The following is a 72,089-nucleotide window of genomic DNA, read 5'->3' on the forward strand; positions in this document are numbered from 1 at the left end:
CCCCCCTTGAGCGCGCCACTATGCGCTATTTAAAGCACAACCAGGAAGTGCCTCGGTTTGGCCCCGAACCCAAGAACGGCGCGGAGGCTGCTGCAGGTAAGAAAGCGGCGTCAGCGTCGAGTGTGCACCTCGAACGCACTAGCCGGGAAACTGTTCAGATGTTGGGGGAAAAACAGGACCGCGAGACACACGAGCGGTCCTGCATAAACCAGTCTATAGGAGCTTGGCTCCGCAAGACGGGGAGGGAAGGAAGCGTTGTGCCCGCTCTTTGGCCAGATGCAGACGCGCCAGTCGGGAGATGACGGGGCAACACAGGCGCTCCGTCACAGCGTTGAAGTCCCCCAGGAGACTCTGCACTGCTGTTCGGCCCGTAGGCCGACACCACAGTGAGAGACCTGTCCCCGACCCGAAGGCGCAGGGATGCAACCCTCTCGTTCACCGGGGTGAACTCCAACACATGGCGGCTGAGCTGTGGGGCAATGAGCCCACACCAGCCCGCCGCCGCTCCCCGCGGCCAACGCCAGAGAAATGGAGAGTCCAGCCCCTCTCAAGGAGTTGGGTTCCAGAGCCCAAACTGTGCGTGGAGGTGAGGCCGACTATATCTAGTCGGTAACGCTCAACTTCCCGCACAAGCTCAGGCTCCTTCCCCCCCAGCGAGGTGACATTCCATGTCCCCAGAGCTAGTCTCCATGTCCGGAGATCCGGTCGCCGAGGCCCCCGCTGTCGACTGCTGCCCAGATCTCTCTGCACCGGCCCCATATGGATCCTCCTGCGGGTGGTGGGCCCACGTGAGGACGGCCCCACGTCGCTCCTTCGGGCTGAGCCCGGCCGAGCCCCGTGGAGGAAGGCCCGGCCACCAGGCGCTCGCTGGCGAGCACCCACCCCAGGCCTGGCTCCAGAGTGAGGACCCGGTGACACCAATCCGGGCGACGTCGCTGCCCTCTGAGTGGACATCATCATATAGGGCTTGTGTATATTTATTTACATATATTTTTATTTCACCTATCAATAGTGATACAGGTGCACTCTTTACACAACATTAAGTGCCTGGAGGCTTCAGTTCTTATTTAATTTTAATGAATTTATCTGAAAAATATCATTAAAGAAGACAGACACATACAATATATTCTTTATTATAATCATTTGACTCTTGAACAAGAATTATAAAGTATGCTCAAACTCTTAAAAACAACAATATAATAAAGCTATTAAAAATGCAGTTAAGATATCTTCTAACAATGACAAAGATGTGTGAACTGGATTAAGTGTCTTGCCCAAGGACACAATGATAGTATGCACCTGAGGGAGTTTGGATTGAACTCTCAACGTGTGGATCGTTTACTGATAATGTGTGAAAAATCCCTCAGTCGTTCAGGTAGAATCACTGACAAAAGGAGAAATTCGATTTGTCAACTGTGCAAAAGTTTATTTGGTCGAACACGTTTTCACAGCTTTTCAGACGACATCAGATCCCTGAGTCTGTTTCAAACCTACAAACACAGTTCTACCCCCACTAGTGTTCAGAAACTCACTTTACAGACACTGAACAGTTTCTCCAGTAAAAACCCAGGAAGCTTCTCGGTGTTTTGGGCATTTACTATAGAGTTGATTGTAAAAGTGTAACATACAGAAAATAAATATTACAAATATATATATATATATATTATATATAATATATATATATATATATATATATATATATATATATATATATATATATATATATAATATAAAATAATCGACAAACAACAAACTTGGCAATTATGTATTTAAATTCAATGATTTTGCCGCACCTCAATTATTGCATTACTAGTTGGACTTTGATAAACAAAAGTAATCTTAAATGAGCTGAAACTGTCTATAAAAAAACACACTTAAACACAGTTAAACACAAATTAACACTATTGCAGAAAACTTGACAAACACAAATTTCTAAACTGGGACAACACAATCAAATATGCAGATTTCATTTTGGTTTTACAAAGTTTTTAATAATCTTGCTCCACCTCCTTTAAAGGAGTTTGTGAAAATTCAAATCTCACAACAACAGCAGCTCTAGAGGTGAGTGGTTTGTGCCGTTTAAGAAAAGTGCTTTTCTCTTTTACTTATAGAGCAGATCAAACATGAAACCGGCCGTCTGCTCATTTATGAGAACTTTAAACACTGCAGCATTTTCTAAAGATTTGTTTGTTTGTTTAATGGCCAAATATGTTGCAATATTTAACCAAATAACACTTTCTTTATATTGAGGAGTTGTTGGTTTAACTCTTGGTTTAATTTTAAAATTCTTGACTTTGAACTTCAAATGAACTGTTTGAAATTAATTTGTTTGTACAGTGAGTTTGCTGGTTTTATGTACTTTTGTGTGATTGTTATTGTACTTTTCTTTGTCCTGTAGATGATTTCACATCAACCTGCAGACGGACTGAAGTTGAAAATGAGCCACGTTTACATTTTAATGTTCACTAATATGTACTGTCCCTTTACAAATAAAAAAAAGTATTTATTTATTTATTTACTTATTTATTTATTTATTTGAGACAGGGACAGCACACAATTTTTACATTAACCTTAACAGGACAGATGTTTTGTACCAGGTTGTAGCCCCAGTGCTCATTTCCACCTGTCGTCCCTGGGCAGGTTCATTGATCGATTGTACTTAACTGACTTTGTGTTTAACTGTTCTTCCTGGAGACCTGTGTAGCATGTTTTGGGTTGAAGGGGGAAACCTCAGCGCCCGGAGGAAACCCATCCAGACACGGGGAGAAACATGCAGAAAGGCCCAGGCGGACCCGGGGCTCAAACCCGTGCCGTGAAATAAGAAATTTCTGCTGTAAAATCTGATGTGAATGAGAGAATTCAGAGGCGGCTGCTGCTTCTTTAACGTTACTGCAAGAGCTTATGAATGTACAGTCTCATGAACAAAGTTAGAATGACTTTAAAGACAGAATATGTTTGTGATGTTAGTGTTCGTTCCAAAGTCAGTCCAGTGCAGCACACAGAGACACCGAGGAGCCATAAAAACAGAGCCTAAACCCCGGGAGCAGAGGCTGGGTGAACGTGGTGTTGAAGGTGTGGAGGTGGGTCAGCTGGTCAGAGGAGACGGCGTAGAAGGACAGAGAACCAGCAGGACAGTCCACAAACACTGCTACTCTCCCACAAGAGGAGGACCTGGGCTGGGAGAGGGGAGTTAATTTGTCGTTATGCCAAACAGAGAAACCGTCCTTGGAGCAGACCAGACTCCAGGACTCGTCGTTGCATCCGAATCCACTTTCACTGATCCCTTTCCTCCTGATCTCTTTGTAAGACACTGAAATATAAACCCGTCCGCTCCACTCCACCTCCCAGTAACAGCGACCTGGACAGACAGGTGGAGCACAGAATCTGAGCACAGTCCTCAAATCTGTCCTGATGATCTGGATACGGCTGCTCCTCTTTCACGAACGTCACCGTCTTGTTGTTGTTGTCGGACAGTTTGAGTTTTCTGTGAGCTGAGTTTGGATCCAGAGTGAGATCGCAGAAATCTGACGAAGCAGAAACAAAACAAAAGCAGTTAAACATCTGTGCACCAAGAATGTGTTCGTTTTAATATTGTACATTTCATGGATTTCGTTTAAACATGTGATTAGAACAACACTTACACTTCCTGAGTTCTGATCGGAGGGACAAGGCTCCAGCATCGTCCAATCTGAAAGACACACATTGTCTAATGTCCAGTGTCGGGGAGTAACAGATTACATGTACCAGAGTTATGTAATCAGAGTACAAATTATGAGTAACTGTACTCAGTTACAGTTACTGTTTCAGTGAGTGGTAATGGATTACAGTTACTTTGTTGAAATAAATGGATTACACAGCGGGATTTTCCTGTTTTCACATTTGGGGCTATATCCGTTTTTTGTTTTGTTTTGTTTTCTCGGTAATTCCACTCATTGCAAGACACTAAAACCAGGTCTAAACCAGGAACTAAACCAGGGACTAAACCAGGACTAAACCAGGAACTAAACGAGGAACTAAATGAGGAACTGAACCAGGTCTAAACCAGGACTAAACCAGGTCTAAACCAGGAACTAAACCAGGTCTAAACCAGGTCTAAACCAAGACTAAACCAGGACTAAACCAGGAACTAAACCAGGGACTAAACCAGGACTAAACCAGGAACTAAACGAGGAACTAAATGAGGAACTGAACCAGGTCTAAACCAGGAACTAAACCAGGTCTAAACCAGGTCTAAACCAAGACTAAACCAGGTCTAAACCAGGACTAAACCAGGTCTAAACCAGGAACTAAACCAGGTCTAAAAGCAGGTCTAAACCAGGTCTAAACCAGGACTAAACCAGGTCTAAACCAGGAACTAAACCAGGTCTAAAAGCAGGTCTAAACCAGGTCTAAACCAGGTCTAAACCAGGTCTAAAACCAGGTCTAAACCAGGACTAAACCAGGAACAAAACCAGGACTAAACCAGGTCTAAACCAGGACTGAACCAGGACTAAACCAGGAACTAAACCAGGTCTAAACCAGGACTAAACCAGGAACAAAACCAGGACTAAACCAGGTCTAAACCAGGTCTAAACCAGGTCTAAAACCAGGTCTAAACCAAGACTAAACCAGGACTAAACCAGGAACTAAACCAGGTCTAAAACAAGTCTAAACCAGGACTAAACCAGGTCTAAACCAGGACTAAACCAGGAACAAAACCAGGACTAAACCAGGTCTAAACCAGGATTTAACAGGACTAAATCCTGCTGTGTGGACGTGTCTCTTCTATCAATAATATTTTTAATTTGTTTAAGTAAAGTCTGGGCTTTTCATTTTCTTTTTATCAGACAAAATATTTTACGTGAAGATTTCCTCGTCTTTGCTTCTCTACAGCAAATCAAGTAATCCAAAGTATTCAGATTACATTACTCACTTTAAGTAATTTAATGGATTATGTTACAAACTACATTTTGAGGTATGTAATCTGTAATCTGTAGAGGATTACATTTTAAAAGTAAACTTCCCAACACTGACTGTGAGTGAGTAAAATATATCGACCGCCAGTTTTAAGGTTTAATCTCACGTTTCAGGAGTAAAGTTTGCTGATTCTCCCATTGAAAAGTGAGTCTTCGTGGACAGACGGGAGACTTCTGCTTCACACTCAGGAGAAGTACTGGAAGGAAGAGAAGTACAGTACTCGTCATTTTATTGTTTTTTCATTTTGAAGGCTGTATCAAGTGGTGGTTTGAATATTGTTTAATGAAGTTACACATTGAGTTGAACATTGTTTAAAGGTTGTATGGAGGATTTTTTTTTTTGTTTTTTTTGTTTCAAGTTGTCAATGATAGATTATAGATGCAGTAGCCTTGTAATTATGATGACCAAAAAAAAGAGAATAAAAATTCATCAACTCTGGACGTGGTGGGGCTAAACATTTGCCAAAAGATAACGACACTGCCTCGTTATCTGTGAGCTGACAGGCTGTCAATCAAACTCCCTACGTTTCTAGTGTAACTGACTTGCCTGCGCCGCCGGTACGTGGTTTACGTACGACTGTCACACAGTCCACAGACGCAAGACGCACAGACGCTGTTTACTCCACCAACGCAACAGTTCTTAGCGGCTTTTTTTGACCTATATCTTCCTCGCAGTTCGCACAAAGTTTGTTGCGATGGCGACAAGAATCCAGGAGCAGTTCGCCGCAAAAGAAAGTCCGTTTTTGAGGTGAAAGAAGAAGACAAGGGGAAAAGTAGTGAAGGCAAACTAAGGTGATTCTTGAAGATTCATTCCAGCGATGGCGCGACTGAAGCAGACGCAGGGTCTAAAGACTGACACACTGGTCCACAAATTACTCCTGGACAGGTCACTTCTGCTTATTATGAAAACATACTTTATTTCCAAGAGCTACAAAAACGTTTTTCAGGACAAGAATGTGATATCCTATGTCTGAAAACGTAATTTTCAAGGCAAAGAAAGAGTTCGCTTGCTGCTGCGTGTTGTAGTTAGTTCATTCGCACTGAATCTCCGCGCAACCTTCTCTGCACCCCTTTCCTGCTCCTGTCCCCGCTGCCCGTTCCGCTCTTCCCCCTGCTCCTCACTTCTCCGGGCACCGCTCCCCTCTCCTCTCTCCTCTCTCCCTGCTCCGCTCTTCTCGTCCGCGAACGAAATGTCCGCACACCCGCTCCCCCCGCTCCTCACTTCTCCGTCTTGCCTAACCAACACTGTAGTTAGTTGTTTACAAGTCATGTGCAGCACCGGCTGTAAACAAACCTGTTTCTGGTGTAAAGAGGAGGAGGGAGGAGGCGTTTCTACGTAGGAGCTGTGGGGGAGGGGGGGTGGTTTCACACATGCGCAACATTTGAAAAAGGACAAACAGTCGCTGGATTTCTCGTTCCTTGGAAAATCCTCTATACAACCTTTAATGTTTAAAGGTAATACTCTGTGTGTCCTAAATAATGGGAACCAGCTGTATGCTTTTAGGGACATTCCTTTACAGATAAGGCTTTGGAGATGACCCAGGCTGGAGTTATCTAAGAAGACTTGGTGGTGATTTCCAATGGTCTGGTGGGGGTTGTCACCTCCTCCAAAGAAGAAAGAAAGGAAGACGCTTCAAGGACGATTCAACCTTCTCAACATATCATTTGCATATTCATACTGTTGTTATATATATTTCTGGGTTGAGGGACAGGCAGGCGTTCAGACCGTCCGACATAGGTCCTGTGTAGCTGTGGGCCACCAGGGACAGCGATTTGACCCAGAGCTCTGTCTTAGAATTGTATTGTCAGGGGAATAATTTTTTGTGATTTAAATTGATTCAGTCTAATCGTTTTAGGTAGCACATGCCTAACAATTTACTTCATTATTTGGATACACGGTGGGCTGGTGCTATTCAAGACATAATTCAATACATGCAAATTAAAGTAACATACTAAGCTACTATTGAGTTTGACCTACTAAGGCAATTTCTGTGTTTCAAATTAGTCCGGGTCTGTTTAGGACTTGGACGGGTGACCGCTGGGAATATTTCATTTCATTTATTTATTTGTTTGAGCCAGATACAACAAAAAATTCAAAAACAATAACCAAAACAGGGATATGTACAGAAACATATTTGGGACCTGGTGCTCAAAAGGAGTAGGATGAATTTTTAAAAACTTATAGAGTCCCACCCCAATTGTTTTACACAATTACGTGGTTCACACTTTTTTTTTTTTTTTTTTTTTTTTTTTAAACACCTTTGGAGTGTTATATATACATGCATAAATATCAGATGCCACAGGGGGGCAGCAGTGGCAAAAACTGCCCTGTCCTTAGGCAAGACACTTCACCCACAATGTCAAATATGAAAGTGATGTGTGCACGAGTGTCGGTTGGAGGGGGCGATGGCGCAGATGGGCAGGCTCACCTCTGTCAGTCTGCCCCAGGACAGCTGTGGTTACAATAGCGTCTTAACACCACCACATGTGGAAGGAATGAATAATGTTCTGTAAAGTGTCCAGTGTAGTGTTGTTATGATTATTATGATTATGATTGTGATTATTATTATTACATTTTTCTTAAAGCAGTGCAATCCTATGAGTGTGTAATGGTGCATTTGAGTGTAAGCTGCAAAACCATGAAACCATGAAAAACATGATTTTAACACATAACACTCATACAAAACTGTGACCAACACAATTTTAATGTGCGTGCGGATTAAGAAGATAAATTGTGCTTGTATCTGTTATAAAGTTGTAATCTATGAGAAAGAGAAACAAGCCTGCTGACTTGTGGGTTGGTGGGAGCTGATGCCACTGCAAACATCACCACAACAAAAATGATGCAAATTACACCGCACTTTTTTTCATATGTGCCAAAATGTCTATGCTACTCAACCGAGTCCTACCAGCATCATCGGTTAAGTCAGTGGGAGTGTACTGGTGGTGGATCAGAGCAATAAAATTTACCCAAACCATCTGAAGTGAATCACTCTAAATACAACTTCAGGGGATATATGAAAAGGGAAACAACTAAAATAGGGTCAAAGAAATCTGAAAAATCTATTTTACAGAATATGTCTCCATTAAGATAATTCAATGAATAATGATGATTAATGATACAAAACCAGCAAAGGCATTTCACAAACTCTTCAGTTCTGCTTTGTTGTATTATACATTTTGTTATAGTGTTTGTAGATGTTTTTTACCCACAAGACAAAGTTGTTTTTAATTTTATTTCATTGCATTTTTATGTATTTTTTCACACTCTCCACAGTCAGGAATAAAACCAACACCTCACACTGTAACACAACGGACTCCAGGCACAAGGAAAAATATAGTTAAAAGGCCTTTATTTAAATGGTCAAAGCCGACATGTTTCGACCAACCTGGTCTTCATCGGGGCTGAGTTACCTCACACTGTAAAATGTAAAATTACATTTGCACATGTAGCTTTTGTTTTGACAATCTCCCTGTTAATTTCATTATGGTTCAGACAATAAACTAGAGCAGGTTATAATGACTTTTAAATACCTGTTACTGCATAGCTGAATAAAAATGCAGCTTTTATATCAAAATATAAACAATAAAGATGCATAATAGAAACAATAAAGTCATACCTTGGTTTAAAAAGTTGAATGAGCGCAGATCAGATGTGTCATTAACGAGAGTAAACTTGATCTTTTTAAATGCACTTCCTCGTGTCTGAGCTGTTGAACAGAGGCCAGATGGGTGTTTCAGAGACAACAGTTAGAATCCAGACTGGCGGGTTTTGTGAGTTTGTGCCATGGCGCTGGTACAGGTGCTAGAACAGTCAGTTGTTTTATAAAGTTGGCAGTTTTCAGCTCAGGCAGTGAGGTTCGTGTCTCTTACCTGCGCTTTACTGACGCTGTGCATCTGGGAGCAAATGAATCTGCAAAATGAGGCATTTGGCCAAAATGAAGGAGGAGAAAATGCAGATGAAGTTTAGCAGGTGCTGCTTAATTTAAATCAAGATGACCAGAGCAAAAATGTTATGTTATGGCATTTATTAGTGTGCAATGTCAAGCATCAAAATGATACATGTACAATGGTAATAGATGAGCTACTTGGAAGGAGGTAGAGATCTACTGGAAGCTCCCGAGCTACAGACATCTACCTACAATGTAAAGCTGATGATTAAAAACTGTAAATTGCAGCTAGTTTCAATTGTATTTGGTGATTGAATAAAAAGCGATGGACATATATGCAGATCAGTGCGCATACGTGAAAAGTAAAGGAACGGAGAAGTTGGAAACATAAGTAAAAGTAATTTAATGTTTTATCATTATTCGTTTCACGTTGTAGTTCTTCTTCTTCACTTGCCGCTTGATCGGTCTGTGGGAAAATTGAGTCCCGCGGTCACTTCGGTTGTGGCTTTTTGATGTGTTGTGGCTTTTTAATGTGATGTGGCATTTGCGTTTGTGTTGTGGCATTTGTATTTGTTGCAGTGTTTGCGTTTGTTGTGACCCCTGTCGGCTTCTGTAGTGTGGCACTGTGTGTGTGAAAATGACTATATTGTCTTTAAAACTATGACAAAGATGCGTGACTGTACAAGAGCTTTACTCAGAGCATACAGATAACCATGAATGAACACATTTAACAAAGATTTAACAGAATATTCCATGCAGAACAACATTTAACCAAGTGATGGTTGGATGCCTCACTTCTCTCAGCTGTGGCAACAATAGGATTTTATGATGATTATTTATGTTTTTCTTTGTTTGGATTGTAATTTTAATGTCTTACTCAAATGCTCTACAAATAAACTTGCCTCGCCACAAAGACGATGGTAAATGGTCAAAAATGGTAAATGGTCATAGGGTCATTCCACGCCATTTCATCAAATTTTCCAGAAAATCTCACGCTCTCTCGATCATTACTTTTCAAGTTACAGCTCATTTTATGAGTGGAGTATGTGTCAATTTACGGGCCCAAAATCACGTCACTTTTTCTCAGCCGTTTTCACAGGTCGATAATAATTGACATGATAGTAAGGGACTATTTGGGATTTTTTTCAAAAATTTTTTAGATCGAAGTGCGTGGGCCATTTGGTGAAATGGCGTGGAATGACCCCATATTCTTATAAAGAGCTTTTATACCTTCAGGTCACTCAGACTTTACACCAGTGATTTACCAACTGAGCAACTGTTGCAAGGATCCCTCAAACGGGAACCCGTTTAGCAAATTCTGGTTTACAGTTGACGTTCACCTTCATTTAAAAGCCAGAACCACTCATTTGCAACATGCAGATTTTAAGCAGGGAGAAGGTTTGGTTTCAAAGGGTTGAAAGCAGTATTTTTGTTATAAACTAGTCATGGGCGAATGGAGCCTCGTGAAACATTGACACCTCAGTCTCAATATTGTCTCAAATGGTTCGACGTGTCTGAGGTCTTGGAGAAACACTGACCTCTAGTGGACAAATTTAACCATTGGCACACAGATGTCGCGACACTGATGAAGTATTGTTAGTGTAAGACAATACTTGTGAGCAGAGCATACACCGTAAATATATGTAAAGAGCAACAAAAATAACATGCTCTAAATAAGAAAATAGGTGACCTTATTAGGAGGAATTAGATCAAAGTGATCCCAAACCATGGATCGCTTTTTTCCACTTGGAGATGCCATCGAAAAATGAAACAAATGCCAAAAGTCGCCAAAATCACCACTAATGTCACACAATACTCCTCACTACCCAACATTTTTAAGAAATATTGGCGCATCTTTTATACTGTAGCAGTTTAGCATTTGTCAAACCACGGAAGTGCGCTGAACACTCTGAACACTCTGGACCAATCGCAGAGCGGAACATTCGCCGAGCCAATGAAACGCTTCGATACACTGAAGCAATCGACACACAGAGTGAAGCTGTCGGGGGAGGGACCGACACTTCCACACTTTGGTCACGTGAGCGGCTGCTGCGAGACGAGCTCCGAGGCAGCGCTTCGAAGCGATTTGTTTCAGAAAGAACGAGTCGAGCTCCGTCTCATTTGCCCAGCACTATTAAAAACCGAATCCCCTGTTAATGGTGGATTAGGGTATAATCTGCCTTCTGTTCACCACGCTTTACTCAAACTTTGACAGAGATAAGGAAACCGGATTCAACAAAGAACAAATGGAACATTGTAATTACGTATAATCCATGAACAGTGTTACATTAAAAGGTGAATCTTCAATGTGTGGTACCGCTGCTCCTTATAGTCAGTCCTTACACAATCCAATCCACAATACAAGTGACTGAGGTGCATTCATTTGTAAAAGTTGTATTCTTTTACGTACATATTTTCTATTTTACTATGCCCCTCTTGTCCCTGTGCTTGAGCTCCTTTGTTCCAGTTCAGTAGAAGAAAGTCCAAAATCAACTAACAGCAACAGTAAAATGACAAGATGACCCTTTCAAAAGAAGGTGAGTTTTCTCTTCACTAGAGTCAGTCCAGTGGAGCACACAGAGACACTGAGGAGCCTTCAGAACAGAGATTGAATCCAGGGAGCAGAGGCTGAGTGAATGTGGTGCTGAAGGTGTGGAGGAGGGTCAGTTGGTCAGAGGAGACTGTGTAGAAGGACAGAGAGCCAGCAGGGCAGTCCACAAACACTGCTACTCTACCAGAAGAAGAGGACCAGGGATGAGGCAGGGGGGTTAGTTTGTTATGATCCCAAACAGAAAAACCGTCTTTAGAGCAGACCAGACTCCAGGACTGATCATTCCATCCAAACAGACTTCTCCTTTCAGTGTCTCCTTTCCTCTTGATTCCTTTGTAAGACACTGATATATAAACCCTTCCGCTCCACTCCACCTCCCAGTAACAGAGACCAGTCAGACCAGTGGAACACAAAATCTGAGTCCAGGTCTCAAATCTGTCCTGATGATCTGGATACGGCTGCTCCTTTGCCACAAGTGTCACCTTCTTGTTGTTGTCGGACAGTTTGAGGAGTTTGTGAGTTGTGTTTGGATCCAGGAAGAGTTCAAAGAAATCTGATAAACAATACAAAAGCAGTCAAACAACTGTCCCCCATGTCCAAATATAATTTACATTTGCGAATACTTATATGGAATATTGTTTAAAAATATTTCTCCAACTTTGTTTTTGGTTTAGTTTTCAATATTATGCTAGAAAAACACTTACACCTCCTAGGTCCTGGACTGAGGCACCAGGCTCCAGCAGGCTCCAATCTAAGGGAAAGACAGGCAAATATCTAATGTAATGTAATATTAAATCAAGTCACGTCAAGTCAAGTCAAGTTATCCTTAAACCTGGTGTCAAACAAAGATTTCAGTAAACTTTTGTTTTAGTTATTGCAAATCAATGAATACATTTTTCCCCTCATAGGTCAGATTGTAAAAGCAGCACATGGTGAAAAATCTGACCACTGTGTTCACTTGTGTCTACTTACGATGTATTCTGTCTATTTATCATGATGAAAGGGCATACGTGAGATGTGTTGGTGGCCCATCAACTACTGACATAAAGGTGTTCATACACTTGAATATTTATGCATGGGCATAGAAGCGGTGTGTCAAAGGATTAGTGGGAGATATGAACAATCTTTTATTTGTTTTGTTTTGGTTTTTTTTTTAGTTTTTTTTTTTTATGAAGAATGAGAAATCATCTATGACAGTTTCAATAGCTGGCTGGAGATCCAGCTGAATGTGTAACTGTTGTTCATACCTGAGAGTGTCCAATGAGCAGTGAGGGTCCTCCTGTAGAGCAGACAGGAGCTTTACTCCTGTGTCTCCTGGATAATTGTTGCTGAGGTCCAGTTCTTTCAAATGGGAGGGGTTGGACCTTAAAGCTGAGGCCAGAGAAGCACAGCCTTCCTCTGAGATCAAACAACCTGACAGTCTGATGAGAAAGAATTGAAAAGAATCCATCAAATCAATCTAAAAATATATAGGGTGTAGAGTATGGTTAAAACATTATTGAAGACAATATTTCCCTAACCCGAGCTGTTCCAGTTTACAGTGAGGACTGTTCAGTCCAACAGACAACATCTTCAGCCCTGAGTCCTTCAAGTCGTTATGACTGAGGTCCAGGACTCTCAGATTCGAGGACTGGGAGCTGAGGACTGAGGACAGAGCTTCACAGCTTCTCTCTGACAGGTTACAGCTGCTCAGTCTGGAGAGAGAAAACATTGTTCATGTAAAACCTGAATCAGACCATTCTCTGTTAAACAAAGGTTACTCACAGAGCTTTGTTGGAGGCCTTGACCACTGGCAGCAGCCTCAGGAGAGCCTCCTCTGAAGCACAGTATTTCTTTAGCTCAAACTGGTCCAAATCTTCTTCTGATGACAGTAAGATGAAGGCCAGAGCTGACCACTGAGCAGGAGACAGTCCACCTTCAGACAGACGTCCTGATCTCAGGTACTGTTGGATCTGCTCCACCAGAGAACGATCATTCAGTTCATTCAGACAGTGGAGCAGGTTGATGCTCCTCTCTGCAGACACATCCTCACTCAGCTTCATCTTGATGTACTCAGCTGTTTTCTGATTGACCTGAGCGCTACTTCCTTTCTTAGTCAGCAGACCTTTTAGAAGGCTCTGATTGGTTGACAATGAAAGACCCAGAAGAAAGCGAAGCAGCAGGTCCAGGTGTCCATTTGGACTCTGTAAGGCCTGGTCCACAGCTGTTTGGTGAAGATAATTTAGTTTTCTTTTCACAAAAAACTTTGTAGGCTTCTGTGTTTTCTCTGACAGCAGGTTGATCCCAGTGTTGATGAAGGTCTGATGGACGTGAAGAGCAGCCAGAAACTCCTGCACACTCAGATGGATGAAGCAGTAGACCTTGTCCTGGTACAGTCCTGGCTCCTCTCTAAAGATCTGTGTGAACACTCCAGAGTACACTGAGGCCGCTGCAGCGTCCAGCCCACACTCACTCAGGTCACTCTCGTAGAAGATCAGGTTTCCTTTCTGCAGCTGCTCAAAGGCCAGTTTTCCCAGAGACTCCACCATCTTCCTGGTCTCTTTACTCCAGTGTGGGTCTGTCTCAGATCCTTCTTCATACTTGATGTTCTTGACTTTGGCCTGAACCACCAGGAAGTGGATGTACATCTGAGTCAGGGTCTTCGGCAGTTCTCCTCTGCTTTTCAACAGATGCTCCAGGACTGTGGCAGAGATCCAGCAGAAGATCGGCATGTAGCACATGATGTGGAGGCTTCTGGACGTCTTGATGTGGGAGATGATTGTGTCGGCCTCGTTTCTGAATCTCTTCCTGAAGTACTGCTCCTTCTGTGGGTCTGTGAACCCTCTGACCTCTGTCACCATGGAGATGCACTCAGCAGGGATCTGATTGGCCGCCGCGGGTCGTGTGGTTATCCAGAGGTGAGCGGAGGGAAGCAGGCTCCCCCTGATGAGGTTCACCAGCAGCACGTGCACTGAGGCGGACTCTGTGGGGTCGGTCAGGGCCTTGGTTTCGGTGAAGTCCAGAGGAAGTCTGCACTCGTCCAGACCGTCAAAGATGAAGAGCACCTGGAGGTCTTCATAGCTGCAGAGTTTCTGCTTGTGTTTGACTAAAGAAGTGACCAACAAGTGTCACCAAGCTGAAGCTTCTCTCCTTCAGCACATTGAGTGCTCTGAAAGTGAACGGGAACAGCAGGTCAATGTCCTGGTTGGCTTCACCTTTAGCCCAGTCCAGACTGAACTTCTGAGTGAGCACTGTTTTCCCGATGCCAGCCACTCCCTTTGTCAGCACTGTTCTGATTGGTTCATGTCTGTGAGCTGGACCTTTAAACATGTCTTCACATGTGATGGTTTTCTCTGCTGGGCCTGGTGTTCTGGAGGCTGTTTCCATGTGTCTGACCTCATGTTCCTGGTTGACCTCTGAAGGTTCTCCCTCTGTGATGTAGAGCTCTGTGTAGATCTCATTCAGAAGTGTGGGGTTTCCTGCTTTAGTGATGCCCTCAAACACACACTCAAACTTCTGCTGCAGGTCAGACTTCAGTTTATTCTGACAAACTCCAGAATAACTCCCTGAATGAAGCAAACAGACACAGGCCTGAGTCTCAGAGAAGATAAAATAACTGTGAGCACCTTGTTAAATGGTCCTACTGCTCCACAGATGCTCAGCCAGCTCCTTCTGCTTCATCCTCCCCAGGAAGTTCAGTGTGATCTTCAGAAAAGCCTCACTGCAGCTCCTCTGCTCTTCATCCTCATCCTCCACAGGATCTAAGCATTCTGGGTAATCTGTACTCAGAACCTTGTGGAGCTTCTTCAGCTCCTTCTGGACAAAAGTGACGATGTCCTCCTCCAGACACTGAACAGACACATTATAATCAACACAAATGCAGTCAGTGTCAGATTTGTGTGAAACAATTTCTTATTCATTTGAACAAACTTTTGAAACACACCTTAAATATGGAGTCCAGCTGTGTATCGTGTTGACCGCTGGAGATTTCTGGACCTGGATGCTCCTCTCTGTGAAACAGACAAAGGAGACAATTATGTTTGTTTTCAATCCAAACATTTTCCTCAATACCAATAAAAACTCACGTATCAATCTTAAAATTCATTGGTTCTTTCTTTGAGCGGTCACTCTTGAGGGACTCACAGGTGGGACCAGGTTTAGACGGAGGATGTTTGTGTTGGATCCTGAGACACAAAGAAAACACACTTGGACTGGACTGTTATGACTCAGGTCGGATACTCCAGGAGGTTCAACAAAATCATGAAGCCTTCATCACAGCCTTGATCTTTCAGTATTTATGTAACAGGCAAAGTTGATCATCCAAAGCTGAATGTCCACCGTAATTTAACAATTATTCATAATTATTGACCCCAAGACCAAACAGTGAAATCTAAAATGTTCTTTCATTACTGTAACGTCACAGAAATGAAAGAACATTTTGGGTTTTAATCTATAGTCTGGTTTATGAAATCAAACTTTATTATGATCTATTTTTCTTTTTATTGTTGTTGTTTGGGAGTGTTTGTTCTAAACTGAAAATGTCAATAAATAAAGTTATTAAAAAAAACAAAAAAAAACTTTCTTAAGGATAAAGTAAATTTGAGGTGACAACAGATACAAAAAAAAAAAAAAAAAAAAAAACTTTATATGAATTGTACTTAATGACTTAATTTTAAAAGAAGAATTGCCTTTTTTTTTTTTTTTTTTTTTTTTTTTTTTTTAACTCTAACTATTGTACAAATCCCTTAAAAATGTGTAAACAAAAACATTCTAGATTCAGGAATGGAGGCAACTGGAGGCAAAAATGAAGTGGAACATAATTTGATTTCAATAGGAAAATTTTGATTAATTTCAGATCACACATCAAAACATCAATATAAATTTCCGCAAATGAAAACCACTCAGACGCATGTGAGTGACGTCAGAGCCCAGTTCAAAACATTCACAGTTGTGTTTTATATTATTTGTTAATTTAAGAACAGATTTTACTTAACACACACTAACTGTCATATTGAATTATTGTCTTAGACTTACCGTGGCTCATGCTTCTTTTTAAAATCAAACAGTCGTCCAAAAGAGCGTTCACTTCCCAACGCCGCCCTGCTGGTGGTGGGAGGAGCTGCGTCCGCTCTGTGCTCCCTCTGATCCATGCTCAGTCCAGAGTCCTACACAATGATGTCACAGTGTTTAGCCCCGCCCACAGCTCACATGGTTTATTATTTGTTTATTTGGATCCCTGTCAATACACGCATCAAGAATCTCAGACTTCTGGTCATTGCGCAATTCATACTGGGAAGGATTTTCCGAAAAAGTGAGTATCAAACTTCCATGTTTGTTTTCCCAGTGGGATGTGTCTATTGACAAAGTCGATCTTTTCAAGTCTTTTGAACCATATCACTTTTGTTTCTGGTTCTGATATTGTCATATTTTAGTTTTGGGATTCGGACATCGTAATTGTGTGGTTGTCAGATGTGTGTGACTGCAAACCTCTGTTCAAACTGTTTCCCTTCTCAACAGAAGTGAAAAATAATGAAAGGTGAAGGTGATGGGCAGGATTGATCCACAGGAAGGACCAAAAAGGAAACTTTGACTGCCTAAATCATCCCGATTTTGCAGAGAACATTTTGTATGTGGAGCTACAACAAAACAAAATCCCGATCCCTCACTCAGCCTTGGTTACGAATTTAAAAAGTCAATGCCAAAGTCAAAAGCACCAGCTGTTCGCTAAGAAACACCTTCCACTGCAAAGAGACCAAGACGTGATGTTGCTGTAAAACCACAAGAACAAGAAAGTGCAGCTCAGTCTGTTTGTCTTCTGCTCCTCTCCATTAACAAACGGATTTTACTTTGTTGTCGTTCCACATACAAAATGTTCGCTGCAAAATCAGGATGATTCAGGAAGTCAAAGGTTTCCTTTTTTGTCTTTCCTGTAGATCAATCCTGCCCATCACCTTCACCTTTCACTATTTTTCAATTCCGTTGGGAAGAGAAACAGTTTGAACAGAGGTTTGCAGTCACACACATCTGATTCATTTTTGCATTTATGGAGTTCGCAAACACATCTGACAACCACACAATTAACGATGTCTGAATCCCAAAACTAAAATATGACAATATCAGAACCAGAAACAAAAGTGATATGGTTCAAAAGACTTGAAAAGATTGACTTTGTCAATAGACACATCCCACTGGGAAAACAAACATGGAAGTTTGATGCTCACTTTTTTGGAAAATCCTTCCCAGTATGAATTGCGCAATGACCCGAAGTCCGAGATTCTTGATGCGTGTATTGTGACTGAACTGATCTCCTGTGCACAATACGGATATAAAACAGTCCATTCATTTTATCTTCTAACTACTTGGGTAGTTTTTTAAAGACAATGCAGTACAGTAAAGTGAATTTACCTTGTTGAAAACAAAAAGACAAAGCAGAGCAGGAAAACCTAAAATCCGCCGTATCAGTGTCCAGGTTGGTGCCCCCTAGTGTCTCGGCTCAATTTAATTTCTCTCCAGCGACTAGGTCAGGAATCAGAAAACACTAGACCAGGGGAGTCGACTCAAATTCACAGAGGGCCAAAATTAAAAAGTGGGTCTAAGCTGTGGGCCAAGCTAAATATTTATTGAAAAATTTTTAACAACATCTGCATGTTTTCTCTTTTTTCAAGATCTGTAATGTTAAACCTTTTCTTATTAAAATAAATGTTTAATAATAGTTTTGCTTAAACATTGAATCCAGAACAAGCAGAATATAAAATAATAACAGCATTTTAAATATGTAAAGAATCCCTCAGTCGTCCAGGTAGAATCCATGAGGAGAAAAATTCAGTTTATCGACTGGACAAAAGTTAGTTTGGTTGAAGATGTTTCACAGCTCATCCAAGCTGCTTGGATGAGCTGCCAAACGTTTTGTCTGTTTGCTAGTCAAAACATTTTTGCTTATGACAAACTGAATTTTTCTCCTCAACATTTTAAATAAATAATGCCTCTATAATCTATCTGTAGCCAGTGGGCAGCTCTAATACAGATTTGATATAATCTCGTGGGCCAAATATAATTATATCACCAAATTTGGAGCCCGGGCCTGAGTTTGACATGTCTGCTCTAGACGGTTTGCAAGAATCCCAAAAGTGTGAGTCCAGGCACCAGCCAATCAGAGAAGAGACAGACATTCTGTGTTGGCAACGATTCCCGAGGTCGAGGATTTAAAGCCGGAAGAAAGAAAATGTTTGGTAAATTTTATGAAGGGGAAAGACGTTATTGTTCTTCTTCCTACGGGATTTGGGAAAATCTTAATATACCAGTTGGCCCCGTTAGTGGCGCATTACATACGTCACGACCAAATAACAGCGATTGGTTAAACTAAAAAAGTACCCGCCTACCGTCGAGCGAAAGAATCCTAATGTTGCGAGGTCAGACGGTTTCTACGAAGTGAAACCGGCTGATGAATCGGGCTTTCATATCAGACCACAGTAAAAGAAATGAGCACATTCTGGACTGGGACGGGGCTCAGGTGATTGGATCAGAGAACAACAAGTTCAAACGCTGGATCAGGGAGGACAGTGAATTCTGGAAACGAATTAAATGAGATGACGGAGCGTTCATCACACACCCGGGACACCCTCCTCCAGAGAACATCAGGCGAAGTAACAACAGATGATATACGACACGTCACCACCAACAGACAGATGACAGTGACGGATCAGAAGATGCAGCAGCAGCCGAATCATGTCAACAAGGTAAATACACTTTACTATTTAAGTAAAGTGTATTTACTTAAAGAATCTCAAGTCAAAAAGAGGCAAGTCCAACTCGAGTCTCGAGTCACTGGCCCATAAGTCCAAGTCAAGTCTGTTGTGAGCTTCAGGTCATTTCAAGTTTTTAAACCAAAGCACCAACTATAGCTTTGGTTTTTGCAATTTATATGAATTTTAAACTACATTGTAAAAAGTCATGGTATATTTATATGTGAGTATTTAAGGTGTAGTTGTAGAAATGCTATTTTTTCCTTTAAGTGTCTCGATAAGATCTCAGTGTGAATTATTACAGCCAGAATAAAAAGAATTCAGATTTAAAAGTGCTAAATAAGAGTACCAAACAGAAGTGAGAGGGACATGTTCCAGTTTGTTCCTGTACAAGCACCGTATTTATCAATTGTAAAGAGAAAAGCATTTACAAAAAACATATATATATTTTTTTTTCTTAGGAAAGGCGTCAAGTCTGAGTCAAGTCCCAAGTCTTAGTCCATTTTATCAAGTCAAGTCTCAAGTCCTAAAAATAGTGCCTCAATTCTGAGTCCCCCACCTCTGGTCTAAACAAACTAGGATTAAACTAGGACTAAACCAGATCTAAACCAGGTCTAAACGAGGACCTGCTTGTTTACATTCATGTTGCATGATGTCTGTCCATTAATATTCTCTGTCCCAATCGAATAAATAAATAAATACATAAAAATACATAAATAAGCTGAACCAGGACTATACCCAGTAACGTACAGAATCAAACTGGTGAAACCTGAGCGGATCCAAAGAGTCCAAAGTGTCCCGGAGAAAAGTGTGCGCAGAAGGAAGACGCTTGTTTATGTGTTGCGAGCTGCTCCTCTGTTGGCTGCAGTCCAGGTGGGCGGGGCTTCGCACAGGTAAGTGACACGTTGTTAAGAATGTGGATGGAAAATGTTTACAGATTCATGTCATGCATAAAATATATTCAGCTGTGAGAAAATAATAAAACAGATCCATTTGTCAAATAAATTATCTGAAATTATGACATTAATGACATAACCAGGTCAAGATATGAGCCAGGTTTAACTCAGGTCTAAACTAAATCTGTACCAAACCAGGACTAAACCAGGTCTAAAGTTCAGAACTAAATTTAGGACTAAACCAGGACTGAACCAAGCGTTAAATAGAATCAAACTAGTAAAACCTGGATGAATCCAAAGAGTCCAAAGTGTCCCGGAGAAAAGCGTGCAGCTGGAGAAAGAGGTGTGTTGTGAGCTGCTTTACTATTGGCTGAAGTCCAGGTGGGCGGGGCTTCGCACAGGTGAGAGAGAGAATGTTGAGAATGTGGATGGAAAATGTTTACAGATTCATGTCACGCATAAAATATATTTAACTGTGACAAAATCGTAAAATAAATGATCTCAAATTATGACATTAATGACATAACCAGGCCAGGATATAAGCCAGGTTTAACTCCGGTCTAAACTAAATCTGTACCAAACCAGGACTAAACCAGGTCTAAAGTTCAGAACTAAACTTAGGACTAAACCAGGACTGAGTCAAGTGTTAAATAGAATCAAACTAGTGAAACCTGGACAAATCCAAAGATTCCAAAGTGTGCGGCTGGAGAAAGAGGTGTGTTGTGAGCTGCTCCACTATTGGCTGAAGTCCAGGTGGGCGGGGCTTCGCACAGGTGAGTGACAGGAGGCTCAGCTAAGCGTCTGCATAGGTCTGATTCAGCTGAAACGAGCCAGTCGGACACAAATATGGAAGAGAGGTGGTCTGGGATATAAATGTTTTTAAGCCTCGTAAAACTTTGGCAGAAATTAAACCAGTAAAAAGTGAACGACACGTACTCAACAGATAAGAAGATGCGACCACGCCTAAACAGGCTCAGTTATGAGTGAGCAAAAATATGTTGAGAATGAGGATGGAAAATGTTTACAGATCTATGTCATGCATAAAATATTAACCTGTGGCAAAATAGTAAAATAGATACAGACCGCACATTCACAAGTAAAATAAATTATCTCAAATTATAATGACATTAATGACACAGACGTATAACTAAAACAGGGGTGCTCAATACGTCGATCGCGATCTACCAGTCGATCGCCAAGGTCATGTGTGTAGATCACCGTGTCTCGTCTCGGACTCGCGTTTGGACTCGGTCTTGTCTCTCACTCGAGGTCTGACACTCAACAAGTTCGATCATGTTTCATTCCGGCCGCTGCTGTTGGTAATAAACTTGTAGCGGGTGCAGGAGCGTGTGGGGCGTCTCAGTGCAGCCTGTGCGCTCATTTGAAACCCGCGGAGACTCTACGGCGCATCACAAACACACACGCTCCCTATGCACGGCTCGTCTGCGACAGCGTGTGCCCTCGTGTACCAGCGTGCATCACAGGGCAGGTTCAACTTCCTAAACATCCTACCTGTTCATCTGCCTCACGTCAGCACGCCGCCCCTCGCCTTTTCACGCTCTCGCTCCTTCCTGCGTACAGCGAACACAAGCCCCTCCCACAGTGCGGCTGATTAGAAGAGCAAGACCAAACGTGAAGCAAAAACCAGTCTAAATTTGTGTTCCAGTGTTGGCACAAAGCAGGTCTACAGCATAGAGCGGATCTACAGAACAGACCTACTGCCACATTTGGCTGAAGTTTGTCTAACAAAAGTGCACAAATGCATCTGTGTTTGTCACGATGTGTGTTTGGTTTGGTAAATGTGCAGAGGCTGGTAAATATCACTGCAAAACCAGAAAAGAATGTAACTCCAGTTTGGAACTTTAAAAAACAGGTTTAAAAATCTTCCTTCACTTTTTTCACAGTTTTGTGTAAAGTGCCAGAGGAAGTTCTCTTAAAGAAGAGGTTCTCAAACTGTGGGTGAGAGTCCAAGAAAGGGGCACAGAGTGTTTCAGTGCAGTTTGTTTGGCTTTGTATTAGGTAGATCATTATGACTTGGTCATTTTGTAAGTAGCTCGCATGCTGAAAAAGTGTGAGCACCCCTGAACTAAAACATAAGCCAGGTTTAACTCGTGTCTAAACTAAATCTGTACCAAACCAGGTCTAAAGTTCAAAACTAAACTTAGGACTAAACCATTACCAGTATCGTTACACCCCTAATCAACAGTACATAGTTTTTGCTTTAACTTTTGTCTCTTAACTTGTGGCTGAAAACACAATAGGACTCACAGTTTCAAACATTTTGTAAGTGTTCATGGTTTATTTTCTTTGGTGTTGCTCTGATTGGCTTCTCCAGCCAAAAGGTTGATAAAAGACCACATATAATAACTGCTATGATCTTCACCACTCTGTCTCCTCATCCTCTTCTTATTGGACAATAAAAAATAAATAAAAAAAAACTGACTCAGAACATCAGACTTACTTAGAACATAAAAATACGACATATTTTATTATGAAAGTATTGAACTCAATTGAACAACTGAGGACCAAAGTACAACATATACAGACTGTACATAAAGAGTGTACACTCACTGCATGTGGTAAGTTATTTTTTCTGCAAATCAGACTGTTCTCCTCTGTTTACACAGAGGAGACTGAGTCTGTCGGAGCACACAGACACTGAAGAGCCATAACACCAGAACACAAATCCAGGAAACAGAGGCTGGGTGAATGTGGTGTTGAAGGTGTGGAGGTGGGTCAGTTGGTCAGAGGAGACTGTGTAGAAGGACAGAGAACCAGCAGGACAGTCCACAAACACTGCTACTCTCCCACAAGAGAAGGACCAGGGATGAGAGAGGCGGGTTTGTTTTATATTATGCCAAACAGCGAAACCTCCTTCAGAACAATCCAGACTCCAGGACTGATCATTGTGTCCAAACACACTGTCACTGCCTCTGTGCCTCCTGATGCTTCTGTAAGACACTGAAATATAAACTGTTCCACTCCACTCCACCTCCCAGTAACAGCGACCAGTCAGACCAGTGGAACACAGAACCTGAGCCTGGGTCTTAAATCTGTCCTGATGATCTGGATACGGCCGCTCCTCTGTCACATGTATCACTGTCTTGTTGTTGTCAGACAGTTTGAGTTTTCTGTGAACTGAGTTTGGATCCAGAATGAGATCACAGAAATCTGATGGAGAGAAGAAACAACACAACAGCAGTTAGTCCCCTGTTCACTCTCAACACATGAGACATAGATTGAATGATTGTACAATGTGGTTAAATGTATTCATGAAATATGGATTAAAATAGTTTCTTTTCTTTTTTTTCAATTTATCTATTTTGCAACAACTCTACATGTCCTTTAGGTTCAGTCACTTGTGCTTGTGTGTAGACAGTCCTGAGTCCAACAGTTCTGTCTGTGTTTTTGTGGCTCCAGGGTTCCTCCTTTGCTCCAGCAGCAGAGGTTCTGATATTTCTTGGTTCACTCAGGGGCTGAGACATGTGGCTCTGTGTTTCCACATGTTCCTTCTTCTTCCATCAAGCTTCTTGTTCACAGCTGCTGTCCTTTTGCGAGTGTTTGTGTGATATCTGCAGTTGTTCTAGTGATGAGGAGGACTGACAGCAGAGGCACAGCTCAGAGGGATTGGGGATTGGTTTAAATACATTTGGGGGGGGGGGGGGGGGACTCTACTCCAGACTTTAGATCTTCTTTAAGAAGATTCTGGATTCAGCCATGGACACAGGTGTTGAATATTGTTGTTTTGTATTAAATTATGTTGTTTTGGTGGGTTTGGTTTGTAACTGTTTTCCTAGTCACTAAATGTATTCTTAAATAAATCTATCAAGAACAAAAAATATTATATGATGGGTCAGTGAAACTCAGCAATATTTATTTTATACTTACTCTTCCATGGACAAAGTGTTAACCAGTGAACACCTGCAGGCTCCAATCTGAAGGAGAACACAGAACATGGTCCATTACTGGGTTTTATTAAATGTTTACATTGAAGGTTAATGCTGATTCTGTACAGTAGCAGAATAAATGCTGCAGTTACTGCTCCACAGGAGTAGAAATGTGAGGACAGGTTCATACCTGAGAGTGTCCAGTGTGCAGTGGGGGTCCTCCTGTAGAGCAGACAGGAGCTTTACTCCTGTGTCTCCTGGATGGTTGTAGCTTAGGTCCAGTTCTCTCAGATGGGAGGGGCTGGACCTCAGAGCTGAGGCCAGAGAAACACAGCCTTCCTCTGAGAGCAGACAACCTGACAGTCTGAGGACACATATTACTGTAATAATTAAATTAATTGGTAACATTCAACTCAAATGAGAAATATGCCCTAGTATTTGATCTGTGTTACTTTAATCACATGGTATTCTCCAAAGTCAATAGACAACCAGTTGGAATAATAAAAAATCATATTAACCCCTCTGACCTGAGCTGTTCCAGTTTACAGTGAGGACTTTTCAGTCCAACAGACAACATCTTCAGACCTGAGTCTTTCAAATCATTATGACTGAGGTCCAGGACTCTTAGACTCGAGGACTGGGAGCTCAGGACTAAGGACAGAGCTTCACAGCTTCTCTCTGACAGGTTACAGCTGCTCAGTCTGGAGAAAGAAAACATTGTTCAAGTAGAAACTGAATCAAACCATTCACTGTTAAACAAAGGAAACTCACAAAGCTTTGTTGGAGGCCTTGACCACTGGCAGCAGCCTCAGGAGAGCCTCCTCTGAACCACAGTATTTCTTCAGCTCAAACTGGTCCAAATCTTCTTCTGATGACAATAAGATGAAGGCCAGAGCTGACCACTGAGCAGGAGACAGTCCACCTTCAGACAGACGTCCTGATCTCAGGTACTGTTGGATCTGCTCCACCAGAGAACGATCATTCAGTTCATTCAGACAGTGGAGCAGGTTGATGCTCCTCTCTGCAGACACATCCTTACTCAGCTTCATCTTGATGTACTCAGCTGTTTTCTGACTGATCTGGGAGCTACTTCCTGTTTGTGTCAGCAGACCTTGTAGAAGGCTCTGATTGGTCGACAGTGAAAGACCCAGGAGGAAGCGAAGCAGCAGGTCCAGGTGTCCATTTGGACTCTGTAAGGCCTGGTCCACAGCTGTTTGGTATAATTTGGAAAGGGTCATTATATGTGATGTGATGCTTTATCATGGGGAGAAAATGGACAGTTTCTCTCCTAGCAGGTTGATCCCAGTGTTGATGAAGGTCTGATGGACATGAAGAGCAGCCAGAAACTCCTGCACACTCAGATGGATGAAGCAGTAGACCTTGTCCTGGTACAGTCCTGGCTCCTCTCTAAAGATCTGTGTGAACACTCCAGAGTACACTGAGGCCGCTGCAACGTCCAGCCCACACTCGCTCAGGTCACTCTCGTAGAAGATCAGGTTTCCTTTCTGCAGCTGCTCAAAGGCCAGTTTTCCCAGAGACTTCACCATCTCCCTGGTCTCTGGACTCCAGTGTGGGTCTGTCTCAGATCCTCCTTCATACTTGATGTTCTTGACTTTGGCCTGAACCACCAGGAAGTGGATGTACATCTGAGTCAGGGTCTTGGGCAGCTCTCCTCTGCTTTTCAACAGATGCTCCAGGACTGCGGCAGCGATCCAGCAGAAGATCGGCAAGTGGCACATGATGTGGAGGCTTCTGGACGTCTTGATGTGGGAGATGATTGTGTCGGCCTCGTCTCTGAACCTCTTCCTGAAGTACTGCTCCTTCTGTGGGTCGGTGAACCCTCTGACCTCTGTCACCATGGAGACACACTCAGCAGGGATCTGATTGGCCGCCGCGGGTCGTGTGGTTATCCAGAGGCGAGCGGAGGGAAGCAGGCTCCCCCTGATGAGGTTCACCAGCAGCACGTGCACTGAGGCGGACTCTGTGGGGTCGGTCAGGGCCTCGGTTTTGGTGAAGTCCAGAGGAAGTCTGCACTCGTCCAGACCGTCAAAGATGAAGAGCACCTGGAGGATCTTCAAAGCTGCAGAGTTCTGCTTGTGTTTGACTAAAGAAGTGACGAACAAGTGTCACCAAGCTGAAGCTTCTCTCCTTCAGCACATTGAGTGCTCTGAAAGTGAACGGGAACAGCAGGTCAATGTCCTGGTTGGCTTCACCTTGAGCCCAGTCCAGACTGAACTTCTGAGTGAGCACTGTTTTCCCGATGCCAGCCACTCCCTTTGTCAGCACTGTTCTGATGGCCCCATGTGTGTGAGCTGGGCCTTTAAACATGTCTTCACATGTGATGGTTTTCTCTGCTGGGCCTGGTGTTCTGGAGGCTGTTTCCATGTGTCTGACCTCATGTTCCTGGTTGACCTCTGAAGACCCTCCCTCTGTGATGTAGAGCTCTGTGTAGATCTCATTCAGAAGTGTGGGGTTTCCTGCTTTAGCGATGCCCTCAAACACACACTCAAACTTCTGCTGCAGGTCAGACTTCAGTTTACGCCGACAAACTCCAGAATAACTCCCTGAATGAAGACAACAGATACAGACCTGAGTCTCAGAGAAGATAAAATAACTGAGCACCTTATTTAATGTGTTAAATGGTCCTACTGCTCCTCAGACGCTCAGCCAGCTCCTTCTGCTTCATCCTCCTCAGGAAGTTCAGTGTGATCTTCAGAAAAGCCTCACTGCAGCTCCTCTGCTCTTCATCCTCATCCTCCACAGGCTCTAAGCATTCTGGGTAATCTGTACTCAGAACCTTGTGGAGCTTCTTCAGCTCCTTCTGGACAAAAGTGAAGATGTCCTCCTCCAGAAGCTGAACAGACACATTATAAACAAAACAAATGCCCTAAGTGTCAGATCTGTGAGGAACAAGTTCTCATTCATTTTATTATTTTGAAAGTTAAGTGAAGGACAAACCTTAAATATGGAGTCCAGCTGTGTCTGATGGTGCTGACCACTGGAGACTTCTGGACCCATCTGCTCCACTCTGTGAAACAAACTGATTATTTATTTAATCAAACTGTTTTATTCAACACTCATTGAAACTCACGGCTCTGTGGCAAAATTGATGGGTTTTCTTATAGAGCCGTCACTCCTGAGGGACTCACAGCTGGGACCAGGTTCAGACGCAGGATGTTTCTGGTGGATCCTGAGACACAGAAGAAAACACACTTCAGTCACAGTGACTTTCTAACACTTGTGTACACCTCACTCCAGGGTCCATCATCACAAACAATGCTTTTTGGTTCTGTCAGTGGTTAAATTTTCACATAGTTAAACACAAACATCTGTAGACACTGTTGTTACAAAGTTGTCATACCGGAAGAATACTATAGGGGTCACTGCGGTCACATTCTGTTCTCTACTACATGAAGTCTGTACATGTATCACATGTTCTGGTCCACTGCTAATCAGTACCTTGTGTAGATTACAAATGGACTGTTTATTGTGAACAAATCTACACAGTGTCAGAAGTGGAAAACGTCACACAGACTGCACGACATCGCCACCTGGAAAAGTTTTGAACTCTGCACAAAGACAGTGACGGTGGACAAACTCTGGCAACCAGCCCCTCTAGTCTTCAACAGCGATGCCACTGAAAACTGCCGCAAGTTTAAACCAGATTATGACAACTTCAAAAATGCTGCCCTCAGTGGTAAAAATGTAAAAACCAAAGCCTATACACACTGGTGGAACCTGAGCCATAGAAAGAGAGAGATCATTCACATGTGTCCCCACTGTGGGCTGATGGTGTAATTATTACAGAAGCAAAGTCAAAAGGACCCTGCATGTAAAAAAGACGCTCAAGGAAATATGCAAACCTGAAGCAAATGTTTCACTTTGTGGAGGCCGAGAGTGGGAATCTATTCTGCCCTACAAGGACAAAAGAACTTAACTCTCCAGAGTGTGAAACTGAGAAAAATGACTTCAAAGTTTTTGTTTTTGTTCAGACAAAAGGAAAATAGGCAGGGCTCACAAAATTTGACAACTAGTCACTATAATAAATAAAATAAAATATTTGTATGTGAAAAATATTTAGCTCAAAATTGACCATTGACATTTATTTTTCAATCGTCTTATCATTTGTTTCTGTTCTCTGACTTTGTATCATGAGCCAAAAACAAGGAGTCATGCAAAGGCAAAAGATGCAAACTGACATGATCATTATTTGCTTGATTTTGCCCAGACTTCCATCCACTATAAAAACACCTCACCGAGCTCGAGTCGACATTGAGTTTGTTTGAAATGACATAGAAGAGTTTTGGATTTCCTGTTTAGTGCTGATCAGGATCATGCGGCGACACTTACACAGTTAAACAGTTTGACACAAGTGACTTTGCAGTATAATGTGTACAGTATCAATAAATACACAAAATACTTCAATTTTAAAGATACTTTAAATATAATTGAACACAGAGGTATGTTTATTTAATGAGTTCAGACCCTGTGCCAAGGCCACAACAAAAAGAAGGAGGTGAGAGGTTGGAATTTAAAATAAAATATATTTATGAACTAAATCACAAACAAAACTGGCAGGAACTGCAAAATAAGGGTCAAAGGTCAATTTTGAGCTCAATATTTTTCAGGATATTTATTCACATGATAAATATGGTCTCAAATACAAATAAAATGACATTAACTCATTTTTGAGCAAACATGATGTTACGGCGTTCTGCCTTTGTAGGACAGTCTGGATATTTCACAACACAATGTGATTATGATTCTGAGCCTCATGAGCCGATCATCGATGCTTCTTTATGTGAAAGGACTTTTATTAATGTGCAGACCTGCAGGATGAAACTTTGGACCTCATTCATGAATCTTTTCTTTAAAAAATGTTCGTAACTTCTGCTTTAAGAAGATGCAGAGAGAATTCTGCCCCAGATTCACAAAACGTGACAAATTCCTTCTAAAGTGACAGTTGCGCCAAATTCATCAACACCCAGCTACAAACACCTCCACACTCACTTACATTTTATTTACATAGAAAATGAACATGTATTTGGTTAGAAACGCCCTCTGGACTTCCAGATATGTCCAATATGGTTTGGTATTATGACGTATGAAAACACAAGAGAGAGACTGACCAAAGAGGAGCGTCTACAAAAAAAATAAAAAAAATAAAATAATATATATATATATAGTGTTAAATAAAATTGTAAGCATTATTTCATCTTTTGCAACCTTCTATAAGCAGTGTTCCACTGCTTGTAGAGCAGCAAATTATTAATTCAGATTATTGGTGTATCTGCATTGATTTAGAGTCATTTTATTAAAATCAATACATCTTAAAAAAGTATTATTTTTCCCACCCCTAGTAAAGGTAGGGAGGAGAGACAAGAGGCTTATGTGCCTATATTCAGAAACACGGTAAAATAACAAGCTAATCAGAGACAGATGCAACAGAGCTCTGTTGAACTGTGCATTTGACTTATTTGTTTGTGTTGTGATTTTTATGTATTTCTTATTCTGTAAACCACTATAGAATTACTTTGTGTACGAACTGCGCTATAATTAACTTAGCCTTGCCTTTTTGTCTGGCACATGGTAGTTTTATCTGAATTGTTGAAGTCTTTTGCTTTCTTATTTTCCAGGTAGAAGTTACCTCTCTTCAGAGTTCATTCTAATTCTTGTTTCAAACCAAAAGCATCTCTATTGGAGAAATACAGCTGTTAAAGGCATGTGATTCTGGCAGGTCCAGCCGGTGATGGGCCTGGACTAGAATATCACAGAAGATCTTTTGTATCCTAAACACATACAGTAGGTGTGATGCATTTCCTGCTGCTGAGACGAGCATGAAGTGACTCCTCACATTTACAGATCATCTGCAAGTCTCTTACACTGATGCAGAGTTTAGTCATCCATATAATTCTAAAAAGGCTGTTAACATAAAGTAGTGACATTTTAATGTTGTTAGTTTGACTTACAGTGGATCATGTTTTCTTTTAAAACTTATCCATCTTCCCATTGAGTCATCACTCTTCAAGTGACACCCCGCTGATCCCAGGAGCAGGTCTGTGGACACAGATGGAGCAGTGGCTTTAGTCTGAGCTCTGACATGGAGAACAGTGGTGGAGGGTTAGAGATCGTCTCTTACCTCTGAGCTTTGGGGGGCTGAGTGGTTTTAGAGGGAGGGTTTTCGTCCTCTCTGTGTTCTCTCTGATCCATGTTGAGTCCAGGTTCTGCTTCATGTGATCTCAGACCCACAGGAGGAGGAGACGCAAGATGTTCACTGCAAAAAGTCAACCCTAAAATCAAACATATGCCTGCAATGTAACTAATGTAAGAGCTCAAGTTCAGAATTAAACCAGGACTAAACCAGATATCTAAACCAGATCTAAACCAGGACTAAACCAGGACTAAACCAGGACTAAATTAGAACTAAACCAGGACTAAACCAGGACTAAACCAGATCTAAACCAGATCTAAACCAGATCTAAACCAGGACTAAACCAGATCTAAACCAGGATTAAACCAGGTCTAAACCAGGACTAAACCAGGACTAAACCAGAACTAAACCAGGATTAAACCAGGTCTAAACCAGGACTAAACCAGATCTAAACCAGGACTAAACCAGAACTAAACCAGGATTAAACCAGGTCTAAACCAGGACTAAACCAGGACTAAACTAGAACTAAACCAGGACTAAACCAGAACTAAACCAGGACTAAACCAAAACTAAAGCCGCAGTATTCTGCATAAGTACAAGTATCAGGAGAATCTCTGGTTTAGTGCAGTCTGTGTTTGGGTTCACACTTTGTACACATGAGACTGAAGAGATATTTATCATATTTATATACAGTATTTTATATTATATTTATATATTTGAACATTATGACATCTTTAACATATAAGAGATTTGCAGACTTGACTGTGGAAGCATGTACACAGTCAAGTATGTTAAATATATTTAACATAAAAGGAGATTTATCAGAAACACTGTTGTTATTGTAGTGGATGTTGAACTTCTCCATCACACTGGACACATGTGTTTTATATAAACTCATGGCTCTATCTTCAGTACAGTCTGTGCTCACGGCCCCAACTCTTCTGTTTTTGATTCATGTGTGAAAAATGGTGTAAAAAGTCGTTCCTTTTTACTTTTCTATTTCAGTTTCTGTTCCACTGCTTGTAGAGCAGCGAATTATTAATGCAGATTATTGGTGTATTTGCATTGATTTAGAATCATTTTATTAGAATCAATACATCTTTAAAAAGTATTATTTTTCCCACCCCTAGTAAAGGTAGGGAGGAGAGACAAGAGGCTTATGTGCCAATATTCAGAAACATGGCAAAAAAAAAAAAAAAAACAAGCTAATCAGAGACAGATGCAACTGAACTGTCCATTTGACTTATTTGTTTGTATTGTGATTTTTATGTATTTCTTATTCTGTAAACCACTATAGAATTACTTTGTGTACGAACTGTGTGAAAAAAGTTGTTCCTTTTTACTGTTCTATTTCAGTTCCTGTTTCAGACCAAATTTCTTTATCTTATGTGAACACGTGTATAGTGTGAAAAAACAAGATAAAGTCAATGCTCGGGCGTGTTCCTGTGAGCGCTGAGTTCCTTTCTCTCTCTCTCTCTCAGTCCTCACCTTTTCTGCTCTGCTAAGACTCCACCTATAAGACTATAAAAGTATAAAAGCCTGACTGTGTGTACGTGGACTATTATGATTCACTTCTCATCTCTATTTCCTCGTGCTCACGCCACCCACAATACACACAGTGATCTTTTCAGCACATGCACTGCACTACACCACTGACACCTACAGACAGTCCTTGATCCTACATATAGTCGGAAAAAAACAACCTGAATTTAATCGACATGTTTCTGTGTGAGATGTGGCAAACGCTTGAGAAAGCTTATAAACAGGAAATAGTCCAGGGCTGACTCAGGCCTAAACTAAATGTGTACCAAACCCGGACTAAACCAGGACTAAACCAGAATTAAACCCAGTGTTGAATAAAATGAAAGTAGTGAAACCTGAGTGGATCCAAAGAGTCCAAAGTCCAAAGAGAAAAGTAAGCAACAGACGGAAGAGGCCTGTTCGTGTGTTCTCTCTGTAGTTTCTTCTTTTCCTGTGGCTTTAGTCCAGGGGGTGGAGCTTCACACAAGGGAGTGCATGTTCATGTGCTCTTCCTGTGGCCTCTCAGAGCCCCTCCTCTACTGACTGTGAGCGGAACTTGATACAGCTTCATACAGACAGGAAGCTGCTGCTGAGCTCTGCGATGTGTAGGTCTCATTTAGACTGACTGATGTGAGTAAAAATAAATATATGAATTTGCGATGTAGCGAGCATAAAAAGTGGCGTTACTGGATTAAATGTTGATGTCCAAATCAAGTCGGTTTGCCTACTCATAAAAGTCACTGCACACTACAGCTCTGATGTAACCCCCACCACACCCAAAAGTGTAACTTGAACGTTTTCGTTTTTGTTTGTTTATAATTGACTTTACCTTTAATATACATACAGTGTTGGGAAGGTGACTTTTAAAATGTAATCCCCTACAGATTACAGATTACATACCCCAAAATGTAGTTTGTAACAGAATCTATTAAATTACTTCAAGTAACGTAATCTGAATACTTTAGATTACTTGATTTGCTGTAGAGAAGCAAAGACGAGGAAATTTTCACATAAAATGTTTTGTCTGATAAAATAAAATGAAAAGCCCAGACTTTACTGAACCAAATTAAAAATATTATTGATAGAAGAAGAGGAGACACGTCCACAGCAGGATTTAGTCCTGTTAAATCCTGTTTAGTCTTGGTTTAGTTCTGGTTTAACCCTTCCAGACCTAAGGGCATTTTTGGTACATTTGTCCTCGCCTGGATTTTTTTCCTAATTTTGCTATTAAAACTCCTCTTTTTATCCCCTAATGAAGTGCTATACATCCTTTTTTTCAGTACAACCTGTTCTTTCACAATCTGAGTGCTGTAGTTGTGTCATATGGCTGTAATAAAAGCTATAGAACTAGAAATACAAAGGAAAAAAAAAACGGAAAATAATATTCACACTCCTTTATTCAAAACACACAGCAAACATGTATAAACAACTTTTTAGACATAATAAATACTTAATTTAGGGTCTTAGCTACAAAAGTGCAAAATATGAAGTTTGTAGGTATTCTAAAAATGTCATTTTTGCCCTCAAAACAAAAAAAAAGTGCACTCGTCCAAGTCCTTCACTAGTGCCAATCATGGAAGCAGTTCCTATCAGGCACCAGGCATAGTGCCACATCACAGGCCTTGCATTTCCATGCAGTACACTGCCTCTTCCCCTGTGTTTGTCAGCAGTGCACACATGACAGCCTCCCATATGATCCTTGCCTGCTGCGGTCTTCCTGGTGTGGTGGTTAGTAAGTGTGGTGATGGAGATGAAAGTACTGAGGAGTGGAGATCTGGATCTTCCATGCCTCCATCCCTGCCCCTCCTCCTGCTCTCAGAGGAGATCGTAGGTGTTGAAGGTGTTGATGGTTCTGGACGGGTGGCTGGGGTTGTAGACACTGATGAAGCTGGGGAGACACCTGAAGTGAATGGCACAGGGGAATCTGGAGGAGCCTGAGGAACATCCTCTGACTCAGCACTAAACAAAAGAAAAGGAAAAATGTTAGTTTGTGTAAAACTTGTGTATTACATATGTACTACAACAAGTCTAAGTCTAGTGCAGCAGGGGCAAACACAATGCACAACCCCATCCCCCACCCAAATGGTGTCAACAGATTATGACCTCACTAATTAGGACATCCACACCTCCCAAACCACTTCATCCACTTTACACATGTAGTTTGTAGCTCGTTATTACAAACAACAACATACATGTCATAAGTCTAGTGCAACACAGGTAAACAGTTGTCTGAAGTTCACAATCTCATCCCCCACCTAAATGATTATACCCCTCACGCATCAAATGAAACTGTATCCAAACAATGCGTAAATAGGCATTACGCATGCTACTATTATGTATTTACGCCCGTTTACTACAAGTGTTGCATGATGTTTGCTCTAAATAACTATGAAATATTTTGCTACTTACTCTTCAATAGGGTCCAGACCCTCCAGGTAATCCAACTCTTCATCTGTATAAAAAGTGTCCACATCGGACTCGGCGTCACTGCCAGGCTCCGTTACCATCGCCACTGCTTCCAGCAAGGAAAGTGACGCTTTGTGTGCCATTTCTGTTCGTTCTTTCTTTCTTTCTTCTGATAGACTTCCCGGAGCTCTTTATCCTCTGTGCGCAAAACAACAAATGCCTTGGCACACGAATGTGCGCCGGGTCTACGCCAAGCGCGCATCTGCGCGCACCTGCTCACACCCGCGCGCACCCGATTCATTGCTCGGCACTAGGCTGTTTACGTCCTGTTGGGTGTATTATGTATCATTTGCAAGTAAAAAAAAAAACTTTTCAAATAACAATAGTAAGGAATGCGCAATTGCGCACACTGAGATGCGTAATTTGCCATTTACTTGAGAAATAATGGTACTTAGGGCTGCTTTATCAAATGCTATGAGCACAGTTTGAGCACAGAGTAAAATATCTTGACTTACAACAATCTTTGGCAAAGTTTGGGCCACTGAAAATGGATGGAGCGCGTCATGCGCCGAAGAGCGAAGTTCCTATTGGACACCTGTTTTCGCTACGTCACCACGCAGGGTGCGTGTGACGTAGGATGATGCCGGAAAGATGCCCGTAAAGCCACGGGTCTTATCTATACAAGGGAAAAAAAATAAGTCTCTATCTTTTATGGTTAAAAGTTATGCGCGGTTATGTAAAACATGTCCGCCGGTATTGTATACGATACCGTCGGTCTGGAAGGGTTAATCCTGGTTTTGTCCTCGTTTAGACTTGGTTTAGACCTAGTTTAGACCTGGTTTTAGACATGGTTTTAGTCCTGGTTTAGACCTGGTTTGGACCTGGTTTAGTGTCCGGCAATGAGTGGAATTACCGAGAAAAAAAAAAAAAAAAGGAATAGCCCAAAATGTGAAAACAGGAAAATCCTGCTGTGTAATCCATTTATTTCAACAAAGTAACTGTAATCCAATTACCACTCACTGAAACAGTAACTGTAACTGAATACAGTTACTCATAATTTGTACTCTGATTACGTAACTCCAGTACATGTAATCTGTTACTCCACAACACTGTAAACATATATAATAATCACAATGCTGTTTGTCTGGTTTTCATTCACAACAAGGGCTTCTTGACAGAACCACTCTTCTGTTCCTGTTAACATCCACAGCCGTAGTCCTGTTGCCGAGCCTCAACATTAGCGTTACACACATGTTCGTTCGATATACGTGTCGATAAACACGTGTCCCTCCATGTGCGCCGTGTTGTCATTTATTTTACTCCTAAAGTTAAACAGTTTTGGCAGCGTCCTCCTCAGATGCAGCAGAAAGTAGCTCCATATAGACTTACAGCTGAAATATTCCAACAAAGGTGAGTTTTATCTTTCAGTCACTTTTTATTTTACGTTGAGAGACTCAGGAATGACAAAGATATGAACTATTAATTACTTTATAATCGCTTTTGGCTTTACATCGGCTTTCATCAAATCCGCTCGTGTACGTACATGAGACACGACTCGTGACCTATAAGATCTCTTTCTTCGACTCTATCTCCCAGGTCACAGGTGTCAAACATAAGGCCCGGGGGCCAGATCCGGCCCTCCAAGACTTTTAATCTGGCCCTCGGCTAATTTTCTACTAAAATATTTTTATTATATTTTCTATTAAAATCGTGTTAATTTTCTGTGGTGTTTATCACAGCAGCGTCTCCAGCGTCTCTGTACGTGGCCCCTCCCACCAGAGCAGCACAAATGAAGACTTGTCTCTTTCCAAACGCTCTTAAAGGACGATCGTTTTGACTGTTGACCGTGACACCCTCATCAGAAAAATGTCCAACATGAGAAAAGTGGAGCCGAGTGCAGGATTTTACAAGAAAAACTGACTTATTCCTGTTTACAAACAAGTTCATGTTAAAACATTGTGTTGAAATTGCATTTTTCTTAAAGTTTCAGGTTGTTCATAATATTATAATATTTTGTAAAAGAAAGAGTTTATAAATTAAAAAAGATTTCTGTAATAGATTTGAATTTCTCTGCACAAATATTTGAACTTATTGTTATTTTTGGGGTTTATATGTCATGAGTTTTCTGATCCGGCCCCTTTGGGATCAAAGTAGGTTGGACATGACCCCCGGACCAAAATGAGTTTGACACCCCTGTCCTAGGTGTTCCTCAGAAAATGGTCCTTTGAGACATTTCTGTGTAATATAACATAGTTTTAGAGTTCAGAAAGAGGATGGGAGAGGACAGTGTGCCTTTAAGAGCACAGACTGTAGGGGGCAGTGTGGGAGAACCTATGTACTGACTCTGCTGGAGGAGGCAGAGCTGTGCGGACACAAGCGTGTGACGCAGTGAGACTCAGGAGGAAAAGAAATCATCAAATAATCATCAAAGGAGGAAAAGTCTGATAGTTTAACTCCTCTACAACTCTATATGAAGAGTCGACTGGTTTATTATAAAATATAAAATAACCTGAGAAACTCTGTTCTTATGTTCACTGAAAAACACAACAACAACAACAAAAACAAACCAAAAAAAAAAGAAAAACACTGTAAATCATTGAACCAAATGAACTAAAACACTACACAGATAAACTACAGCTGTACAGTAGTTGTGCTGTAATATATGTATTGTTTCATTAATATCATAGTACTATTATATTTTACTCATTAGCAGAAAAAAATTTGAGATGAGATTTTATTTGAGTGCTAAAACGAATCGAAATCAAATCAATATCATGACCCGTGTATTGAGATATATATCAAATTGTGGGAAAACTGTATCGTTGCGTCCCCAGTGATGACAGAAAATCACAGATGTAGTGCAATCTGTGTTTGACTTTACACTTTACACACATGAGACTGAAGAGCTGTGGATATTTATAATATTTATTCATGTATTTTGAACATTACTACATCTTAAACTTGTACACTTAATGATTTGCAGACTGGACGGTACTTTAAATATATTAAACACGAAGAAGAGATTTATCAGAGAAGCAAGTTCAGAACTAAACTCACACTGCAAAAAACAAAATCTAGTCAAGGTAAGATGACGTGAATTAAAGTTTTATCATGATTTGAGTAAATTTCATTTGACAAGTAAAATTATCTACCAGTGTGTTGTATTTAAAATATGAAATTACATCTTGCTACACTTAAAAACAAGAAAAACAACAAGTTTTTGCACTTAAAAGAAGAAACAAAATGTAACGTTGCTTGAATTAAGACAAACACACTTATTCCGTTGGTTGATCATTTGACTTGTCAAGCTGAATCTACTCAAATAAAGTTAAATATTTTTTAATTTAACCCTTATATTGTGTTAGGGTCAAAATTGACCCGTTTTCAAGTTTAGGTATGTAAAAACTGCCATTTGCTTTTTTGTACCGGAATGAGGCTTCATCTAATCCTCAGACACAACTATTTTAACGCAACAAAATAAATTTTCACCATTTTAGTAAATTGTAAAGGTCTGAAAAAAAAAAGTGACATCCGTGGTGTTACGGGTCAAAAATGACCCGGCAGAGAATAGTGGCTGTTTTATGCATCACTTACAAGCTGTAGGCTGCTCTGTGGATCAAATATGGCTCAGTGTGTCCCACAACACACACACACACACACACACATGCACACACACACAGGCCCCCTTCACCACATCTCCACAACATGAACTCAAACTTTCTCGTAGAAACTAGATACACACGCACAGACACACAAACACACACTCTATATTCACACACACACACACACATAAAAAGGTCGTCTTCACCCACGTGAACTCTTCTCTTTCTTGCAGCACATTGATACATTTTGAATCTAAAATAAACATTGTCATATATAAACAGGGTTTTAGTGAGATATTATCAGCTGTATCTGTTGCAGCATCAGTCAACATGAGCAGGTTCACTGTTTATGAGGCGCTGGATCAGATTTTTGGTCATGACAGTGATTCTGAAGACAGAGAGGAAAGTGAAGCTGAGGAAGATGTGTCTGAGGATGAGGATGAGGACACAGACTGAATAAAAGAAGTGGACTAAGTGAGTGTGACGTCACCCACAGCGTTTGGCGCCGCTCAAATGAAGCTCACGGTTACAGGAGTGAATCTAGAGCCAGGTTATATGTTATGAATAGGATTTTTTGGACGGACAAAACAGCCAAAAAAAAATAAAAATCAGGATCATGTGTCGCAGGTTAATACGTATATTTTAAGACCAAAATGACGAGGTTCACAGCAGCAGGTACAGAGAGAAGGACGACAAGATCCTAACATAAGTCAATTGGAGCCAGAGTCAGAAGGAGCCGGAAGAGCCTCCTGGAGAACTTTTCTATTTGGAACGCGGTGGCTACAGCGTTAGTTATGTCCATTCATATATACGTCTGTGGATGAGGATGAGGTTCAGTATGACCCTGAACAAGAGCACACATGTGGTGAGGAGAACCCAGATGTCACAAAGACTGAAAGAGACGTCTTCAAGTCAAGAAAAAGTGACAGTTCATGGTCACCAAGCCTCTTGACACCCAATATAATTATACTTATATAAATTAGATTTATATTATATGTATTATATATCAAATTATTATGATTATAGTATAATTATATAATATAATTACAAATTTTATCACTATAGGAAATATAATTAGTGAATTTAAGCAGTTTTTGTAATAAAAAACGAGTGGTATATTTTAAGATAAAAGGTCTGTGCAGCCAAATAATAAAAAATAAAAAAATAAAAATGTTTCCATGGACATGAACACATACTAAGTTAGTTATGAGGGGAAAAACAATATTGGATGATATCTAGTGTTTTTAAGTATTTTCAGGCTGAGTTAAATCACGGGTCAAATTTGACCCGGTAACACTAAAGACGCGTGTAGCTTTCTAACACAATACAAGGGTTAAAACTATTTAGATGTGAGGGTGTCTGGTGTAGGAGACAGATTACAGCATCATCCACACATAACTGGCACTGATAGGCAAATTGTAGAGCAGGGGTGGGCAAACTACAGCCCGATTAAACCTTTTAATCCGGCCCGCCGAACTTGAATAAATTACAATAATAAAGCTTCCGGCATTTTCCAGTAGATGGCGCACTATATATACATTGAGGTGCGGCGTATTATGTTAGCTTCAATGCTTTATGGGAAAGTGTTCTTACAGGAGTCATTTTATTTTTATTCACTTATTTGAGACAGGGTCAACGCACAATTTTTGCATTTACCTTAACAGGAGAGATGCTTTGTACATCAGGTTGTAGCATCAGTGCTCATTTCCACCTGTCGTCCGTGACAGGTTCATTGATTGTATTTAACTGACCTTGACTGTCAACTGTTCTTGGAGACCTGTAGCATGTTTTGGGTTGATGGCGGAAACCGGAGTGACCGGAGGAAACCCATCCAGACACGGGGAGAAACATGCAAACTCCACACAGAAAGGCCCGGGCGACCCAGGGATCAGACCTGGGTCTGCTGTGAGGCATGAGTGCTAGCCTATCAGCCACCGTTCAGCTCACCAAATCCTGTAGGAAGAAGGGCAATAACATCTTTCCCCTTGATGAAATTCACCAAACATTCTCTTTGTTCCGGTTTTAAATCCTCAATCTCGGGAATTGTTGACAACACAGAATGTCTGTCTCTTCGCTGATTGGCTGGTGCCTGGACTTGCACTTCTGGGGTTTCTGCGAATCGTCTAGTGTATTCTGATTCTTGACCTAGTTGCTGGAGAGATATGAAATTGAATGGAGGCACTAGGTGGCGCCAGCCTGGCAAAGGTGTGGGAGGAGAGGTTGATGAATGGCCGTCTGAGTGGTCTGTGATGAGGTGTGGATTGGGCATCTGGGAGGTGAAGAGATGGGCTACTTTTGGGACAAGTCTGAAAAACATCCAAGCTTCACTCAGAAATGATTACACCCATCCTCCTCTTACATATAAGTGAGAGCATCTTCATCATATCGGGGAGTGACTGCAGTGTATTATATGAATAGCAAAATCTGTCAAACTGAAAACAATACTTTTTTAATGTTAAAATGTCATTAAAATAACACTTGATCACGCCAAAGTACTACAAATACCACATGAATTTCATAGTTTCATCTTTTGGAAAAATGTGTGTGTTATTGGATTAATACAGCTCTTACACATTTATTACAGTTTGTGCTACACTGCTACATCTTTACTTCGGCTATTACACCTTTGATATGTGTAGTACACAGTCTTATGACCTTTATTATTGAGTATGTAAATAAACTGTAACATATGTCCACACTCTTAAGGGCCGTTCACACCAAAGTGTCAAAGTGTCCATGTTCTATGTAAAGTCTATGTGGACGCGCGTCTAGGGCGTCTAGCGGCACGAATCTGACATCGACGCGGCGAGTCTTGAGCATTTTGGCGTCGATGCTCTAAACGCACGTCCAAGGCGTCAGAGTCAAGAAGTTGAAAATGCTGAACTTTTCACGTCAGACACACAGCGTCGACCAATCAGGGACGAGTATCCAGTGACGCAGCGACGTTATTATCAGGAAGAAAAACCCGAGAACCAGAACGAGAAACACAAACATGAGGGGCTCACGAGGACTACACCAGGACCGGACTAGGACTAAGCCAGGACTAGACCAGGACTAAACAAGGACTAGACCGAGACTAGACCGGACTAAACCAGGACTAGACCAGGACTAAACAAGGACTAGACCGAGACTAGACCGGGACTAAACCAGGACTAGACCAGGACTAAACAAGGACTAGACCGAGACTAGACCGGGACTAAACCAGGACTAGACCAGGACTAAACAAGGACTAGACCGAGACTAGACCGGGACTAAACCAGGACTAGACCAGGACTAAACAAGGACTAGACCGAGACTAGACCGGGACTAAACCAGGACTAGACTAAGACTAAACCAGGACTAGACCGGGACTAGACCAGGACTAGACCGGGAGTAGACCAGGACTAGACCAGGACTAGACCGGGACTAGACTGGGACTAGACTGGGACTAGACCGGGACTAGACCGGGACTAGACCAGGACTAGACCAGGACTAGACTGGGACTAAACCAGGACTGATCCAGTGTCATTAGTGGAGTATAAATATATATCCGCCCCAGTCTTCAATCCGATCTCCTCCGCTGATGTTTTATGTCATAAAAACACTAAAGTCTCTCAGTCTGATCTGACATTGTTTCGGGAAAAGAGCGGGACCGGGCTCTTGTTTCCAGGGCAATGGACACGTGTCAAGTATTTTTCTCCCGTTCGTCCACGGCGTCAAAGACGAGCGTCGGGGGCGTCTAAACTCAAATGTAAAGGTTCCAACTAGAGGAGTCAAGGCGTTTTTTGACGCTTTGGTGTGAACGGCCCTTTATACAGACACAAACACATGCACAAATGTTTTCATGAATATTGGACTGATTGATGCTTTTTTGTTTTATCTGCTAGTGCCTCTGGTGTTGTTGGTTGCCCCCTCTGTGGTTGGAGTAGTCCTGCTGCTTGGTCTAGTTTCATTGCTGCTGTTCCTGGCCCTTAGGAAAAGATCTCGAAATCAACATTCAGAAATCACGCTCCAAGCACAGAGTCTGTTCTCACACATCCATTTAAACAGTAGTCTTTGCATAATATGTTCTTGATCATTGAAAATTATTCTTGTTTCAGTGGATGCACCTGGAAACCAGTATCTCGAAGACAGTGACGAGGATGAGGGAGACCGTGTCAATGCTGATGCACCAAAATGTGGAGGCACCAAACATGTGTCCAACCCCCAGTGAGAAGTAAACCAAGTAACCAAGCCAACACAAATTTCAATACTGGTAGAGAAGTTTCGGTCAGTCAAGTCAAGTTTGTGAAAAACACTGAGGCTTGCTTTGTGGGTAACAAAAAAGAGGAAAAAGAAGAAGAAGATGATGATTAGGGAAATTTAACTGGAATGAACACTGAACACTAAACATTTATCAAAACGTCTAAATTACAGCTTGACAAGCAAGAAAGACTGAATATGTTTTAGCGTGGTAAGACATAGAGGAACACAGTGATGATGTCTATTATTTCAGCTTCCGTAATGCTTAAATTGTAAGGGACATATTTGGCAACTTCAGCTTTTATCTTGTGAAATGTGAACGTGTGCTGAAGATAGGCAGCTGGATGGGCAGAGCTTAAAGATGTAAACCTGCTTGTTTCTATGGATACATCAATGTTCTGACTGAAATGTTCCACAGTCTGACATTACGCAGCATTACCTTACCTTTATTCAATTACAGGTGATTTTATAGCTCAGAAATACATAGAAAAACGAACATTGTGACTGTGGGCAGGGTTGCCGCTCCACAGATCTGAACTGTAACTTGGTCTGGTTTTCGTCTCACATTTGAGGTTGGGGCTGTTTTAAAAGTTTCATATATGAAAAAGTGGCAGAATCAGATATCTACATATGATTACATTATGCCATTTGTCACATGATTAATGCAAGATGGCGGACTTCCAGTTTGGGAGGGGGCATGGGCACGATATACTTTTTTGTTTCTCTTGCCATTATGCATCTGTGTTCCAAATCCTGTATGTCTACGATAAAAGTAAAAAAAATATAATAATAATCATGTCCAGGGTTTTTGGTTTGCTTCTTAGCCTGGTTAGTTCTAGTTTAGCCTTGGTCCTTATTGTGGTTTTGTTTGGGGGCAATCAGAAAGCACTGTGAGAGTAGTAACCATATCCCGGTTATGGTAGTATTCGAGTTACTGTGTTTACATGCACACTGAGAAACCAGGAACTCAGGCTACGTTCAGACTGCAGGCTTAAAGCTCAATTCATTTTTTGTGAAATCGATGTTTTTTCGAGGTCGTTCACATTTCCAATTAAATGTGACTTGTATGTGACTCCAGTGTGAACAGTAAACGGCCCAAAAGTGTCCCGCATGTGACACTGGAGACACGACGACGTCAACCGCAGCGAGCGTCTCTGTGTTTACGGAAGTTGTCCAAACATGGACGCAGCATCGAGCACCTGGAGATTTTAAAGTTCCTCTCGTACCGGAGCCAGAACATGAACAACTTACTTGTTTTAAGGAGGAGATTGAGAAGGAGAAGGACGAGGTTTTTGGTCGTGGTGTTTTGTGGTTCAGTCCGTTGAAAGGAACGTGTGGATGTGGAGACGGAGCCAAGAGTGGTGAGTGGAGATGTGCTTCACTTCAGTGACACAGAGTTCATTAACAATTTTCACCTACTTCAGCGCAGAATAGTGACGTTTGTGTCTTGTTGATAACGTGTAGGTGGATGAATGCACTTTGGCCGTTCAGACTGAAGTCACATGTCAAAAGATCAGATATGTATCAGTTTCAGGAGCACATATCCAAGTGTCCTGGGTCACATTTGAAAAAAATCGGATCTGTGTGGTTCAGACTGACATTAAAAGATCAGATACAGGAACATAGAAGCCAAAAAAAACAGATTTGGGTCACTTCAGGCTGCAGTCTGAATGCAGCCTCATATCCCTGTGACATGATCAAATGTTGTATTCCGGTTTTGCTGACGTCATTGTTATTAAAAGCCCGCGTTGCTGCTGGGAAATATTTTGGTCGGAGATAAGAAACACGGTAGCGTCAAACACAGTGGGTAACCTTGCGTATTTATCCCCGATAATGATAAATTCCTGCTGCATTATCGGATGCACAAATAGAAGCACGGAAGAAGGAAAATGTCTTTTTCGTATTCTGAGTGAAAAGAACCACTAACGGTGAATTAAACGTCTTTCAAACATCCACAGAGCAAACGTAGAAGATCCTAACAAACCGTGGACTCCAACAAGTTCAACAACACATCGAGACTCTTGGAGGTTTTCATCTTTTCTGCTGTGAATGGCCCAGGAGTTTCCACCAAGTCATTGTGGATATCGCCCAAGTGAATATTTGTCCAGGTAGTTGGCGATTCTGACCAGAAATTTGGTTTGGTCCACCTTTTGTCGGGGTTGAAAAGGGTGATTTGGCTCCGTCGATGCTTATGACCAATTTCTGGTCAAATTGTCTTGGGTCCTCTGCCGTTAGAGTGGATAAATAACCTGGATCAATACCCTTTACGTGCTTTCTCGTTCCGTCCGTCATGTTGAATTTGTGTTTCTTGCCGCCGACCAAAATAATTCCCAGCATGCAACGCGCGCTTTTGTCAACAATGAAACTCGCCTATACAGAGACTTTTATTTTGGCGGGTCCACTTCCTGTTCTGCTGCCCCGCACTTTCCGGTTCCTTTAAATTCACGCAGATTACGTCCTTTCATCTCCGCTGCGGCTTCAAACAAAGTACTAAAACTCCCCAAAACGACGCATTTCACCCGCATTTTAAGGTGAGCCTTTTGCCGATATATTAGTGACTACCAGACAGAATCAAAACCGTGTAAACTGTCGCTAAAATGTTTTATTAGACAAAATCGTTAACTGCTCCTTTACAATCTCCCATAGCGCCTCTGTACATGTTTACACATCGGGCCGTGCACAGAGAGAAGCTTTAGTCCGTGGAACTCAAGGTAAATACTTTTAAATTATTTACATTTGTTTGGTTTAAAGAAGCTGAATTGTAGACGACACTTTAATTTAACTAAAAGTTCATTATATGGGACCGGCCATGATGAATTTTGTTTATATTGAACACTTTACTTGGGTAATGCTGAATTGTCGGAGGAGTTTCATACGCTATCGAAAACAATTAAAATGGAGCTCCGTGTTAAATTTTTCCACTGTTTTTTGTGCAACACTTTTATTTATGAACTTCATGAGCTCTGCCTGGGGATTTTCACCAGTATTTAGAATCAACATTTTGATTATTATTGTCTTTAATGACATGATTGAATGTTTTTGACTGCTATAGCAAATGATTATTCATACATGGTTTATTTAATCAAAATTAAAATATTGGATTAATTATAGGATGAATAATAAATTAATTATATACAAATTATTCATACCTGTTTGATGATGAATGCCATGAATATGAATATATTTTTCCCCTGTGTATGTTACACATGCATTGATTTAATTTGTTTATCTTGTGACATTATAGTAAGTTAATTCTTTAGAATGAAATATTTGTGTTTTTGGCCTTCTAGGTCATTTTATTTATTTATTTATTTTTTTTTTTAAAGGATGGAGTTCACTACTGAATGAACTATGACAAATCTCAACCCAACAAACCACCAGATGGCGAGCTAGACACCTGTGCGGTAGGACAAACTTTCTTTTTTTTTTTTTCCTCCGCTGCTTATGGAACGTGAGTCAACAGTTAAACAGACTCTAATTCACAACCCGGGCTCCTTCAAAGAACCTCTCTTCTGTTCCTCTTAACATCCACAGCCGTAGTCATGTTGCCGAGCCTCAAAATTAGTTACACACGTGTTCGTTCGATAGACGTGTCCATACACACGTGTCCCTCCATGTGCGCCATGTTGTTATTTATTTTGCTTCTAAAGTTAAACAGTTATGGCAGCGTCCTCCTCAGATGCAGCAGAAACAGATACATATGGACTTACAGCTGAAATATTCCAACAAAGGTGAGTTTTATCTTTCAGTCACTTTTTATTTTACGTTGAGAGACTCAGGAATGACAAAGATATGAACTATTAGATACTTTATAATTGGCCCTATGGTTAAGAATCACTGCTCTAGGGATTAGTTTAGTCAGTAATTGAAAATACCAGGTTCAACATTTGTGATTTTAATTTTTGAATATTTCATGTTGTTGTGGAATTTCTAGGCTACATACAACAAAAAAGAATGAAAAGTTGTCTCGAATCAAGGAGTCTGATTTATTGAAGCAGTTGTGCACACAATCACAAAACTACTTGTCCCTGACAGTCGTCTGTCCCTAAACTGTGACATAATTCAAAGTATATAACAAGTTCAAAGTATAAAAAATAAGAATAAAATTTAAATATACAGTGCATGTTTATAATGTTTACAGACAAGACCGTCAGTGTCTCCACAGCTCAGAGGTGAATCTGACGGAGCTCCTCACAGGACACACTAGAGCTTCAGTGATTTGATTGTTCAGATTCATGGCTCTACACATAAATTACAAAATCCAACTTCTAATCGTGACAACACAGGAGCTCACACCACAGTTTACAAACATTTCACTGGCGCTACAGAACCACGGCACTTTGACTAATATTCTCAAAGAGTCATTATAGGCCACTGCCAAACCCTGGAAACTTTTTATTTTTTATTTTTTTTGTAGTTGTGGCAAAGGTCACTGATGCACATGGAGAACTTGCGGACGAGCACATTGGCCCGACCGTAAAGTTTACACTGCTGCCTGTACATGTCTCTGTCACCTCAGAAATCACTGGTGACAATGTCCAAGATATTTAATCTCATCTGTGAGTTGGAGGGCACAGCCGCACTGAGATAAAACTGGAAAAGATCGAGTTTTCAGAGCATTGTACTAAATGTCATGTTCAAAGCCAAACTGGTATTTAAAAGCAGCTATAGACCTGCACTTTAAGGGCACAGTGGGACTAGATCATCTGCAAACATTAGATGGTTATACAGAAAATCACCAACAAAACATACAATTTTACATTCATTCAGTTGCACAGACAGGTCATCAACATAAATATTAAACAAAAGTGGAGACAGGATTCCACCCTGATGAACTCCAGTACTAACTCTGAAAGAATCACCCCATTTCACCTGCATGAACTGACAGGTGTACCAGAAAATAAGTATTCTAGTGAGGTACCCTGGAAGGGTTTGTTAATTTGTTGAACAGTTTTCCATGGTTAATCCCATCAAGCGCTTTAGAAGCGTCTAGAAAACACATGAACATAGTGGACCCTGGGAATTATATTTAACCAGCATCTCTCTTTCAGTGCAAAGATATACGTGTCAGTGCCATGACCACGATTAAAGCCAAAGTGATCAGTTTGTAATCAGTTACATAATGTGTACAGAGTTTTTATGAGGCACAGGGATGATACAAACACATGAGATAAGACCGAGTCTCATCCACAAACAAGTCAACACAAGGCTGAGTCAACTATCAAAAAAACAAACTAGGATTGATATAACCCAGGGGTCTCCAATCTGTAGCTCAGGAGCTCTGCACCCCACACCAAGTAGCTCACCAAGGGATTTTGAAATTACACTTATTGTCCTGAATAACTCAAATTTGATTGATTAAATGCCTATTATTATTGTAAATCTAACATTTTTATTTAAGTGTACCCCATCTAAGTCTTGCCATGACTCTCATATATACTTTATTCCCTGTGGTAACTAAAATTAGTAGCTCTCTGGAATTTTTATTTTTGTAAAGGTAGCTCACCCGAGGAAAATGTTGGAAACCCCTGATATAAACTATAAACTTGTATGAGGAGCACAAGGCCAGAGCGCTCTACATAGAATAACAGTTAGGATTACAACGAGACATCAAGAAACGACATCTAAAAACCAAGAAGTAAGAATCAAGAGGTTGCGATGTCGCTTAACAGTAGACATCTGATGTACCATTTATAAACAGCCTAGATCCAGTAAAAGATCACCGATGTAAAGATTTCCAGAACTATGTCAAAGTACAATAGAATCTACAGGGAAATCTGGCTCTTGTCTCCAATCTGGGAGTACGACATAATCACATTCTACAATCTGAAAAATGACCAATATAATGATGGTTATTCTGCATTTATTCAGACATAAAACAAACTTAAAGCACATTTAAACCAAAACACATTTTTATATAATGCAATTGTCAGTGGGAAGTTTTTCTAAAGGGAGAATTATGCTGCAATAAAAATGTTTTCCTTGGATCAAAATGAGGCCTAGGATCAGCTAAATGAGACTGAGAAAGATCTATGAATGACAATATTTATTATTTTATTTGGAGATATGGAGGAGTGAAAATTCTCTTAATCTGAAGGAGGTGGGCTCATTTGTTATTATCCCAAACAGAGAAACCATCTTTAGAACACTCCAGACTCCAGGACTGATCATTGCATCCAAGTGCACTTTCAACACTGTCTCCTTTCCTCTTGAGTCCTTTGCAAGACATGAAATATAAACCCTTCCATTCCACCGGACCTCACAGTAACAGTGACCAGACAGACCAGTGGAACACAGAATCTGAGTCCAGATCTCAAATCTGTCCAGATGGTCTGAATACGGCTGCTCCTCTCACATGTGTCACCTTCTTGTTGTTATCAGAAAGTGAATTTTCCTAAAGAAATCTGATGGAGAGAAAAAACAACACACCAGCAGTTAGTCCCCTGTCCACTCTCAACATCTGAGACACATTTAATTATAGTACAACAGGTATTCATGAGGGATGTATTTAAAAAAAAGCAGAACATTGTTCTCATAGCGGAATATTATAATATTCTTTCTTCTAAATTTTTTCCTAACCAACTCACCCATTTTCCACCCAGTGAACAATGGCGAAAAGTCCTGAAATTTTGCCATCTGTTAAAACTCCCACTTCTCTAACTTTTGGCTATTTCCATTTTCCAAAATGAATCAAATGGCCCATGCATTAGGGAATACGAATGACATCCAAAATATTTTGCACATAGAATCATGAAATTTGACACAAAAGTAGATCATGACAAGTAAATACTATTACACCAATTCTGTGCGCTCCACCAGGGGGCAGCAATATTGTATTAAATTTGCTAAGCATGACTCGGTATTTAAAAAAATAAAAAATAAAAAAAATCATACGTTGACGCACTCCTCCTCCGGCCTCAAATTTGGTACACATTATCACAAGGGGTGGAACATCAAACGTTATCAAAATTTTTCACACGTCTTACGGTCTCTGAGCAGTGAAGCGACAAAAATTGTCCAGAATTTCGTAAATTTTTTATTTTTACCAATTGCTCTCATTTGTCCGATTTCAGGGAAATTTTAATCAGTGAGAAAATACAAACACGGGTGCAGTAGCCCCCATGGAAAAATAATATTTTATTTGTCGTAGATACACAACATTTTGTGTGCAAATTTGTCACATAGTCTAGATTAAAAAACTCAATGATGCCCACACCCCATTTACATTGTGTTGCCATGGTGACAAGCCAAAATTCTGTCCTTGCTAATGGGACGTTGTTTCACAAACTTTGGTGCAGCCAAACCAAATTTGGTAGCCAGATGCATTGTGGCAATAGGAACTAAAATATATATTGTGACCATGCCTCTTTACAAACCAGAAGTCTGTCATCATTTTTTTTTTTCTTTTTTAAATAAATGAGTGCAAAAAAATTGACAAATGGCAGGGTTAGGTTAAGAGTTAGAGTTAGGGTTAGGGTTGGGCTTACGACTAGGGTTTGGTTTAAGTTTAGGGTTATGTTTAGAGTTAGGCCTGCCTTTAGGGTTTTTTGGGCTAGGGGTTAGACTTGTGTTTGGGGTTTACAGTTATCAGGGTTAGTGTGGGGCGCGGCGTTTGTGGGGGTGCAACGTTTGCAGGGAGCAAAGGTCCATTTCTGTCCTGTGAATATGACTATTTTAGTATTGATGCCTGATGAAATTAATAGTTTTAAATAAGTTTTAAATAAGTTAACTCAATTTGAAACAGACACAAGACTTAACACTTACCCTTGATTAGTTCACGTACTAACCACTGAGCTCCAGCAGGCTCGAGTCTGAAACACATGACATCAGTCTGAAACATGGAGTTCATCTTTGAATCACATTTGTTAAACAGTTTTGTTTTGATTATTACCACCTGCAGGTGCTAAATCACGAGTGCAAACTGAACAACAGCATGTCCTTTTTGTGGGTGTGTTGCACCTCCAACATAACATAAATACGAGTATCCAATTGGATTTGGTGTTATTTTGGGATATATAGAGACATCTGACAGGTCAAGTCTTTTATTACGCAGTGATTGCCTTCAAAACAGCATAATTATTATTATTAGGCATTTGTAACTTGAATTAGCAGCTCTAAACTTGTACACAGTAAAGTATAAACTTTACATCACTTTTAATGTACAGTAGCATAAACTGGAATTGTCCATCCTCCATTGTCCACTTGTCAAGCGGCGTCTGCTAAAAAACTTCATTTGCATTTTCTTCTCCTCCCGTTTTTGCACATTTTGGCTAAAATGCCCCTTTATTCATTTGAACCCAAGAGCGAAATCTGCAGTGTTCATAAAGTGAACAAACTAAAGCAACTATTTGAATTAGAACACATGTATGGTATCCCTTAATGCAGCCTTTTCTATACACCATATTCACTACTGCTTTCTGTTGTTTTAGGAGCTTCCATTCACTTAAATGTAATCAAATAATTACATTTTTATAGCCAAAGTGTTAATGGTTTCACAATGGAATGCCCAAATTAGTAACATGTTTGGTTAATGAAAGTTTCTTTCTGTCCACAGTAAAGTGGTCCATACCTGAGAGTGTCCAGTGTGCAGTGGGGGTCCTCCTGTAGAGCAGACAGGAGCTTTACTCCTGTGTCTCCCGGATGGTTGCAGCTCAGATCCAGTTCTCTCAGATGGGAGGGGTTGGACCTCAGAGCTGAAGCCAGAGAAACACAGCCTTCCTCTGAGACCAGACAACCTGACAGTCTGAGGACACAGATTATTGTAATCAGACAATTAATTAATAAAATTCAACCCAAATCAAATATAAATAAACAAGCTCCATATCTTTGTTACTTTTACCAGTTATTATGTTTCAATGCAAAACCAAACAGGTTATGTAATAATGGTGAGAAATATGATCAACACTGACCTGAGCTGTTCCAGTTTACAGTGAGGACTTTTCAGTCCAACAGACAACATCTTCAGCCCTGAGTCCTTCAAGTCATTGTGACTGAGGTCCAGGACTCTCAGACTAGAGGACTGGGAGCTGAGGACTGAGGACAGAGCTGCACAGCTTCTCTCTGACAGGTTACAGCTGCTCAGTCTGGAGGAGACAGGAGCTCATTAGAGAAGACTTTAGAACACAAATGAGCTGTTCTGATACATTCTTTCACTCCCAAACATTACAGTCAACCTTAAAATACACAAATCTATTGTATTTACGAAAACAAACATGACTTCTATATCCTATAAAGTAGCTGTAATATTACCAATCTTTAAACATAGACAGTCAGTTATTCATTTCATGGCAACAACAAAGAGCGTAATACAAAATGGATTTGAGTGACATAAACCTAGGTTTATCCAGACTCTAGAAACAGTAATTAACATTGAATGAACTAGTAAATCTCTATATATTTCTGACCTGAGCTGTTGCAGTTTACAGTGAGGACTCTTTAGTCCAGCAGACAACATCTTCAGCCCTGAGTCCTTCAAGTCATTGAGACTGAGGTCCAGGACTGTCAGACTAGAGGACTGGGAGCTGAGGACTGAGGACAGAGCTTCACAGCTTCTCTCTGACAGGTTCACAGAAGCTCAGTCTGGAGGAGGAGAAAGGAGCTCATTAGAGAGTTTACCTGAACTTGCCAGTTCTGCTCTTTCCAGAGCAGAAGTGACAAGTTCAAGGAGAGAATTATCAGCGTATTCAATCCAAATAATCGTATTGCTCCACTGAGACAGATTTTGAGCTCACACCTTAATCCACTTTCCCATTCCTTTTTGTATCTCTGTCTCACTCTCGAAAAACATAGGACAAAAAAAATGCTCTGCCGTCTATTTGACTGAGGGAGCATGGGCAGAGGAACGAACTGTGCCATTTTAGAGAAGTGACTGTAAGTATTGTGGTGTTAGTAGAGTCAAGTCAATTTATGTATGTATGTCTTTAAAACAACCATAAGACGTTGCACCAAACTGCATGAAACACAACATAGTGGAAAAATAAAACAAATATAAAATATAATATGAAAGAGTGGCTTAATACTCAAAGATAATATCCTGAAGTTGACAGCTTCAGAGTAAAGCTCATAGGCTGTGGAACGCCATCTTGAAAAAATGTGTTTTTTAGAAGGGTTTTAAAGTGAAGTAAGGCTGAAGCAGATGAAGAGGGAGGGTATTCCAAAGTTTAGGGGCCACAACAGAGAAAGCTCGGTCTCTCTTGGTTTTGAGGCGGGATGGTGGAATGAACAGTAGAATGAGAGATTTAGACCTGAGAGACCGAGGAGGCTGTGTGTGGGGTTAAAAGATCAGTGATGTACTGAGGCATGAGTGAGTAGAGTGATTTAAAAACAAATAATAACAATTTTAAAATCAATTCTGTGTTTAACAGGTAACCACTGGAGTTGGGCTAGGGTGGGTGTAATATGGTCTCTCTTTTAACTGGTGAGCGTCTGGCAGCAGCATTTTGGACTGTAACCTATTGTGGGAGGCCTGAATATAGCGCATTGCAGCAGTCCAGTCTATTAGTAACAAAAGCATGTATGATTGTTTCAGAGTTATTGTGTGTTAGGATTGGTTTTAATTTGGTAATTTGTCTTGGCTTGAAAAAAGGTAGTTTTAATCTTACCTTCAGAATAGGTCATATAAGGATATCCAAATAATCAAAAGTAGTTAAGCATATAGCAAAGATGTCATACAAAGAAGGTCTAATGTAATCAATGTAGGCACCTCTTGTAGCAGTTCAGAGGCTGAGGAAATCAAAGATGGGGGCTACGAGTTTTTAATGGTAATGTTGAAACGTTGATAGTCAATGCAAGGACAGATAGTGGTGTCCTTCTTATCAACACAGAACAAAGGAGTATGATCAAAGCAGCCAACTAGCTCTTAATGTACTGGTCCATATCCCCTCAGTAAAGGCGTTTTTTGAGTGGAGATGCTCCGTAACCGTAAGGCTGGTCAGGAGGAAGTGAGGTGGTTTTGGCGTAGTTGAAAACTTGTTGCAGTGGAAGAGGGAGACAAAAGATGTAGGACAGTTAGTGCTCTATCCCATGATCTTACCACTTGGCCAGTCACTGCGAGAATTAGGTTTAACAAGAGACTCGAGAATTAGGTTTAACAAGAGACTCGTCTCTGTTCCCACAGATCTTTGGGAACTGAGTGGAGTCAATATTGTCTCTGTCATCTGACATGTGACAGTTCAGTGGAGGGGTCTGATGAAGCAGTTTGCACAGGAGCTGGTCATCCAAAACTTCTTGTCAGTGGTGAAGGCAGAGGATTGAAGCTGAGCTGAAGCTGGTGGGCAAGACCTGAGCTGCCTAAGTAAAGTAAATAAATCCTTCTTCAGTTTGGCCGAGGCTAGTTCTGAATTCATCAAATTGGCCCCTAAGTTCTTAGCTCCTTAAGTCAAAATCGGATGTTCGTCGCCGCCTGCCATGATGAGGACTGTCTGAATAGTGCACTGAGTTAGGAAGGAGTTAGGTTATATTAGGTTTATGCTTTCATAGCATAGGAACCTCAGGAGCTTCTTAACCAATCTCCACATGAAGAGTTTGTGACGTGTTAAAAGTTTCATTGCCACAGACATTATACAAAATAAATACCTGGATAAACCAAATTTAATATAACAATGAACATTAAAGCTTTTACGATCATCAGAGCTTCATTTGCTTTATCTGGTGACTACGTAATGACAAAAGGGAAAATCTATGCACATTGTTTACATTTATAGATACAAAACTTAAAGCCACATGACTCATTTGCATAAGCTCCCCTAGTAGAGCCTGTGCACACTCTGTGCTTCGCTGCAAATGGACTAAAGGACAGGATTTAGTGGAATACTTATTGGGAGAGAGGACAGAACAGAGGCTGCAGCGGAAAATAAATCTGAATGGCTTCAGACAGTTATGAAGATGGCTTGCAACTTGCAACCCAAGAAGTTTATGAGGAGGGCTTATTGTAGTCCTTTTTTGTGGGTGTTGTAGGGTCACATGGCATCATGGCCAGATTGCACTGTAACAAAGCACTATTGACCAACACTCATTGGCAGAGAAAGCACAGGAGCAGATTGATTTAAAAAGTCTTTACTTGAATTTAGCAGGAAAAATACACAGGTAAAAATCCCCAAATCTTAAGAATTGCTACCGAGCTCTGAAAACACAGGGTAAACAAGACAATCTGACAGAGAACAAAGGGGTCTCTTTGTCTTTTTTATGGATGTTTTTCAGTCAGGTTACATGTAATTTTATAGCACAGAAACTGCACATGTAGAGGATTTTAAAGATTAGTTTTATTTACTGATGCTGCAAATGTGCTTTTGATTTAATTCTTACTGCTGCTTTCAACACAGTGGCCCATATAATTCTCTTTTCTCTCTCAGAACACTGTGTGAGTGTCAGGGAAACCACTGGAGTGGTCCTTTACTGCCAAATTTGAGAACTCCTTTTCCTCAAAGGGTGGGTGGGGGGGGGGGGGAGAAAAAACATGGGATACCATATCACTTTAATGCTGATGATTACCAAATTTACTTGCTGCTCAAGAATATCAACAACAGTTCCACACAATCTCATGGATGATTTCACGGATTACTATGACTTTTAAATTTGAATCCAAAGTCCAAAACAGAAATAGTTGTTTTAAAACAAACATGTCTTCCAATGTTCAGTTTAACAATGGTTCTTTTCAACAATACGTCAAACCTACAGCCACCAACCTTGGTGTCATCATAGATGAATATTTTAAGTTTGATAAGCAGATAAATTCCATGGTTAAATACAGTTTTATCACATTTGGTTTTTGACTGATTTGGAGTGGGTGATCTATGCTTTTATCTGTACATACCTTGACTACCATAATGCAATGCACATTGGCATTAGCCAAGCTAACCTGTCATGCTTACACTTAGTCCAAAATTCTGCAGCACAGCTTTTAATTGGTGCATGTTGTAGAGATCACATCACACCTATTTAAACACTTGACTGGCTCACTTTACACTGGCTCCCTATTCATTTTAAGAGTTCATTTTAAATGTTAGTTTATTTTTAAAGCACTTTGTGGACTGGCTCCCACGTATATCTCACGCCTCATTGTTCCTTACACTCCTTCAAACACTTGGGGGTCTGAGGGCCAGCTCCAACTTGTCATGCCAAGACCGGGCCTTTTCTGTGGTCAGCCCAAAACTTTGAAACGCTCACCTCCCCTCAGTAAGGATGATCAGTCTGGGAGATTTCCAAGGGCCTCATTTATAAAAGAGACTGTCAAAATGTACTTGAAAGACTTCGTATGGACAAAACACAAATTTCACATAAGTGAAAAAATATTGTGATTAATAAATCCTCTTCTTTTTTTTGGAAACTGTTCTTCCACATTGACAAAACCTTGCTTAATCATGTTTTATTGTTGTTTTTTGAATCAGTTTGATCTTTTTGTCTTGTTTCATGGAAAATAAACTGTCTGAATCAGGTGGTGAAATGGGAAAGTAAGTTGATCAGGGGGTCACGGAGAGGCCATTTTAAAAGGTGACTCCCATCCTCTGAATGAGTCAACTGGAGGTTTAAAGAGCCCCTCTGTAATACCACACGCGACAAAAGCACTTTTGTTCCAGCAGCCATCAGTGCCCGAAACAAGTGATTTTATTATATTTATCTTATTTACAGTATGCTCCTTTTGCACATAAGGCGTATTTGTATTCTTGTTTTTAATGTATTGTTTCTAATGGTGTTTTACTTCTTTTAGCTGCTCTATGCACTGTTGTCACTTTTCTAAATGCAGATATGTGAATGTGAATGAATGAATGACTCACTGCCAAACTAAATTTACCCATTGATACCACTAAAGTAACCTTTGAGAAACAAATGGACAGTCAGTTATTAATTTAATGAAAAAAAAAAAAAAAAAAAAGTTTGACAGCTTCTCTCTGACAGGTTACTGGAGAGAGAAAACATTGTTTATGTAGAAGTTAAATCAAACCATTCTCTGTTAAACAACGGTTACTCACAGAGCTTTGTTGGAGGCCTTGACCACTGGCAGCAGCCTCAGGAGAGCCTCCTCTGAAGCACAGTATTTGTTCAACTCAAACTGGTCCAGATCTTCTTCTGATGACAGTAAGATGAAGGCCAGAGCTGACCACTGAGCAGGAGACAGTCGACCTTCAGACAGACGTCCTGATCTCAGGTACTGTTGGATCTGCTCCACCAGAGAACGATCATTCAGTTCATTCAGACAGTGGAGCAGGTTGATGCTCCTCTCTGCAGACACATCCTCACTCAGCTTCATCTTGATGTACTCAGCTGTTTTCTTATTGATCTGAGAGCTAATTCCTTTTTGTGTAAGCAGACCTTGCAGAAGGCTCTGATTGGTCGTTAGTGAGAGACCCAAGAGGAAGCGGAGGAGCAGGTCCAGGTGTCCATTTGGACTCTGTAAGGCCTGGTCCAAAGCAGAGCAGTAGAAGGCTGTTTTAGTGTCAGGACACTGTGGAGGGTTCAGCAGGTTGATCCCAGTGTTGATGAAGGTCTGATGGACATGAAGAGCAGCCAGAAACTCCTGCACACTCAGATGGATGAAGCAGTAGACCTTGTCCTGGTACAGGCCTGGCTCCTCTCTAAAGATCTGTGTGAACACTCCAGAGTACACTGAGGCCGCTGCAGCGTCCAGCCCACACTCACTCAGGTCACTCTCGTAGAAGATCAGGTTTCCTTTCTGCAGCTGCTCAAAGGCCAGTTTTCCCAGAGACTCCACCATCTTCCTGGTCTCTGGACTCCAGTGTGGGTCTGTCTCAGATCCTTCTTCATACTTGATGTTCTTGACTTTGGCCTGAACCACCAGGAAGTGGATGTACATCTGAGTCAGGGTCTTGGGCAGCTCTCCTCTGCTTTTCAACAGATGCTCCAGGACTGCGGCAGCGATCCAGCAGAAGATCGGCAGGTGGCACATGATGTGGAGGCTTCTGGACGTCTTGATGTGGGAGATGATTGTGTCGGCCTCGTCTCTGAACCTCTTCCTGAAGTACTGCTCCTTCTGTGGGTCGGTGAACCCTCTGACCTCTGTCACCATGGAGACGCACTCAGCAGGGATCTGATTGGCCGCTGCGGGTCGTGTGGTTATCCAGAGGCGAGCGGAGGGAAGCAGACTCCCCCTGATGAGGTTCACCAGCAGCACGTGCACTGAGGCGGACTCTGTGGGGTCGGTCAGGGCCTTGGTTTTGGTGAAGTCCAGAGGAGGTCTGCACTCGTCCAGACCGTCAAAGATGAAGAGCACCTGGAGATCTTCAAAGCTGCAGAGTTCTGCTTGTGTTTGACTAAAGAAGTGACCAACAAGTGTCACCAAGCTGAAGCTTCTCTCCTTCAGCACATTGAGTGCTCTGAAAGTGAACGGGAACAGCAGCTGTATGTCCTGGTTGGCTTCACCTTGTAGCCCAGTCCAGACTGAACTTCTGAGTGAGCACTGTTTTCCCGATGCCAGCCACTCCCTTTGTCAGCACTGTTCTGATGGCTCCATGTGTGTGAGCTGGACCTTTAAACATGTCTTCACATGTGATGGTTTTCTCTGCTGGGCCTGGTGTCCTGGAGGCTGTTTCCATGTGTCTGACCTCATGTTCCTGGTTGACCTCTGAAGACCCTCCCTCTGTGATGTAGAGCTCTGTGTAGATCTCATTCAGAAGGCTGGAGTTTCCTGCTTTAGCGATGCCCTCAAACACACACTCAAACTTCTGCTGCAGGTCAGACTTCAGTTTACGCTGACAAACTCCAGAATAACTCCCTGAATGAAACAAACAGACACAGGCCTGACTCTCAGAGAAGATAAAATAACTGTGAACACCTTATTTAATGTGTTAAATGGTCCTACTGCTCCACAGACGCTCAGCCAGCTCCTTCTGCTTCATCCTCCTCAGGAAGTTCAGTGTGATCTTCAAAACAGCCTCACTGCAGCTCCTCTGCTCTTCATCCTCATCCTCCACAGGCTCTAAACCTTCTTGCTCATCTGTACTCAGACACTTGTGGAGCTTCTTCAGCTCCTTCTGGACAAAAGTGAAGATGTCCTCCTCCAGAAGCTGAACAGACACATTATAAACAACACAAATACAGTGAGTGTCAGATCTGTGTGAAACAAGTTCTTATTCATTTGAATATTTATGAACTTTAGCCAGACCTTAAATATGGAGTCCAGCTGTGTCTGATGGTGATGGTGCTGACCACTGGAGACCTCTGGACCTGGCTGCTTCACTCTGTGAAAGATAAAAAATAAAAACACCCAATAAAATTCATTTCTTGTAAACAACATAGTCATTGGATGCCTCACAGATTAATTATTCCTTAAGGTTTCACAGCTTTGATCATCAAAAACATCTTTTTTTGTTATATGTTATTTAAGTGTTATTTACTACCCTAAATCATAGCAGGACATTTTCAGAGCCCAGACATCCTTTATATGTGGCAAAGTATTAACTAAGGCCATCTAACTCATAAAATCCTAAAATGTGTATGGTCATGTCAACCTGATGTTAGCTTCACATATTGTGGATAATGTGCTTGTCTAAAATGCAGTTGAGTGATCACTCATAAATGACACCGTGTTGGTTCCAGGAGCAGGTCTGTGGACATATGTTGCTTAAAGGTAGTTAGGAATGTGTCTATGCTCTGGTAAAGTAGCAGAGAAAATGAGAAAAGAGAACACGACAACGAAGAAAGACTAAAGAATGGAGAGCCTGGACGAGTCACTCATGAAAGAACTGCTGAAAGAAGCAACAGCTGAGATCAAAAAACTCCATAAGCTCCGTGAAGAAGTCACAGATTTCCGCAAAAAAACTATAAAGGAGATGACGAATTTGAGGAAGGAATTTCAACAACCTAAAGAGGAAATGGATGGCATGGTGAGCAGAGTAAGTGCAGCCAAGGAGAGAGTCGGCTAGGCCGCAGAGAGAGAAATTATTCCTCTGGGTGTTATGAAAACATTTACACAAGTGACATGGAAAAACAAATGTAAATGGAAAATAAATCAAGACAAATGAACATTTGCATTTAAACGTTAAGGAGGGTAACAACCCCGTGGACACGATTAACTTTGTCGAAGTGTTGCTACACTGTCTAAAGCAGACTTGGAGAAACTTATCCATGTGTTTGTCTCCAGTAGGTTAGACTACTGTAATGGTCTGCTCACTGGTCTCTCCAAACGAGCTGTGTGAGACGCTGCAGAACATCCAGAACGCTGCAGCTCGGGTCCTTACTCGAACTAGGAAGTACGAGCACATAAGTCCTGTGCTCAGGTCTCTGCACTGGCTTCCTGTGGCTCAGAGACTTTAAAGCAGCTCTGATTTGTACAAGTCTCTCCATGGCCGAGCACCAAAGTACATCTGTGACATGTTAGTGTCATATGAACCATCTCACACTCTGAGGAGCTCAGGGACCGGCCTCCTGCTGGTGCCCAGAGTCAGAACTAAACAAGGGGAGTCAGCGTTTCAGGTTCATGCAGCTAAAACCTGGAACAGTCTGAACATGTGAGACAAACTCTTCTGTGACGCTGTTTAAATCCAGGCTCAAAACATTTCTGTTTAACTGTGCATAAAACTGAAAGGTTTTCATTCCGCACTCTTCTCTCCAATTTATGTCTCTCTTTTTTAATTTTAATCTTCATGATTATTTATGTTTTGTTTTTATTATGATTTTAATGTATTTCTTATTCTGTAAAGCACTTTGAATTACTTTGTGTACGAATTGTGCTGTACAAATAAACTTGCCTTGCCTTGCCTACATGTCTCATGTCTGTATGATCTGTGCAAGATCATACAGAAAAATCCAGATCCTGGCTGTGCACTGATCCCTGCTGCAAGACTCGAGGCACAGAGTAAGCCAAGAAGCATCTTTGGACTTTTCTCCACCTGGGAAGCAAGGCAGTAGGTGTTGAGAGTGGCATTGACCAAGAAAGAAGTTTGACACCACGGGGAACGCATCTACCGTATTTTCCGGGCGATTAGGCGCGGTCTTAAGCCTCCAAAAATGACTGCGCGCCTTATAATCCGGAGCGCCTTTTATATGGATTTACGCGAGTGTTCCAATACAACTTCAGTAAACGACAAAGCCACACCACTTGCAGCATTACGGCTACCGTAGTCAGGAGCATCGCGGAGTTATACGCACTGTGATTCCTCATTTTTCCTGTGGACGAGGAAAAGATGAGCAACTGGCTGCGAGAAGTTTACCTTATGAGACTGGATGGCTTTTTCCACACATCTCCATCCCTATTGATCTGCGACTCCAGCGCAGTAACAGATTGTTGTCCAGACGCCGCCGCGATTCATTTTCGAATTATTTTACCAACAATGGCCAATACAGAGAATGTAACACACGAAGATCAGCGCAAATACCAGTGTGCGAACATGTGGCTCCAGAGTGAGTCAAAATTGGGGGTGTGTACGTCTGTTCACGACCTGCACGCACAGAGAGGTCCCGGTGTTCCCCGTGATCATGTACCAACCAGCATTTGTTATTTTATTCTTTAATTAACCAAATAATTTTATGGCAATAGCCTATTCAATTGATACAACTTCAAAAGGTCCCTGCTTTTAGCCTAGTGTGAGAAATACAGTCGGACTAGATCCAAACCAGAGTCCTGAACCAGCGGGGGCAGCTCCAGTTCAGGCCGGGCTCAGAGGAGCTGGAGCGGGGAGCCTCGACCTGAGGAAGCGCTTTCCCCGGGAAGAACCAAATGCGCGGAGGACGGACGCTCAGAACAACATATAACAAACCAAACTGGACTTACGCTTCTGTCCAGATGCTGCACCACCTCAGAACCAGCCATGGTTCTTGAGCGCGGAGGACCAGAGCAGCGCGCCCAGACCTGTAGTCCACAGCGCATTCTTGCTTTTCCTGCACAGAAACAGCGCGCAGACGACGGAACGTTCCCGCTCGGACTCAGTCCATCAAGCACTGGTCTTGCTCGCCACCGTCTGGAACCAGCACATGAAGGACAGAGCCTCCGGACCATGATGATAATTTGAGATGAGGACGGCCCGCGGTATTAACAGGAACATCGGTGTTGATAACTGGAGGTATCGCTGTTTTGCCGGGAAACAGAGACACGTCAATCGAACCAGTTTTGGTTCGTATGTCGGTGTGAACGCGGACCACACTGGAGTGTATTTGCTTCATAATAACAATTTTATTGCCTGGTGCAGACCAAATAATCGAACTAGCGGTGTGAAAACGCCCTAATGTGTTATTTTTAGTTATAACCAAACAATTATGAGTTATTGTGAATACGCTGACAATTTATCGGTCTCAGACAGTTTTTTTGTTTTTTACGTGTTACAAATGAACAAAGTTGAGAGTTAACGTAACGAGTAAACACGTTAAATAAAGTTTGACTGATTTACCTAACTGTTGTTTTGTTTAACGCGCCTTATAGTCCAGTGCGGTTTACATGTGAAAAAAGTTCGGGAAAACGACAGTGCATCTTATAACCCGGAGCGCCTAATCACCCGGAAAATACGGTACTTGGACCAGGATTTCACAGCCAAGCTACAGAACCAGTGGAAAGGCTATGCGCATATCCGAAACCACCTCAAAGATGAAGGATTTAAATTGCATATCCGCTATCCAGCAAGGCTGTTGGTGATAGAGGACAAGAGGCAAAAGATCTTCAACACGTCACAGGATGCAGAGCAATCCTACGGCCTCCCTCAAAGTGCCACGCCCCCTGAGCGCAGAGCGTGGATGCAGCAGCCACAGAACCTGGATTGGGAGAATGTGAAACCCCACACCACTAGGGACAAAACCTCTCATGTATGAACAAGATGAAGAAGTAATGAACGGATGAGAATAAGACGGGTACAGACATTTGATTTATATTATAAAGGGTGGGGAAATTAGATGCGCAGTTCCTATTTTCAGGTACATAGGTTCTATTCATCAATGGGTAAACAGGAAAAACTTTAGTTTCAGTGTTCAGCGCTTTATAGTTGGCGAGGAGAAAATTCAGTTTGTCGATTGGACAAAAGTTAGTTTGGTCGAATACATTTCGCAGCTCATCCAAGCTGCTTCTTCAGTTCTGCTCAGACACTGGTGACACTTCCTTATATCTGTCTGCAGGGAAGAGCTAAATAACTGAAACTAACACACCAACTTGTTTACAGTTTCTGTTACTTAGTTCAGCCCATTGACCTGCACAGAGTGTGGGGGTCTAATTAGCAGAACAATTCATGTCCATAATGGAGCTTCCACACCTCTGGACCTGACCTGACTACACCTGTTGTTCTCTTGTTTGTTTTGATTTAGGTTTGAGGATGGAGTTGTAAATAGGAGATAGATGGTGTCTGAGGCCTCCATTTCTGTTTAGAGGATGATTCTCTTTCTTAACCAAAATGGCTTCTTTCACTCCCCTCTCAAACAAATTCGTCTCTCTGGCTAAAATCTGTACCTTGCTGTCCTCAAATGAGTGGCCCGTGGCTTTTACACAGGACTGTACTGTAGGGTTTTTTGTTTGTTTTTTTCAGAACAGTGGTCACTTCTAAATTTGTATTATGATGATGAAGTGTTTATGCAAGACATGCTCCTTAAAGTTGTTGGGTGGCAGCACAATTTACTAGTCGGGGGTAACTTAAATTTTTGTTTAGATCCTGCTTTGGACAAATCCTCCAAAGTAATCTCCAAGACAAAAGCCACCAAAATTACTCAGACTTATATGAAGCAAATGCACCCTCAGACTCGGGATTATTCATTTTATTCAAGACCTCATAATTCACATACCAGAATTGATCTATTTTTATTGTCTTCCCAGCTACTTCATAGAGTACTGGATACAGAATATTTATCCAGAATATTGTCTGACCATTCACCATTTACCTTGTCCATTTTGTTTCCTGACATACCCAAACAACCCTATAGATGGCGTCTCAATCCTACTCTGTGCAAGAGAACTGATTTTTGCTCTTGTATGAGAGGTCATATAAAGTTGCTTTGTGAAACAGGTAGTGCTTCCTCTCTCAGTAGTTTTATTTTTTGGAACACATTCAAAGCTTACTTAAGGGGACAAATTCACAGCAGATATTTTAAAGATAAAAGGGGAAATTGTTTGGAAAGTTTGGAAAAAGATTTCCAAAGAAGTGACTCTAATGACACTTATACTGATTTTTTTTTCTAAAGATTGATAATACTCTGAATACATACAAAGCTGAAAAGGATATTTTGAGATCTAAATAAAGGTATTATGAATTGGGAGAGAAAGCACATAAAATGTGATCATGGCAGCTAAAGGCAGAGGGAAGTGAATGTTATTCAAAATGAAGCTGGAATAATCTCTTATAACCCAACTGAGATAAGTGATATGTTCAAAAACTCTTATTCAAATTTGTATCAGTCAGAACTTCCCAGTGAATCTCACTCATACTCATATAACTTCTTGGCTCTTGGCGAGGGCGGATGCTTTTTCTCTCTTCTCCTCCTTTTTTCTCTTTTTCTTTTCTTTGCTTCATCTAGTCTAGTGTCTGTTGTCTTTCTCCAAGTGACTCTCTCTGCTCTACTCTCCAAAACTAAATTAACTATGGATTTGATAAATTGGTCTCAACGCATTTGACACCATTTTCTCAACAAGAAGCTTGGGATCAGGTGAACCTTGCTGCACATAGAACTTATCTGGCGGGCTACACGATGGACGGCTGGGAGAACTGGAGGGTCGTGTATCTGTCGGCTTTTTCAGTGAAGGACATAGAAAACATTTATCTATTTGGAACCAAGATTACAGGACGTTTGCTGATTGGATTAGGTGCGGTCCTGTCTTTTTTGGAAAAATCAGAGTAAAAATCAGAGGCGGCCAATACTCAAACTGTGACTATGAGTCATATCTGGATGGAACTGTGGCTCTAAATTACAACAATGATAATTTCTCTTATTTTACTTATTTATTGCTATTTTATGATTTTTTAAGGTTTTGCTTTTATTTGATTTTACTGTTTTTTTTTAATATTATTATTATTATTATTATTATTGTTTTAGGACTGGTATGACTAAATATCAGCAATTTACATTTTTGTTGTCTTCATGAAGCACTTCGGAAACAGTTTTGTTTTATAAAATGTGCTATATAAATAAAGTGGATTTGGATTGCGGACGAGTGCGCAAATCCATATCTCCACTTCAGGAAGCCACATAAGAATTTTTACATTTTATTTAGATAGAGCCCCAAAGACTCCTGGGATGCTGCGCAGATACCTGTGCATCTGTCTGCAGAAGTCTGTTAAGCTAGATGACTTTCTGCGGTGTGCATTTAATGAAGTTTAATGCTTTTTAATGCCCTGCAAACACCCTGATTTTAACCATTTTCATATCATTTATTTTAGCCACTAACATATGATATGAGGTAGGCCTAAATAATGATTGAATTTGTTAAAGAAGCTTCACGTACTGTGGATCAAGTTGTCGCTTAAAATCCACCAATCGTCCTGCTGAGTGATCACTCTTCAATGACTCTGCGCTGGTCCGAGGAGCAGGTCTGTGGACACAGATGGAGCAGTGGCTTTAGTCTGAGCTCTGACATAGAGAAACAATGGTGGAGCATTATTCTGTGTTCTGTAATGAGCACTGTGTGTGGAGCTATGAGAGAAAAGGAAATTTCCATTGGAGGAAGTTAGTGTTGATCTAAAATGATGAAAACAAAGATATACATTAAGAGGAGATACTGGAATAAGCTTACTCAAGAAATGATGGTAATACACAACCATTTTGCTTAAAAAATAATAATAATACAAAATTATTGGAAATTATGCTACATGCTTAATGCTAACCAAGCACAGTGATTCATGTGTATGTGTTTTATGTGTATTTCTCTTATGATAAAAATGGCTTTTATGTATTCATTGTCAGTGCACTTTATTGTTAATGCAAAGTCAATGTGTAATGCTTATACTTTGAAAAGAGGACTCCAGAAAGAGTATTCTTTGTACTTGCAGAGACTAATGGGGATACTATAAATTAACAATAAACAAGGAACTGTGAAGGGTGGATTAGAATATTGTTCACTTCCAAACGTCAGGAGAGAGTCTGGCCTGTAGTACTTTAGCCTTTAACACCAGATGTAACTATATATTTTATTTGTCTATATCAGGATCAGAACTGATCATTGGAGAGGGCTCTGGCTGCAGACCTACACCCAGAGGACCCTCACATGACCTACCTCCATCCACAGGTCCCACAAAGTAAACAAACTGCGACTGTTAGAAGAGCGGCAAAGTCCAGTGTTTTCTGCCTGCTATTCTCAACGTACACTACCAATCAAAAGTTTAGACACACCATCTCATGTTTTTCTACATGTTTAGTACTTTAGACATTTGATATACATACAGAAGACATTAAATATATGAACCAAGATAGTATATGGAATTATATAATGAATAAACAAGTTATATAAGTCTACTGAAATATTTTTCGACAAAGCAAAGGGTGGTTAATTTGACGATTTGGTCATACAATGTAATAATGTAATAAAAAACTGTGTAATATATATTAGTTTATTTTCTTTGTTATATAATTTCATATATCTTACTTATATAGGTACATATATTTCATGTCTTCTGTATGTATATTAAATGTAGAAAGTAGTAAACATATAGAAATGACATTGAATGAAAAGGTGAGTCCAGGCTTTTGACTGGTAGTGTAATGTTACAAAAGTTTACAGTGTTTTACACTAAAGACAAGGCACAACCCCTTTTCCTAACTTTAACTATTACAGATTTGTGTCTAATCTTAACCAGACACAGGGCCCACGGCAGCACAATCACAGACAAACTAAGTGTAATCTGCCTATGCATCATAACATCCTCGTATATGCAGGCCTGTGTTTACAGTTAAATATCTGTTGATTTTAGTGACAACTTTATTTAATCTGCTAATGAACCTATGCAAGCAGAGTAGAGAAGATGTTTAATTTCTTTATAAAGAAGCTTCACGTACTGTGGGTCATGTTGTCGTTTAAAATCCACCAATCGTCCCGCTGAGTGATCACTCTTCACTGACACACCACTGATCCCAGGAGCAGGTCTGTGGACACAGATGGAGCAGTGGCTTTAGTCTGAGCTCTGACATGGGATCACAGTGGTTTATATTACAGATCGTTCTTACCTCTAGCTTTTGAGGGTGAGTGGGTTTAGAGGGAGGGGCTCCATCGTTCTGTACTTTTTGGATCCATGTTCGGTCAGTCTTGTCCACAGTGAGAGGGCAGAAAGGTGCTGCTGCAGCCCAGGAAGTGCCTGAGGGACACAGGGACACACATTAGATTACAGAACTCAGCACTGGGGCAGTGGGCCTTTAGAGATTTCCTCTTTAGTGGTAACATGTGTCTTGCTGAAGTGTAATCTGCCTATGCATCATAACATCCTTGTATATGCAGGCCTGTGTTTACAGTTAAATATCTGTTGATTGCGCTCCCTTAAGGCTGAAGTATAGTTCTGCGTCGACTCAACGCGCACTGCCGCAGTCGCCTTGTCGCCGTCGTTTTTGATTTATGGATCTGCGTCGAGGTCTGTGCACCGTGAAGTAATTTACTGCCAAAACGCAAGAGGGCGACGATATCTGTCCATTCATATATATACGGTCTGTGTGTACGACCTGCAGATGTATAATCTCTGAAAAGTTTAACGTGAACCATCTCTAAAGCGACAAAAGCACAGGAACAGACTCACCATTAGAACAATGTGACTCTGTCACAGAAAGACACTCATATTCCACTGAGTCGTGTCCTTTTAAAGTCCGAGAGAAGCTGAACCGTGTACCAGGAGTGAACTGTTATATGAAGCTTTGTTTATGTAAGTGAGCCACGTGGTTTTAAGTCTTGTTTCTGTAAAATGTAAACACATATGCACAAAGCTGCACTAAACACATTATTTCTCAATATATACTCAAAGAAAGAAAAGCCGACAGGAAATGTCTACAGAGCGGTGGTACGGACGACCAATCACAGCTCTTATCATCTCCGTCTTCAGCTTCTGTCCGGCGTTTTGACACGTAGTTAGAAAATTTTGGAGGTGCACGTCGGTCGACACAGAGGCCCTGCGTAGGGGGTACGCGTTGACGAAGACTCTCTGCGTCGTGACGCAGACGATTTGACGCTGGACCGTAAATTGGCCTTTAGAGATAGGGTGAGGAGCTCAGTCACACTGGAGGAGATCGGAGTAGAGCCGCTGCTCCTCCACATCGAGAGGAGCAGCTGAGGTGGCTCGAGCGTCTGTTGTGGGAGTTGTTTTGGGCATGTCCCACCGAGAGGAGGCCATGAGGAAGACCCAGAACACACTGGAAGGACTATGTATCTCGGCTGGCCTGGGAACACCTCGGGGTTCCCCCAGAGGAGTTGGAGGAAGTGTGTGCGGAGAGGGAAGTCTGGGCCTCGCACAGACTGCTGCCCCTGCGACCCAGCCCCAGATAAAGCAGAAGAAAATGGACGGAATGGATAGAATAAACTAAATATGGAGCTGTATCAAAAGAATAATTCAATTCTGTAAACTGGACAAAAGATTTTTGAGTGAAGACATTTTGATGATCTTCCAAGCTGCTTCTTCAGTTCTGGTCAGACGCTGGTGGACACTGTCTTATATCTGTCTGAAGGAGGACATAACTACACTGAAACTAACAGAGCTACTTGTTTACAGTTTGTTAGTGTAGATCAACAGACCTCGCTAAGTGTGAAAATGTAAGTCATATTAGCATGATCGTTCAGGCCCCTGAAGGTGCTCTCACACCTATTAGCATGCTAGTTAATACTATTGTTTTCCCTGCTTTAATTTAGGTCTGAGGATGGAGATGTGGATGTAGGTGTTAGTTTCAGTGGAGTTAACTCCTCCTTTTTGGCAGATATAAGCCAGTGTCCGCCAACAATCTGACAAGAACTGAAGAATCCGCTTGGATGAGCTATAAATAATGGACTCAGACTTTAACTTGTATATGCAGGCCTATGTTCACAGTTAAATATGTGTTGATTTTAGTGACAACTTTTTTTAATCTGCTAATGAACCTGTGCAAGCAGAGTAGAGAAGATGTTTAATTTCTTTATAAAGAAGCTTCACGTACTGTGGGTCATGTTGTTGTTTAAAATCCACCAATCGTCCCGCTGAGTGATCACTCTTCACTGACACACCACTGATCCCAGGAGCAGGTCTGTGGACACAGATGGAGCAGTGGCTTTAGTCTGAGCTCTGACATAATAATAATAATAATAATAATCCTCATCATCATGAATTTTATATATAAACCACTTTTACATTTGCAAACAAATCTCAAAGTGTTACAGAATATTAAAACAAATAGACTTTAACTTTAACAGCCACATCAAATCTGTAACATCTGCAGCATTTTACCATCTAAAAAACATTGCAAAAATCACAGGTTTACTGTCTAAATCAGACTTGGACAGACTTATCCATGTGTTTGTCTGCAGTAGGTTAGATACTGTAACGGCCTCTCACTGGTGTCTCCAAACGAGCTGTGAGACGCTGCAGAACATCCAGAACACTGCAGCTCGGGTCCTGACTCGAATCAGGCAGTACGAGTACATAAGTCCTGTGTTCAGGTCTGTGCACTGCCCTCTGTGGTTCAGAGACTTTAAAGTGACTCTGTTTGTACAAGTCTCTTCATGGCCGAGCACCAAAGTCCATCTGTGACATGTTAGAGCCACATGAACCATCTGCACTCTGAGGAGCTCAGAGACCGGCCTCCTGCTGGTGCCCAGAGTCACGACTAAACACGAGGAGTCAGTTTCCGGTTCACGCAGCTAAAATCTGGAACAGTCTGAACATGTGAGACAAAGTCTACTGTGACTCTGTTTAAATCCAGACTCAGAACAGTTCTGTGCACCTGTGTCTGACTGAAAGGTTTTCATTCTGCACTCTTCTTCTCTCTCATTAATGTCTCTCTCTTTTAATTTTATGATGATTATTTCTGTATTGATTAATTTTTTATTGTGATTTTAATGTATTTCTTATTCTGTAAAACACTTCAAATTACTTTGTGTATGAACTGTGCTATACAAATACACTTGCCTTGCCTATAAAACATCTTCACTCAAAAAACTTTTGTCTATTTGACAGAACAGAATTTTTCTTTTGCTATGGATCCTACCTGTATGACTGAGGAATTACAAAGACATGTAAAACCTGAGCTGTGAAGGGTGGATTAGAATATTGTTCACTTCCAAATGTCAGGAGAGAGTCTGGCCTGTAGTAGCCTTTAGCCTTTAATGCCAGATGTAACTATATATTTTATTTGTCTATATCAGGATCAGAACTGATCATTGGAGAGGGCTCTGGCTGCAGACCTACACCCAGAGGACCCTCACATGACCTACCTCCATCCACAGGTCCCACAAAGTAAACAAACTGCGACTGTTAGAAGAGCGGCAAAGTCCAGTGTTTTCTGCCTGCTATTCTCAACATACACTACCAATCAAAAGTTTAGACACACCATCTCATGTTTTTTTTTACATGTTTAGTACTTTAGACATTTGATATACATACAGAAGACATTAAATATATGAACCAAGATAGTATATGGAATTATATAATGATGAAACAAGTTATACAAGTCTACTGAAATATTTTTCGACAAAGCAAAGGGTGGTTAATTTGACGATTTGGTCATACAATGTAATAATGTAATAAAAAACTGTAATATATATTAGTTTATTTCTTTGTTATATAATTTCATATATCTTACTTATATAGGTACATATATTTCATGTCTTCTGTATGTATATTAAATGTAGAAAGTAGTAAACGTATAGAAATGACATTGAATGAAAAGGTGAGTCCAGGCTTTTGACTGGTAGTGTAATGTTACAAAAGTTTACAGTGTTTTACACTAAAGACAAGGCACAACCCCTTTTCCTAACTTTAACTATTACAGATTTGTGTCTAATCTTAACCAGACACAGGGCCCACGGCAGCACAATCACAGACAAACTAAGTGTAATCTGCCTATGCATCATAACATCCTTGTATATGCAGGCCTGTGTTTACAGTTAAATATCTGTTGATTTTAGTGACAACTTTGTTTAATCTGCTAATGAACCTGTGTAAGCAGAGTAGAGAAGATGTTTAATTTCTTTATAAAGAAGCTTCACGTACTGTGGGTCATGTTGTCGTTTAAAATCCACCAATCGTCCCGCTGAGTGATCACTCTTCACTGACACACCACTGATCCCAGGAGCAGGTCTGTGGACACAGATGGAGCAGTGGCTTTAGTCTGAGCTCTGACATGGAGAACAGTGGTGGAGGGTTACAGATCGTCTCTTACCTCTGAGCTTTTGGAGGGTGAGTGGGTTTAGAGGGAGGGGCTCCTATCGTCTCTGTACTTTCTTGGATCCATGTTCTTTCCAGTCTGGTCCACAGTGAGAGGGCAGAGGTGCTGCTGCAGCCCAGGACGCCTCAGGGACACAGGGACACACATTAGATTACAGAACTCAGCACTGGGGCAGTGGGCCTTTAGAGATTTCTTTCCTATTTTTTAGTGTAACATGTGTCTTGCTGACATTTACTGTCTACTGTTCTAGAAAGTTTCTTCTAAATTTTCTTTGTTATTTTGGATTTTCTGTTTACTGTGTCACCCATTTCACTGTTATTTATAAGATGTCTTTCATTTTTTGGTCCCTTTTTTGTCCCAGATTAACCAAATATGAGTTTAAGGTTCTACTTTAAAAAAAAAAAAAAAAAAACAAGAATCTCTAATAACAGAGTTCTCTGAAGAACTCCAGACCAGGCTGGTGTTTTTTCCCTGTGTGTTTTATAGTGGACTCAGTCTTATAGTTGCAACTATAATGTAAACAAGGGAAGACAAATTTAAGGACCATATTAAAGTTACTTATTAAATTACACAATAGTTTTGATTAGATTAAAAATATGGCAATATCTTTATTTTGTGAAATTAAGTCTCTGCATTTTGGATAAAACTGATGATGAATATTTACCACAGATATTATCCCAACAAACCCAGTAAGGATTATAAAATTAAATACTGTAGTGTTGAACATTCGGGGGAAACAATAAAATCACTACAGAGAGAGAGAGTTAAATGGTGTACCAGCACCAGAAAAGTGACATAATGCACCTTTTAACTGAATGGAGGCTCCAGGGCCTGAGGGTGAGTGTGGTTCAGTCAGTGATCCTGTAAAACTGCTCGTCTGATAAGACACAAAAGAAGTCAAATGATAATACTGATTTATATTTCACATTTCAGTATTCTCAAAGTGCTTTACAATGGATTATTCATTCAATAGCAAATGACCCCACTCACATCCTGTCAGACAAATATTAACTAATGCTCTCAGGAATAAGCTACAGGATGCCCCAGTAGAGACTTTGCACCGTCACGTGTCGCCCATAGCAACAGTATCTACGCCGCCATGACACCGGGCACGCTATGTCATTGACTTCAGTAGCATCGGAGAAACATGGGCAGGTTTTGTTGTGTATTTGGTTGTTCTAGACGCTCTGAAAGGGATAAAACGATTTGTTTCTTCACTGTTCCTCTGGAAATTACTCATCAGGATCAAACAAGGGAATTATAGAAGAAAAGACAGGAATTATAGCTACAGAACATAAACCTCGAAGAGATTTCCAATGGTACCATCATGACACACTCACGTCACTTTCATCAAGGCATTTGATATTTAAATAGTTTCATATCTTATTTAATGAAAGTAGCACATGTACTGAACTAAAATTTTATGAATTTATCCAGGAAAACCTGCACTAGTTTATGATTCAACGAACCCACACTGGGCTCCTCTGATCAACATGACGCACGAGTCGAAGAGTCTCTGAGCCGAACCTCGAAAAAAGGCAGTGAAAAGATCCTCGTGAATGTTACAAAGATCCGCTCACAAAAAGCCATTAATTTTAGAAGACATAGTTGTGGATAAACAAGACAATAAAGAAAACATGGTCCTACGACGAGTGACATGTTTATATGTGCGCTGGAAGATCCAGTTTCTACTGCCTCAAACACTGCAAATGTTTTTCTTTTTACATTTTAGTTCAGTAAATGTGCTTCTCTCATCAAATAAACTATGAAACCATTTAAAAGCAAATACCTTGATGAAAGTGACATGAGTGTGTCTTGATGGGACCACTGGAAATCTCTTCGCGGTTTATGTTCTCTAGCTTTTTTCGATAATTCCCTTGTTTGATCCTGATGAGTCATTTCCAGAGGAACAGTAAAGAAACAAACCCTTTTATCCCTTTCAGAGCGTCTAGAACAACCAAATACACAACAAAACCTGCCCATGTTTCTCCGATGTGACTGAAGTCAATGACATAGTGTGCCCGGTGTCATGGCGGCGTAGGT

At 41.1% G+C, this 72,089-nt stretch overlaps 2 pseudogenes; both read right to left on the reverse strand.

Moving 5' to 3' along the window:
* Positions 1-11,389: 11,389 nt before the first annotated feature.
* LOC110172790 (uncharacterized) lies at positions 11,390-32,060 on the reverse strand (annotated as a pseudogene).
* A 1,125-nt stretch (positions 32,061-33,185) lies between these two features.
* On the reverse strand, positions 33,186-58,224 carry LOC110154506 (NACHT, LRR and PYD domains-containing protein 14-like; annotated as a pseudogene).
* Positions 58,225-72,089: the final 13,865 nt, after the last annotated feature.

Source organism: Boleophthalmus pectinirostris, unplaced genomic scaffold (assembly GCF_026225935.1).
Source record: "Boleophthalmus pectinirostris isolate CB_2022bp ecotype Guang Dong unplaced genomic scaffold, ASM2622593v1 HiC_scaffold_22, whole genome shotgun sequence".
Classification (NCBI taxonomy): Eukaryota; Metazoa; Chordata; class Actinopteri; order Gobiiformes; family Gobiidae; genus Boleophthalmus; species Boleophthalmus pectinirostris.